The sequence below is a fragment of the Nicotiana tomentosiformis genome, chromosome 8 (genome assembly GCF_000390325.3).
Source record: "Nicotiana tomentosiformis chromosome 8, ASM39032v3, whole genome shotgun sequence".
Lineage (NCBI taxonomy): Eukaryota > Viridiplantae > Streptophyta > Magnoliopsida > Solanales > Solanaceae > Nicotiana > Nicotiana tomentosiformis.
Window position 1 is genome coordinate 97,462,986 of NC_090819.1, and position 72,089 is coordinate 97,535,074.

The 72,089-nt window shown below is 37.5% G+C and overlaps 1 long non-coding RNA gene, 1 other non-coding gene and 2 pseudogenes across 2 annotated transcripts; 1 reads left to right on the forward strand and 3 right to left on the reverse strand.

Annotated features, from left to right (window-relative positions):
* Positions 1-11,134: 11,134 nt before the first annotated feature.
* Positions 11,135-11,330, reverse strand: LOC117275660 (U2 spliceosomal RNA). The gene has a single exon (XR_011410796.1). It is a non-coding gene; the product is annotated as a U2 spliceosomal RNA (small nuclear RNA).
* A 5,634-nt stretch (positions 11,331-16,964) lies between these two features.
* LOC138896911 (uncharacterized) lies at positions 16,965-18,902 on the forward strand. The gene is made up of 2 exons (XR_011410483.1): positions 16,965-17,592; positions 18,313-18,902. It is a non-coding gene; the product is annotated as an uncharacterized lncRNA (long non-coding RNA).
* Positions 18,903-33,707: 14,805 nt separating this feature from the next.
* On the reverse strand, positions 33,708-33,829 carry LOC138898297 (U2 spliceosomal RNA; annotated as a pseudogene).
* An 886-nt stretch (positions 33,830-34,715) lies between these two features.
* Positions 34,716-34,889, reverse strand: LOC117278302 (U2 spliceosomal RNA; annotated as a pseudogene).
* Between the last annotated feature and the right edge of the window lie 37,200 nt (positions 34,890-72,089).

A 72,089-nucleotide genomic window follows, 5' to 3' on the forward strand; every position in this document is an offset into this window, starting at 1 on the left:
GACAAAGCTCACATCAGAGCTAGAAGCGGCCAAGGAAAGAGAAAGGCTTAGAGATGCTCAATTCCTTGGCATACAAGCTCAGATTAGAACTCTCCTATCTAGTGGAGCTTTTCCGTTCCCCCGATCTCGTGAGTCATCTCCAGAGGGTCGACCTCCACATGATCGTTCCTCCCGCCCTGCTCGTGATCGTTCCTCCCGTCCTTCCCGTGATCGTGCTTCCCGTCCTCCACAAGACCGTTCTCTATATCGTCTTGTAGATGAAAGTTCATCAGACGCTGATGATGTTGTTGTAGAAAACACCCCTTGACTTTTATATACTTTGAACTAGATAAATAGAACCAGTTTTGAACTAGTTGTAATTAGTTTTAACTTGGTTTTGGATTTTTATGTTCAATTGAACTTTAATTTGTTAGTTTTAAAGTATTTATTGAATGTTTTGGTTGTTGTTGTTGTGTTGTTGTTGTTGTTGTGTTGTTGTTGTTGTGTTGTTGTTGTTGTTGTGTTTTTGTTGTTGTTGTTGTTATTGTTGTGTTGTTGTATTGGTATGCTGGCAGGTGGTTTAGCTGCCAAAACAGGCATTTTATGCCAAAATTAAACCCAGAAAAACCGACCAAAGTTGGTCAGTTTTTAATAAATAAATAAAAAAATATTCCAAAATACCAACCAAAGTTGGTAGGTTAATGAACATTGAATTCCCAGAATTCAACACTACCGTCCAACTTTGGTCGGTATTTTGCTTGCATTGTTGAGATTACCGACCATAGTTGGTCGGTAATGTTTAATTTTAATTATTTTTAAAAAAATATATATTTTCAATTACCGACCAAAGTTGGTCGGGTTTTTTAAATTTTAATAATTAATAAAAAAACATAATTTAGTTAAACCGACCAACTTTGGTCGGTAAAATTAAATTAATAAAATATGTTTCCGACCAAAGTTGGTCGGTAAGTAATTAAACTTGTCAGATGGTCGTTTTAATATACCGACCAAAGTTGGTCGGTAATTTCCGACCAACTTTGGTCGGTAAGCCATTCCGACCATCAAAACACCGTCCACACCGTATTTGTCGCATTTTGGTCGGTAATTTGTCATAACCGACCAACGTTGATCGATATTTTTGGTCGTTTTTAGCGAATTTCTAGTAGTGATTCTTTCTGAAAAGTGTATATACATAAGGAAATAGATATTCTCAGATCAATTGTGAAAACGGCCAATGTAACATCATCATTGTTGAAGGTGATTTTGTCGAAGTTAGCCTAAAAGGCTATTAACCAGTGATATGTACAATAGGGCAACAAGAACACCATTAATATCGCTCAACAAATAATAAATACAAGTACACCCAATTAAATCAAGTCCTTCAAATAAATATCTTTCACATATAATTTTTCCAAATAATTCTCTTTCAAATATAATTTCCTCAAATAAATATCTTTCAAATATAATTCTTTCCATAAATATCTTTCAAACATAATTTCCTCAAATAGGTATTTTTCAAATATAATTCTTTCAATAAATCTCTTCCAAATATAATTTCTTCAAATAAATATCTTTCAATTAATACTTTTTGAATAAAAATCCTTCCAAATAAATATTTTGAATATAATTCTTTCAATAAAAAGTCACCATGTGACACCCCATTTCATAATCATAAAAATACGGGTCTCAGCCCTTTTCATATTTTTTTCGTCAATACGGGTCTTAGTCCACTTTCATATTTTTACGGCACTTCGTACCCATAATTAAATCATCATATTTCTCCGGCACCTCGTGCCCATTTTTCATATCACATATGCACGGACAGTTCACGTGCCAATAATAAAACCATCATATTTTCTCCGGAACTTCGTGCCCGCGTTTCATATCTTAACTGCACGGACAATTCACGTGCCAATATCATCATTATTTACTCACGGCACCTCGTGCCCACATTTTATTTTATAATCCGCCTGGTAGTAACCACATGCTCCCAATTTCAACATAAATCATATTGTTATCAATTTACCAACAACAAGATAAATTGCACAAGGTATAAAAATAAACACAAGGAAAATCATAACATCACATGAAATTCACCAACACAATAACTCCACATCATCACATATCATCCCTGACAATAGCCACTCTTATCTCTCCTATAGCCACCCTTATCACTCCTATAATAACCTCCATTATCCCTCCGCCATGACAATATCAATAGCCACCCTTATCGCTCTTATAGCCACCCTTATTTCTCCTATAGCCACCCTTATCACTCTTATAGCCACCATTATCACTCCGCCCAGACAATATCCCAACACACATAATAACAGTGAAATGCCACCCTTATACCCACATAATATCAACAGTGGAATGCCACCCTTATATCCTCAAAATAACAACCCACACAACACAACAATGTATACGAAAAATTATCACGGCAACATAACAAAATCAATTCATATCACAATTTGTCCAATGGCCACAACCAATTCCAAATAATACAACAAATCAATTAATTTTAAAACAAATAGGCGAAGGCTCCACACAATGTGTATAAGACCCCAAAAAATAATCAACATAGATAGAAATTCCTCAGCATAGGGCAACACCTTCATTAATCCAAATTCTCAATAATTATATAAACACTTCTTCTTAAGCTCATTTAATTAATTATTTGCAGAGAAAAAATCCATAATGAGATTAAATTCCAAGAAATATCAAACCAACAAACTCACGGAATTACATAAATATTCAAATAACAATCACATCAAATTGTCATCTAAAAACAAATTCAACAAATAAGGATTTAGGCATGGCAAATAGATGGTTTAATAAATGCCAACGATTATCCAATTTACTACACATTAATACCTAAGACTTTAACCCAATAACATTTGCGCATATAAGCCCGAGTACATACTCGTCACCTCGCGTACATGGCTTTTCACATTTCACAAATGGCACATAAGACTCGATGCCTAAGGGTAATTCCCTCACTTGAGGTTAAGCAAGATACTTACCTTTTTGAAGTTATACCGATTTTCCAAAATCACCTTCTTGCTTGAATTGACCTCCTGACAGCTCAAATCTATCCAAATTAATTGTACAACTTCATTAAAATTCATCAAAAATAATTTAGGATAATAATACGTCGACTTAAAATTTTATTCTAAAAAGCCAACAAAAGTCAATGCGGGGCCCGCCTCTCGGAACCCGGCATAATTTTTACGAAATCCGAACACCCATACCAATTTTATCGAATTCCAATAACAACTCGACCTCGAATTCTTAAATTTTGGTTTTCCTCCATTTAAATCTGAATTAGACGATGAATATAACTATGGATTCATGAAATATAATCACTTTAGGATATAGAACACTTACTTGAGTTGAAATCGTGAAGAAATACTCAAAATCGCCCAAGAACCGAGCTCCAAAAATTCCAAAACGAAATGGCAAAGTGACTAATTTTTGGTCCCTATGTTTCTGCCAAGTTCCGCTTCTGCGAGCACCGTTCACGCTTCTGCGGATACTATTCACGCTTTTACGGGCAATTTTCACGCTTATGCGCTGCCTCCGCTTCTGCGAGTACTGTTCACGCTTCTGCGGGCACTGTTCACGCTTCTGCGATCACTGTTCATGCTGCTGCCCAGAAATCCCAGCAGCTTTTTTTCAAGTTCGAATTGATCTGTTAACCTTCTTAAATCCACCCGAGTCGCTCGAAACTTTAACCAAATATACCAACATGTCCCAAAATATAATACAAACTTAGTCGAGGCCTTAAACCACGTCAAAACAATGCCGAAATTACGAATCGCGCATCGAATTGAATTATGAATTTTAAACTCTTCCAACTTTTATATTTTGCGCTGAAACGTATCAAATCAATCCGGAATGACTTCAAATTTTGCACACAAGTCATAAATGATGAAATGGAGCTATTCAAATTTCCGGAATCAAAATCCGATCTCGTTATAAAAAATTCAACCTTCGGTCGGACTTTTCAAAAATCTTCCATTTTCCAACTTTCGCCAAAATACGTCGAATTGTCCTATGTACTTCCAAATCCAAATCCGAACATACGCCTAAGTCCGACATCACCATACAAAGCTATTGACATCATAAAATTTTTATTCCGGGGTCGTTTGCTCAAAAGTTAACTCTCCGGTCAACTTTTTTCATTTAAATTTCTAAATAGGAATTGTTCTTTCAATTTAATTCTAAATCTTCCAAAAATCAAACTTGACCACACACGCAGGTCATAACACATATTACGAAGCTGCTCGAGATCTTAAGTCATTGAACGGGGCGTTAATTCTTAAAACGACAAGTCGGGTCGTTACACTTATATTTCTGAAGTGTTAGCAACAATTACTACTTGTCAATGGGCGCATGCAACTGTTCGGAAAAAATTAAAGGCATTAAAACTGACGCTTTTTTCATCTTTGGTTTCATGAAACGTCCCAAAGAATTAAATAAGACAAATTATCCTGTCAGTGTTCAATCCATATTTCATAATCTATGTGCTTCGCTTTTATGCTCCGGGATAATTTTTCCTGTAAAATATAAAATCATAATTCACACTTTATAGACGACAATGTCTTTCATGCAATTCTTTCTGAAAAGTGTATAAACAGAAGGAAATAGATATTCTTACCAGTCACGACCAATTATGAAAATGACCGATGTAACATCGTCATTGTTGAAGGCGATTTTGTCGAAGTTCATCTAAAAGGCTATTACCGTTGTCCATAATAATCTCAGTGTTGGTTGCTCTTTCAATTTTCAAATTTCTTATATTTCTGCTTTGTTAGCAGCAGTTTGTCAATGGGTGCAACAGTTCGAAAAAAATTAAATACATTAAAACTGACGCCTTTTCATCTTTGGTTTCATTGAATGTCCCAAAGAATTCAATAAGGCAAGTTATCCTGTCGTTGACAAATCCTTATTTCATGATCTATTATGTGCTTCGCTTTTATGCCCATGATAATTTTGTCTGTAAAATATAAAATCATAATTCACACTTCATAGATGACAATGCCTTTACTCAATTCTTTCTGAAAAGTGTATATACAAAAGGAAATAGATATTCTCACCAGTCACGACCAATTGTGAAAGTGGCTGATGGTAGGCTAGGAACTCGTGTTTTAGCTATATTTTACACTCTAATTACTATACTTTTATTGTATTAGAGCCTAACTGTTAGTACTGTGTACTTATTACGTGTGTGTTATGTTGTGTAGGATATGATTTCGAGTGAAGAAGCAAGTTTGAAGCTAAAATGGATGATTTGGAGCTTTGAAGTCTGAGTAGAAGCCCAAGATATTAAGTCAGGATCACGTTCGGGGGCTGGAGGACCAAGTATGGATGTCAAAAAGTGAGAAAAAAAAATTACTCTAAGAATAATGCACTACCGTGCCGCGCCGCGCCGCGCCATGCGCCGAGGGGCGCGGGTGGCTAGTGCAAAATTCCTGCATAGTAATAAAATAGGTCTCTGAACTTTTCCACTAATGCGGCGCATGGTGCGCTGTCTGGAGCACCGCGACAGTGTATTTTCTCGCCAAATTTTCCCACTTCGGCTTGGAAAGGATAGTTTCGTCCGGGCCCCTACATGGTATAAATACATCAAAACAAGAATTTTAGAGGACTTTGACCTTGGAAGCTTTTGGAGAGCATTGGAGGCTACAAGACACAAGATTTCATCATCTTTCCATCAATTCAATACGGGAATTTGGATTGTAATGTTAGATTGATGTTTTCTTACTCTTTAATTATATTTGTGATGACTAGCTCCATGATTGTGGAGTAGTTTCCCTTAGGGTTTGACGGATATGGTGTTTTGATTGCTATTTGAGAATTTTAACTCTAGTTCTTTATTCGTTTATGGAGTTTTGAATTGTTTGCAACTTTATTCACCAGTTTATTTAATCGAAAGAGGAATATTGTGGTCATTATCATGCATTATTTTATTTGGTTTATTTCAGTGATTCTCTTAAGTAATCGAAAGAGCTTGTTGAATTGTTGATTAAATCAAGTTAAGGGAGTATTCGAGAGCCTTTTTCCGGAACACTAATCCATAAACGCATGCTTGCATATTTTCACGGTGCTTATATTAATTCACCTCGTAAAGATAAGATTTAATCGAGAGAGGAGTCTTGACTACACGTTTGAACTAATCATCGAGTAAATTCGTGAGAATCATTAGAACATTAGAGTGAATTGAACTAGAGTTGGGTCCCAAATAGCTATCTTGCACCTATCATGTCACGACCCTTATTTCTCGTATTGATATTTCAGTGTTGCTCCACTCTTATCTTCTAGTGATCAATAGTTAATTGTTTTAGTTTATGTATCACCTCGGAACATTTTGAAGTAGTTAAGCGCTATTAAGAAAGTTGATGTGTGCTAATTATATTATTTTGTGTGCAGACGAGGACTATTAATATGATGGATATCAATTGGATATGATAATAAGTGTATGAAGCATATTATAAGTGATGTGGGGTCTAAGGATAGCCCTAAGTCCAAGTCAAGTTGAAAGTTTTATGATAGATTGAAGTTCCAAATGAGTACGCATAAGACCAAACTTTCGACGAGGATATCTACATACATATATATATATATATATATATATATATATATATATATATATATATGTGTGTGTGTGTGTGTGTGTGTAGATATGCTCGTCGAAAGTTTGTATAAAAGGCGTTATGTGATGGAAAACCTATCAAATTAAAGATCTTCGAGTCTGGTGTCTAACTCTTTAAACCGTTTGTCATTTGGACATTCTTACAAGAAGTTATGACCAAATTTCCAAAGGCTGGCAGAGGAGTCTGCGGATGCGAAGCATCCGGGGCCGCGTCCGAAAGAAAGACTAGCAGTGAAGTGCTGTCATAGCATCCTGGTCAGCATCTGAGCTTCAAAGAGGAGTGAACTGAGGATGCAAAGCATCCGAGGCCGCATTCGAAACCTAGAAATCTGGGCCTATAAATACAAGGTCGGGGGAGGAGAGTATTTTGAGTATTTGGGGATTAGGATTCTTGAGGTGAAGGGGCGATTTTGAGCTGAAATCAAGTCCAATCAACTAAGGTAAGTGTTACTGTTGTTTTAGGTAGATTCTTACTCAATATACATGAGTTCTAACATCATTCTTGCATCCAAATTCTAGATTTCATCATCAAATCATCAAGAACACTAAAATCACCAAAGTTGTAATTTTTCAAGATTGAGCTAGTAGAGATAATTTCAATGCTTCAAACTCGTTTATTATGAGTAGTTAGAAGTATTTGAAGCATTTGTTACAAGTTTTAATGGTTAACAGATTGGATTATAAAACTCTAGTTCATTCCATGAATAGCACTTTTGAGAAAATAAAAGAGAAGATGATGGTAATCTTGGCGATAAAATTTATGAATACAATGAACCTATGGACTTATTTGTTAGCAAAAGATGGAAGTGATCAACTAAGTAATCACCCGAATTGTATATTTTGCAAGTGTTGATTATGGAAGGCGATGAATAGTAACTTGGTGGCAATGGACAATTGATGCAATATCATTAATGACTTCGAATCTGTATTAAAATATAAGAATGAAGTTGAATAGTCTAGCATGTAAAACTATTTGGCGAATTGAGTTGTTGGAGGCTTGTAGCCATCTTATGAGCCGTATATGGATATTGATCAATATCTTAGGTCATATTTTGATGTAATTAGTATATCTAATTGTAGATAACGACTTGTTGGTGATGTTGAGCATTTTAATCAACATTGGAATGATGGAGGATGATTGAAAGCTTGTGAATGTTAATAAAGCGAAAGAGAGTAAGTTGATTAAAACTTACTCTACTTGAGGGACTTTCTCTAAAAGCATGTTTTGAGTTAATACTAAAGTTATTTGCAAATATGCTTTCGTGCTTGTGGGGACAAACAAATCCGGATGTCTCCATGTACTAGAATTATGTTGCATATGTAGTGTCATGCCGTTTTATAAAATTTTATTTTAAATCTTGTTGGCAAAATGACATTCAAGGTAAATATTATAAGTTTTTATCAAAACTTACGTATTGACAAGAGTATACATATTTGAGTACTAACGATAAGTTTTCATGAAATGTATTTCTCTTGGAAACTGACGAATAGAATAGCACATGTGGTATCTTTTAAAGATTGATGTTAGATTGTTAAAGACTTTATCATGTAAAAGGTTGTTTATTTAATTTTTGTTCAAACAATTTAGATTTTCTATAAACGATTTGTATGGTTGAACTTGTAATTGGATGGGTTGTCGGATTTTGTAACTTTTGTCGGGTTCCGAGACATGGGCTCCACGAGAGATTTTTGAGTTAATTTTGGATTTTTATTGGAAATTAATATTTTCTTATGGAATTAATTACAATAATTGGTATTGACTGAATCGGGTTAATTGTGGCTAGATTCGAGCCGTTCAGAAGTTGATACGTGCAGAATGGGATTTCTGGAGCATTGCTTAGCTTGCTCGACATTGGATTCGTCTTGTTCGAGGTAAGTAACTCTTCTAATCTTGGAGTTAAGGGTATGAACCCTGAATATACGTATTATGTGAATTGTTTGGAGGTGACGAACATGCTAGGTGACGGGCGTGTGGGCGTGCACATAGAAATTGTGACGTAATTGTTCTGTGGAATTTTATAGTCAAATAATCTTGGCATTTTTCATGTAGTTTTATGTGTTAAAGAAATTGAGCTGAGAATCATATTAAAAATCATGTTGAGGCTGTGTGCCACAAAGGTCATATTGCTGTGAATTATTTGGTTTAAATTGAAAATTTATACTCAGTCATATTCATTTCATTACATATCATATCTCAGTCTGTGCTGTTATTTATTGATACATCATATCATCATTTTCGGGCTATTTTCATGATATTGTGAGCCCATGAGAGAGATACTGGAGAGACTGATGACTGATTGAGGCCGAGTGGCTACTTATAGGATCGGGTTGCACGCCGCAGCAGGCCATATTGGCTTTATATACTTATTTATTATGGGATCGGGCAGCACACCGCAGCAGGCCAGATTGGCTTATTAGAGCATGTGAGTTGTCCGTGCGGATACAAATATTGATACTATAGTACGTGAGTTGTCCGTGCAGCACGTGAGTTGTCTATGCAGATTATAGCGCTTGGGCTGAAGGAGCCCCTCCGGAGTCTCTACACACCTCCAGTGAGCGCAGGTACCCACTGAGTGCGAGTGCCGAGGTATCGAGAAAATGCGTAATGATGACGCATGATGATATGACATCACTCTGAATTGACATGACCCTAGGTTGCGGCTCAGGGAAGGCCACAATGCCACCTCATCTAAAACACTACTACTCGACCTGCTCGCCCAAACTTCTCAACCATAACTAACAGAGTCCGCTCATCGAGGTCGTCCAGGGTTGACCTCAATAAGCGGAGGGACTAACTGTATAGGTCATAGTTTGCCCCAAGGGAATCTAGCATGAAGTGGTGTTACGAAAAATGATGTGGCCGAGGTTGACTAGTAAACAGTGGAGCTCGTGGCCAGGCAGTCGATAATGGTCGAGGTCAAGTATCGAGAACAGTACTAACAACTAGTTTTTGTAACAAGATATTTAAGAGAATATTCCATTGAATATTCTTTGTACTTGTCCTTTTAGGGTTGACTGGGACATATCCCATATAAATAGAAAAGGAGATAAGGGGAGTGAGGGGTAATTCTCATTTGATCAGAACACTTTTTGAGAAGACGACTCTCTTTGAAAAGGGCACTACCTTTTTATAAAGATTCTCGTTCATATTATTCCCCACGTTTTCATCATATCCAAGGATTGTTCATACAAATCTTGGATCTATCTGTCATTCATCGTTGTCAGGCAGAATATTCTCTTTGTCCACTTATTATCGGGTGAATCATTCTCCTTATTTACATAAATACCATTTATTAACATTTATTGCTAGATATGTCTCATTTGATGTTCTAGTGGTAAGGAAATTGCATATTTATTGTCATTAATCATATGTAAACTGTGTCTCTCACATAGTGGATCCTTGTGCTTAATATCTAAAGTTATTATCCTTAACTAGGTTTAACCCTTCATTATTAAATTTAACAATTTAACGTGAGATTATATTTCTTGATCAAACAGCTAACACAGTCCTTGGATTGATAAAGTGGCAAATAATAATATGGGTGATTCTTCTAATAAGATGCTTATATATCTAATGAACAACTTGAAATTTCACTACTAGAAATCCGGTAAAAAGCGATCAAAGTTGGTCGGTAATGGCCAATAACCGACCAAAATGCGATCATTTATGTGTGGACGGTATTTTAGGGGTCGGAAAGGAATACCGACCAAAGTTGGTCGGAAATTATCGACCAACTTTGGTCGGTTAATTAAATTCAAAAAGAAAAAAATATTGTAAAAAAAAACCGACCATTGTCTTTGATCTAAATTTTTTATTCGTGTCGAAATATGTAGTGCTTACTGCCCGGCACTGCAAAATAGTAAGAGATTTATTTCTTAGATTTTCATATGGCCAAAGCGCTCTATGCACCTCTCGAACTCATAATCTGGAAATATATTTATTTCTTCTTTCATTACTTGGCCTTTTTTCCCCTGAATTATTTATATCAAATAAAATTCATTAACTGTATCTCTTTATTTAATTAGTAACGTACAATTGTACTCATTATTCTTTTAGACACAAACAACATTTAAAAACGATATTTAGCCAAGGAATTTCTTACTATTCGTTCTTCCTTCTTGTAATCTATGTTTTGAATATAAAGTTAGAGAACTGAAACTGAAAATATTTAATAGGAGTAGTGATACATATGTCATGCTAATATTAAATGGTGAAAAATTCATTCCCCCTTTATATTTTTTTCTTAATTATTGTTCCTTTTCCTCTTCTTCTCACTCCATTACGTATGAATTCAATGTGTAGTATTCATTTGGAATGTAAAACGTTTCCAATACTTTTTTTCGTAAAAATAAATGCAAAAAGGATACTTGTTTCGGTTGAAGCTACATTCACTAGTCGTTGGCTTAAAAGAATTCATCACTTTTTCTTACTATCATTAAATGTTGTTGAGATTACAGCCCGTGGTCCCTAATTTTAAAGACAATATTGCACTAGAATTGGTAGGGTGTGCCAGGCCAAGGCAATAGTGCAACGCCAAGGTGACACATGAAAGCCCAGATAGCAAGCTACCGTGGTAGACTCTCCCCTTTAAAAAATTGAGTTAATATCGTGTGAGTCGATGGCTCACATATCAGATATTAAACTGATAAGAACAGATACTACACTTGATCTTAGCCAAAAGGCCGAGAAAGGTATGCTTTTCTTCTTCTCGAGTCGCTTAATTTATACCTGATGCTTCTGCTTCTTCTTTTCTCACCCTCGATGTGGGAATAAAATAGCAAGACCATATAAAGTTCCTTTCATAAAAAACTGAAAGCCTTTTCTTATAGTTACGGCCAAATCTTTGCTTTGCTCGTAGAATATGCTTCCTTAGAAAACAGCTTATTGAGTTCTTTTAACTGGTCATGTAAGTCTTTATGTTTAATTAATAAATAATCCCTGTGCCATTGGAAGAATGCTATGTTTAGTTTACCCAATTTGCTCCAACGTTGAAACTCTTACAAATTACAAATAAACTCAAACTACACTGGCTAATAGCATTTAAAAAGACTTTTTTGGGGCAAAACCTTAAACAGAAGAACATTAAATGCATTGGTGGGGTGTGCCAGGCCAAGGTGGTGGACTCTCCCCTTGAAAAATTGAGTTAGTCTTCCCCTTATACATGTGACAGTGTAAACTTTAAATTATTTCAAAAAACTTTAATCCAATCCCTTCGCCGCAACAACGACAAAAAATTTCATAGGTTTTACCTAGCTAGGCTTGCATATATATATATATATATATATATATATATATATATGCAGAGGCGGAATCAGAATTTAAACTTATATTTTTTAGATTCTAGACTTTTTAAATTTGAGTTCTAAATTAATAATTTATACATACTAAATAAATTTTCTTAAGACAAATATAAAATTGAACTATGGTTGCTGGGTTCGGCCGAAGCCCTATTTTGGATTCTAACTCTACCCCTGCAATCAAGTTGGTCGGGCTCCCTTAGTGGGCCGGTCTAGCGGACCAGGTTTTGGGCCAACCACTGTCCCTGGTGCTAAGCGAATGACATAGATATGATACTTTTGTGTCATTATTGATTTTTTGACCCAGACAATAGATGTTTTGAGAAAAAAAGCCCCTGCTAGAATTTTAAAGTATGCTAGTAGGATTTTTTTTAAGCGCCCAAATTTTATAGCACGTTGGGTAGAATTTTAAAGTACGCAACAATTATGGTGATCGTCAGAATTTTACCACAAATTTTATTACCGGAATTTTTCAGCATTGTGCTTGAAAATTCTCGTAATGATCAGATTTCCTAGTGCTTTAAAATTTTGGTGCAAGGCTATTTTCCCAAAACATTTCTTAACGAGATCAAAATATAAACAATGATTTTAAAAAGATCCATCCAGTGTAATTTTGTGTGGTGGTCATGGCTCCGTAAGGAAGCCGGTTAGTGGCATATTTTGTTTTACAACTTTTAAGTTAAAAAATAAAAAGGTAAAGAATTTTGAAGAGCAAATGTCAAAGGCTCGAACCTTTTATTTTACTAAGTATATAACTTTAAACTTTATAATTTTAAGGAAAAATCTTGCAAGTTTGTAACCATACATGGATCAACTCTCAATATTCAAAAACTAATAAACACAGAAAAAAGAAGCGTAACCATTCTTATATCATGTCAAGATTACTTAATGCAGAAATAATAAATTTTCCATTAGAGAAGATAGGAGGGAGAGGAAGCATCAGAAGTTTCTGATATATTATTGTGTGCAAAAAACTAAACAAATGAGCATTTCTATATTAAATTATTATAAATATGAAGAACATGTTGATGGAAGCTTAAGAATCTTAGTATAGATGTGTTGATATTGTTATACACCAACAACTTATGTCACTCGTTCTTCTCTCTATAATTAATATAATGCCTCACCAGTGTTATTTTCTCTCTCTCTTCTCTTCTTTGTTACATAAGGAATCTAAAGCAAACTACAGTGTTTTGTTTGAAGTAGAACAAAGAGATTAAAGTTGGTTTGATCAAAGTATGTCCTTCCAAAGCTAGTGCAGTAGGTATTTATACTTCTCGAGGCCTTCAAGTCTTGTACATCTTTTTGAGAGATTGTGAACCCAAGGGAGTCGTATTCAAATGGATTCGTAGATTGATTTTTTCCAAGATTGATTCTTCTGCTGACTTGTCTTGACTCGCGTGCTTGAATGATTTCTTCCTAAAATGAAAGAGTATTCCCGTTGATAAATCCCTTGATTGATGCCTTCAATTGACGTCATTATGTGGGAGAATCTTTAGCGGATGATTTCGTGCCCGTAATCTCCTTTGATTTAGATCCTTCCTATAATAACTCTTTTAATTGATTTATCTATATTCTTTGATTGATTTGTCCGCTTCTCTTTCCTTTTTCGTTGGATTCATTTCCTCCATTTTATTGCTCATAATCTTTTCCTGCACATAGGGAGTAATTGGTTATTTTGCATCATTGCAATTTTACTGAGATCTAACAATCTCTCCCTTTTTGATGATGACAAAATAATAATGAAAATACTTCCCTATTGATCAACCGCCTTGAGTGTTGTAGTCAACTCTACTTTAATCTGCGTTTCATGGTAGATGTATCTAATCGACTTCCCCTCAGTTGGACATTCTGTTGTGCCTCATTTCGCTCATTTGTAGTCGACTCCCCCTCAATTGTATACCGTATGATGTACCTACAAATTGAAAACAGCGCACAAAACAAAAGCAGAAGCAGGAAACACATAGAACTGCATGCCTTAAGCTTGCTTACTATTTCTCCCCCTTTGTCATCAACAAAACCAATATAAAAGCAAGTAAATAAAAAGTATTTGTCCTAAGAGTACACCCCATGACTGAAACATCAGTCGCAAAAACAAGGCAAAAAGAAAATTATCTTAAACAACCAAACATCAGCGACGCAGAAAGTAGGTAAGGGTGTTGCAAATTGCCTCATTGAGGCGATCAAAGCTAGCATTCACTTTGACATAGATCCCATCAATTATGTCGTGCATCTCTTTGAAAGCCCTTACAGTTTTTTGTGCAGTCTTGAGAATCTGCCCTCGAATCTTGGACATGTTGGACCCTGTCTCCTTTGCCATTCCATGGATATCTTCAATCTGGCTTTGCATAGAGGTTAAGGAGTTCTTGATGACAGACGGTGTTTCATTGATGGAGACAAGCTTTTCTGAGAGGTCAGAATCACTTGTACTGGGTGAAACACGTGAGCTTTTCCCTTGGAATCGGAGGGGACATTCTTGGTTTCACCTTTTTGTTTCATGACCAAGGCACCCTTTATAGAAATATAACCCATGCTAGCAAATTCTCTTGAATTGTAAGACTTGGTGACAGTGATGTAGGGATGGTCAACAAGGGATAAGTTTTTAGCTTCTAGCAGATGGGTGATAACCATACCATAAGGAATTTTCTTAAGTGCTAGAATTTTATAGCACGTTGGGTAGAATTTAAAGTATGCAACAATTATGGTGATCGTCAGAATTTTACCACAAATTTTATTACCGGAATTTTTCAGCATTGTGCTTGAAAATTCTGGTGATGGTCATATTTCCTAGTGCTTTAAAATTTTGGTGCAAGGCTATTTTCCCAAAACATTTCTTAACGAGATCAAAATATAAACAATGATTTTAAAAAGATCCATCCAGTGTAATTTTGTGTGGTGGTCATGGCTCCGTAAGGAAGCCGGTTAGTGGCATATTTTATTTTACAACTTTTAAGTTAAAAAATAAAAAGGTAAAGAATTTTGAAGAGAAAATGTCAAAGGCTCGAACTTTTTATTTTACTAAGTATATAACTTTAAACTTCATAATTTTCAGGAAAAATCTTGCAAATTTGTAATTTTGAATTTTAAACTTGCAAATTACACAAGAGTTCTTTCATGAATTAAAAAAAAATTATTTTGGCGCCATGCGCCATTCTCACCAACCACTGGCGCCATGCTTGAAACCGTAACATTTAGCACATTTCGAACCATTATGAAAAGAACAGAAAATGGTTTTGACTTATTCTTCCACCGTTTCAAAACGTTAAGTTGCGCATATTGATCCTCCACACGTTGTACTAAACAAGTATTTAAGCTTGTTTTTTTTTTCCGCCAATTATTAAGCGTGTTAAAGTTGGTATTCGTTGGGTATATTCCAAATATTAAGGTATGCTTCACCAACTGATCTTTTAGAAGAAGTAAAAGAGCTAGACGTCAGAATATTTGGTCTAGCATTATTTAGTAACTAGTAAAATTGCCCACATCAAAGGCCTCATTGCATTTTTGACTATGCAATAAAGAAAATAAAAAAATGTGAAACAATGTTAAGCTAATAGTATGTGTTTTATGGGCCAAATATATATAAAAAACACATTTGATCATTGCAGGACTGTGATCATATACTCTTGCTGTCATATAATGATCATATACTCTTGCTGTCATATAATGAACCTCAGATGCTGGCAATTTATTCACCCAGTCATTGTTGGTGATCACCTTGTCAATTCTACTTAGCACTCTATCCTGTCCTTCCTGTTAATTACTCCATGTATAAAAGCACCCCGATGATTTCAGTTCTTGAAGTCCACATTGTTCCACACATTCCTTAAACTCCTTTATTTCTGCATATGTCACCTTGCTCCCCCACTCTATCCTCTTGGCTAAGTATAGAGTTGAAGTCTCCCATAATTGCCCATGCCCCTACCATTTGATTAGCTATCATCCTTATGTCTCTCCGCAAGTCAGACGTTAGTGCATGGTCATTGAATCCATACACCATTGTCACATTAATCCTCTTCCCTGTGGTACTGTGAGTTATGATACTATGAATGAGTTGTTCTATCACCATTTTTACTTTTATAGTGAAGACCTGAGGCCTCCACAATATCCATATTCTTCCTGCATTATGTTTAGAGTGATTTGTAGTATAAGACCACCCTATGCAAAGATTAAGAGCAGCTTTATTTGCCTTAGCTCTCTTAATCTTTGTTTCCAAGAGCCCAAACAGTCCAACCTGTTGTCTTTGAAGGAATAGATTCACTTCCTTCTGTTTGGTTGTCCTGTTTAGTCCCCTGGTGTTCCAGAACTCAATACTATCCATTAGGGAGGTGGGGGTTAGGCCCCCCAGCCTTCCCTGATTTGTTGCCATTTCCTTGTGGCTCCATCTGCCTTTCCTTAGACTGCTCCTCCCCTTCATTCATTCCATTGATCTTGTTGCTCACTTGTGTAACTTCAGCATAGGTGTTGTGATTGCTTCCTCGACTTCTCCATGCTTTCTTCCCTTGTGCCACTTGCCATGCTTCATGTTTTTTTTTTGTTATTTCCTGTCTGGTTCTTATTTCCTTGTGTTTCCTGCTGCTTGTCATTGTTACTCCCATTTTCTATTAGGATAATGTCCCTTGCTTCATTGTATTGTTGTTCCTCTGGTTTCTCCTTCTCCTTGTAGCCATTTGTATTGTTATTGCCTGTTTCTTTGTTGATTTCCACCCTTGCCTTGTCCTACCTTAGTTGCTTCCTACATTCTCTAATATCATGTCCAAAATTGCCACATGCTTTACAAAATACTGGTTTCCATTCATATCTAACCTCTTGTTCAATGATCGCACCACATTCATTCTCAAACATCACCAAATCTGGATACATTTCATCTGGTTCAACTTCAACCAAAATTTTTGCAAATTGTAGCCTCTGCTTTTGTGTTGTTGCTCTGTCCGCTTTGAGTGGGTTGCCTACCATTCCTGCAATTTTTGTTAGAGCATTTTGACCCCAGTATTTGATATCCAGATTCATCAGTCTAATCCACACAGGTATTTTCTCAACCACCTGTTTGTCAAATTTAATGTCCTGTATTCATGGTTTAACCACCATTGGCTTTTTGTCAAACATTCTTATTCCTTCCTCCACCACCCTCTCCTTGTTCTCCGGTGAGTGGAATCTTACTATGAACACACCTCTGTTCACCTGGGCTATTTTATATATCCCCAATGATCCCCATACTCTTTTGAAGTAGCCCTCCATAACAGTTTGCGGTGGATTTGACCCTAGGACATAGCAAATTACTACAGATCTCCAGTAGATTATCTCATCCTTTATGTCATCCATTGTAATTTTCACATTTCCCTTCAATTGTTCCCCTCACTTTCCGGTAAGGTCATACCCTTCACTCGGTTCACCTTTCCCTACAATTCCACTCCAATTTCCCCCTATTTTTGGTGTTTTTGCATGGCTTTGTTTTCCTATTAATTCCGATTCACTTACCTCTTCCTTCGTTCGATCTGCCCATGATTTCGTTGTCGGCGTGTTCTCCACCATTGTTGATGTCGACGCCATTGTTCTCTCTAAATCTAATGGAGTTATGCCTTGAATTGCATTGACATTCCGAAATTTCTTTGCCTCCGATGACAATGGAACTTTTTTTTGGTCTCTTCCGGTTGGATTGACCTGTACGGTACTCCTTCCTCCTCCAGATTTTGCTTTCCTCGCCATATCAACTACTATTGAGAGGAGAGCTCATGTTCTAGAGAGAGAATCCAAAGAGTTTTCCTCGATATTAACTTAAGGAAGATTCATTGGAATTGGATTCATCTTGATCATTGCTTTTGTCGCTTGGTCAGATCTAATCGTCATACCTCTTCAATTTCTTCGTCCTCTAAATGCTCTTTTTCTTTGCCCACATCAAAGGCCTCATTGCATTTTTAAAATAAAAAATGTGAAACAATGTTAAGCTAATAGTATGTGTTTTGCGGGCCAAATATATATAAAAAAAACAAGTTGGAACCTATAAACTATCCAATGGTTGGGCTTTGTTCTTGTAATACCAATTCTCTGTGTCAAAACCATAAAAACAAACAAACAAGAAAAAGAAAAAGAAGCATAACCATTCTTATATCATGTCAAGATTACTTGTTGCAAATAACCATGGTCATAGGTGCAGTGTGCTTTGAATGATAAGAGCTTAATTTTGTTTCGTCTACTATATGATGGTTTGTTCGAGGACGAACAAAGGTTTAAGTGTGGGGTAGTGATGTTTGGCATATTTCGATATGTGTTGATGTTACTTTACCCATGTTTTAACCGCTTCTTGATGTTATTTGATCTTTAAAATGCCCAACATGGTTTAATTATTGGTTTTATGACTAATTGAGTTGTGTGTGGTGAATTAGGGTGTTTGGAGTGCAAAAATATGAATAAAAGGTGCTCTAGGTAGAGGAAGAGAGATTGGATGCGTCGCATCCAATCTAGAAAAAGATCAGATTTCGTGCACCCTTAGCAGTGAAGTCGGCCCATAGCATCCGCCTTAGCATCTGCACCTGGGCAAAGCTGAGAAGTGGAGGACGAGGTGGATGCGAAGCATCCACCCTAGCATGCGAAGCTGAGAAGTGGAGGACGAGGTGGATGCGACGCATCCACCCTAGCATCAATCCCTGAAGCTGATTTTGATTAGAAATAGGAAAACTTTGGCCCACGACTTTTGTACGCAATATATAAGCCAAAAACGCCTCTTTTAGGTCATGGAACATATTGGGAAGAGGGAAAAAGCCACGACAAAGCTGTGGAGGCCGGAATTCATCTAGTTTCATCTTTCTCCCACCAAACTTAGTAATCTTTATGTTTCTTTGTATGATTTGTTGTTTGGCTACCATGTCTATATGGAGCTAAACTTCACGTTCTAGGGTTGTGGTTCTTTCATGACTATTGTTATTCGGATATTGATTTTGACTTCTTGATTTATCATATTAGTTTATTTATTCAATCTTGCGCTTAATTATTTAATTGCTTGATCACCAATTGAATACTATCTACGAATCTAGAATTGAACTCGAAAGTGGGAATTCTATATTGCATATAGGATTGAGTAGGGCAAGTTCTTGAACTCGGGCATCGGGGAACGGATTCGTAGTTAGGATAGACATATACCTAATTGCCTTGCTTGGTTGATTTACAGGAATTATAAATGCGTTCTTGTTGATTCTAACTCCATAGACATATAGGCGTTAGGTTAGCTTGAATAGGCGAGTAAGAACTCGACAGATTCTTATGAGCATTAACCCTGTCAACCAATAAGCTAGATAAATTAGTCGGTCAATTCAATTGAAGAATACAATAGGATTGTTAGATAGCCCATAACCCTAGATCGTTTTCATTACATTGATATCATTAAAATCTGCTCTTTCTCTATTCAAAGTTTATTATTTATATTTTTCTTATTTAATTAGTTTAGAATAAAATATTTTTAGATTTAATTCTTGTTTAGATAATTGGGATAGTCTAATTTAGTTAATAGTTAATCATAAGTCCTCGTGGGTTCGACATCCGACTTTTAGTCACTTTATTACTTGACGACCGCGTATACTTGCGTGAGTGTGTTTGGTCGCAACAAGTTTTTGGCGCCGTTGCCGGGGACTTAGAAATTAACTATTTTTCTACAGTAGGCTTCTACTTTTATCTTTACAAGTTTTTGTTTCTTCTCTTTTTGTAAATATTTTATTTTTATAACTATTTGATTTTTCTCTTAGTGTGTTTCTAGTTCTTTCAGCATGACATCTGGGGATGAAATATATGGAGGTAAGGTTATTGATGAAGACTCTTGGTTGATGAAAGACTTATATGGCCCGTCATTTTGGGCTTGTCATGACCTGAACTCTTGAAAATCTGAATTTGAATATGGGAGTAAGGGTTGGTATTGGGACGAATATTCTCGATTAAGGGAATATGCGGAACGACGTTGTCTTCTGACAACGTTGGTGAATGATTGGTCTAAGGAAAGAGATGATCTTGCACATAAAATTGATAATTTTGGCTTGGCTGTGCATAACTTGGATGCAAATTTGAATGAAAAGGTTGATGCGTGTAATGGCCAACAATTTAATGATGAGTTGTGTGAAGCTGAAAAAAATCTTCTAGACCAAATTGAGGAGCTAAAACAAGAATACCAATCATTAGGCCATGTTTTTCTTGAGGATGCCAATGTTGAGAAGAATGCTCTAGAGTCATATGAGGGAATAGATAACATTACTTTGGGAGACTTGAGTGTGTGTATATATGGGGATGTAAATAGTAGTACAATTCATGAGTTAAGGCACATTAGACCTCATTCCAATATTTTTTCCACATTGTGTTTAGATAGTAAGATAGCAATCGAGCCATCTGAGCCAATGAGGGGGTCAAAGGGTGAGGATGAGAGTGCCTATATTTTTGAATTTGTTGTGCCAAAAAGCAAAAATTATATTCCTCATCTAAAGGCCGAGAAGTGTAGAGTGAAAAATTTATTACTTGGCCAGGTTATCTTTGTAGCCCCACCACTGGAGCATAGCCGCAGACTGGATGCCATGTTAGGGGCTCAATTCATAAGTTCGAGGTGGAGGCAAAAAGCGGTTCACGTCGTGCCGCGAGGTTAAATCAGGCGCTTGTTGGGAGGCAACCCAGCTTTACTGCTTTTTTTTATTTTTGTTTACTTTCTATTTTATTTTATTTTATTTTTATTATTTTATAGTATTTATTTTTGTTTTGTAGGATTATGAGCATAGGAAGCAAAGCCATTAGAAGAGTGCAAAAACGAGCTAGATGGTGAGGACTAAGTGTGGGGTTCCCACACAAAGGACGATGCCTGGGAAAAGTCTGAGTACCTCATGAGCCGCTATTGCTTCGGCCTTTGGCCTACCAGGGAGTCTCGTTTACCCTCTTATTATTTATAGTGCGCATTGAGGACATTGCAAAATTTTAAGTGTGGGGTGAGGAGATCGTTTGGATGAGTTTCTGTGCTATTTTAGCTTAGTTGTAGTACTCATTCTTAAGTGTAATAGCTTTTGTGAAGGAAAAAAAAAAAAAAAGTAGAAAAATTGGACTTTTCCCGACGATTGATCTCCTAGACAGTTTTCTTGAGGGATTAAAGTCTAAACAAAAAAAAAATCCAAAAATATATCTTTTAGCTTTCTTTAGGTAGTAATAATCCCCTATGGTTTTTCTTTGTGCCTCGGTTCTTTTCCATGGGATGTAGTTTGAACCGGGTAATTTTGTTTTCTTTTTAGAGTAGAGTAGGAATTTAGGAAATAAAAGGAGGAAGAATGATGAACCTAAGCACCCTTGACTTGTTTCATAGTAGCATATTTATGCTTTGGCATGTGTAGTATCTCCCCTATATTTTGATATTAATCTTGATGCCTTTATATATTGGATAACATGTTTTGTGACGACTATTTCTCGTTTTCTTGACTTGTGTTCACTTTGCGCTTAATACTTAATATCTCGTGGCTCCGTGAATACTTGCATTATTTGAGAGTCGGAATGTGATCGTCCTTAGTGAGTCATGTGCCATGTGTGGTGAGGTTTTTGTGTAGTCCATGTATTGTACTTGTGTCTAGAACTTGCCCGGTATGTGAGTTGAAGTGAAATTTGAGGTGATGCTCGGTTTGAAAAATGATTTTAGGCTTTCTTTGATCTTTTTGAGCTTATTGCTTATCACAAATAAAATTTATCCCTAGTTAACTCCTTTTGAGCCTATAGACCTTTTATTTGGTACCCACATTACAAGCCTATACCCTTTTTATTCTTAATTGACATTGTTTTGATCCTTTTACCTCTTAAAGCACTTTAATTGTGAAATGAACGCTGAAAGAAGTAAGAAGGGACTAAGTGTGGGGTGACTTTTGAGTGGAACCAATGAAAGAAAGAAGGGTGCACTTATTTTGTAAAATAATACACCACTAGCGGAAATTGAAAAAAAAAAAGAGAAAAATCTGGAAAAAAAGAAAGAAAAATATAGATGAATAAATTGTTGTCTTGTTCTTGCTAGTGGGTATGAATTAAAGTAGTGCTTAAAGAAAGAGGAAATATTGTTGGGGTGATATTATTTGTGAAATTGAAGTGGGGTTAAAGAAAAAAAAATGCTTAAAGTAATTTTGTGATGTATTAAAGTGCTTAGGAGGGTGAGTCACTATTCCTTAAATATATCCTACCCGTCCCTTAGCCCACAGTACAAGCATGAAAAAGTCCTAATTGATTTTAGATCGAGCAAGCTTACATTAGTAGAGATTTACATTAAGGGCAAGCCTATGGTACCAATTGCATGCATGTGACTTCTTTGTGAGAGTGAGCGATTTTCTTTCATATATGTGAGTCATTAAAATATATTTGATCATGAGATTCGAATGTGTGGATTGAACTCGCTCTCTTGTTCTTGTTGTGAGGGCACATGGTTTCACGAGGGATAGGTAACGTTATTAGACTTCTCTATGATATTGGTTGTTCAAGCCATGAGTGCATAGTGACATTGTTGTGAGCATGTTGTCTTTGTTCGAATATGTTTAAAGAAGGGCATAAGTAAAGGGAAGTGTATGTGATGCATAGTCTAGAGCCTAATTGTTGCAAATAACCATGGTCATAGGTGCAGTGTGCTTTGAATGATAAGAGCTTAATTTTGTTTCGTCTACTATATGATGGTTTGTTCGAGGACGAACAAAGGTTTAAGTGTGGGGTAGTGATGTTTGGCATATTTCGATATGTGTTGATGTTACTTTACCCATGTTTTAACCGCTTCTTGATGTTATTTGATCTTTAAAATGCCCAACATGGTTTAATTATTGGTTTTATGACTAATTGAGTTGTGTGTGGTGAATTAGGATGTTTGGAGTGCAAAAATATGAATAAAAGGTGCTCTAGGTAGAGGAAGAGAGATTGGATGCGTCGCATCCAATCTAGAAAAAGATCAGATTTCGTGCACCCTTAGCAGTGAAGTCGGCCCATAGCATCCGCCTTAGCATCTGCACCTGGGCAAAGCTAAGAAGTGGAGGACGAGGTGGATGCGAAGCATCCAGCCTAGCATGCGAAGCTGAGAAGTGGAGGACGAGGTGGATGCGAAGCATCCACCCTAGCATGCGAAGCTGAGAAGTGGAGGACGAGGTGGATGCGACGCATCCACCCTAGCATCAATCCCTGAAGCTGATTTTGATTAGAAATAGGAGAACTTTGGCCCACGACTTTTGTACGCAATATATAAGCCAAAAACGCCTCTTTTAGGTCATGGAACATATTGGGAAGAGGGAAAAAGCCACGACAAAGCTGTGGAGGCCGTAATTTATCTAGTTTCATCTTTCTCCCACCAAACTTAGTAATCTTTATGTTTCTTTGTATGATTTGTTGTTTGGCTACCATGTCTATATGGAGCTAAACTTCACGTTCTAGGGTTGTGGTTCTTTCATGACTATTGTTATTCGGATATTGATTTTGACTTCTTGATTTATCATATTAGTTTATTTATTCAATCTTGCGCTTAATTATTTAATTGCTTGATCACCAATTGAATACTATCTACGAATCTAGAATTGAACTCGAAAGTGGGAATTCTATATTGCATATAGGATTGAGTAGGGCAAGTTCTTGAACTCGGGCATCGGGGAACGGATTCGTGGTTAGGATAGACATATACCTAATTGCCTTGCTTGGTTGATTTACAGGAATTATAAATGCGTTCTTGTTGATTCTAACTCCATAGACATATAGGCGTTAGGTTAGCTTGAATAGGCGAGTAAGAACTCGACAGATTCTTATGAGCATTAACCCTGTCAACCAATAAGCTAGATAAATTAGTCGGTCAATTCAATTGAAGAATACAATAGGATTGTTAGATAGCCCATAACCCTAGATCGTTTTCATTACATTGATATCATTAAAATCTGCTCTTTCTCTGTTCAAAGTTTATTATTTATATTTTTCTTATTTAATTAGTTTAGAATAAAATATTTTTAGATTTAATTCTTGTTTAGATAATTAGGATAGTCTAATTTAGTTAATAGTTAATCATAAGTCCTCGTGGGTTCGACATCCGACTTTTAGTCACTTTATTACTTGACGACCGCGTATACTTGCGTGAGTGTGTTTGGTCGCAACAAGTTTTTGGCGCCGTTGCCGGGGACTTAGAAATTAGCTACGTGACTAAGTTAAGCTTTTATTAGATATTTGTTTTCAAGTTTTAATTTTCAGTTTGCCTGGTTTGTGTCAACGCAGGGTTTACTCTCGAATGCAGACTTCATAGACGACAATGTCTTTTACTCAATTCTTTCTGAAAAGTGTATAGACATAAGGAAATAGATATTCTCAGATCAATTGTGAAAACGGCCAATGTAACATCATCATTGTTGAAGGTGATTTTGTCGAAGTTAGCCTAAAAGGCTATTAACCAGTGATATGTACAATAGGGCAACAAGAACACCATTAATATCGCTCAACAAATAATAAATACAAGTACACCCAATTAAATCAAGTCCTTCAAATAAATATCTTTCACATATAATTTTTCCAAATAATTCTCTTTCAAATATAATTTCCTCAAATAAATATCTTTCAAATATAATTCTTTCCATAAATATCTTTCAAACATAATTTCCTCAAATAGGTATTTTTCAAATATAATTCTTTCAATAAATCTCTTCCAAATATAATTTCTTCAAATAAATATCTTTCAATTAATACTTTTTGAATAAAAATCCTTCCAAATAAATATTTTGAATATAATTCTTTCAATAAAAAGTCACCATGTGACACCCCATTTCATAATCATAAAAATACGGGTCTCAGCCCTTTTCATATTTTTTTCGTCAATACGGGTCTTAGTCCACTTTCATATTTTTACGGCACTTCGTACCCATAATTAAATCATCATATTTCTCCGACACCTCGTGCCCATTTTTCATATCACATATGCACGGACAGTTCACGTGCCAATAATAAAACCATCATATTTTCTCCGAAACTTCGTGCCCGCATTTCATATCTCAACTGTACGGACAATTCACGTGCCAATATCATCATTATTTACTCACGGCACCCCGTGCCCATATTTCATTTTATAATCCGCCTGATAATAACCACAAGCTCCCAATTTCAACATAAATCATATTGTTATCAATTTATCAACAACAAGATAAATTGCACAAGGTATAAAAATAAACACAAGGAAAATCACAACATCACATGAAATTCACCAACACAATAACTCCACATCATCACATATCATCCCTGACAATAGCCACTTATATCTCTCCTATACCCACCTTTATCACTCCTATAATAACCTCCCTTATCCCTCCGCCCTGACAATATCAATAGCCACCCTTATCGCTCTTATAGTCACCCTTATTTCTCTTATAACCATCCTTATCGCTCCTATAGCCACCCTTATCACTCCGCCCAGACAATATCCCAACACACATAATAATAGTGAAATGTCACCCTTATACCCACATAATATCAACAGTAGAATACCACCCTTATATCCTCAAAATAACAACTCACATAACACAACAATGTATACGAAAATTTATCACGGCAACATAACAAAATCAATTCATATCACAATTTGCCCAATGGCCACAACCAATTCCAAAGAATACAACAAATCAATTAATTTCAAAACAAATAGCCGAAGGCTCCACACAATGTGTATAAGACCCAAAAATAATAATCAACATAGATAGAAATTCCTCAGCATAGGGCAATGCCTTCATTAATCCCCAAATCCTCAATAATTATATAAACACTTCTTCTTAAGCTCATTTAATTAATTATTTGCAGAGAAAAAATCCATAATGAGATTAAATTCCAAGAAATATCAAACCAACAAACTCACGGAATTACATAAATATTCAAATAACAATCACATCAAATTGTCATATAAAAACAAATTCAACAAACAAGGATTTAGGCATGGAAAATAGATGGTTTAATAAATGCCAACGATTATCCAATTTACTACACATTAATGCCTAAGATTTTAACCCAATAAAATTTGTGCATATAAGCCCGAGTACGTACTCGTCACCTCGCGTACATGGCTTTTCACATTTCACAAATGGCACATAAGACTCGATGCCTAAGGGTAATTCCCCCACTCGAGGTTAAGCAAGATACTTACCTTTTTGAAGTTATGCCGATTTTCCAAAATCACCTTCTTGCTTGAATTGACCTCCGGACAGCTCAAATCTATCCAAATTAATTGTACAACTTCATTAAAATTCATCAAAAATAATTTCGGATAATAATACGTCGACTTAAAATTTTATTCCAAAAAGTCAACAAAAGTCAACGCGAGGCCCGCCTCTCGGAACCCGGCATAATTTTTACGAAATTCGAACACCCATACCAATTTTATCGAATTCCAATAACAACTCGACCTCTAAGTCTTAAATTTTCGATTTCCTCCATTTAAATCTGAATTAGACGATGAATATAATCATGGATTCATGAAATATAATCACTTTAAAATATAGAACACTTACTTGAGTTGAAATCGTGAAGAAATACTCAAAATCGCCCAAGAACCGAGCTCCAAAAATTCCAAAACGAAATGGCAAAGTGACTAATTTTTGGTCCTTATGTTTCTGCCCAGTTCCGTTTCTACGAGCACCGTTCACGCTTCTGCGGATACTGTTCACGCTTTTACGGGCAATTTTCATGCTTATGCGCTGCCTCTGCTTCTGCGAGTACTGTTCATGCTTCTGCGGGCACTGTTCACGCTTTTGCGATCACTGTTCATGCTGCTGCCCAGAAATCCCAGTAGCTTTTCTTCAAGTTCGAATTGATTTGTTAACCTTCCGAAATCCACCCGAGGCGCTCGGGACTTTAACCAAATATACCAACATGTCCCAAAATATAATACAAACTTAGTCGAGGCTTTAAACCACGTCAAAACAACGCCGAAATTACGAATCACGCATCAAATCGAATTATGAGTTTTAAACTCTTTCAACTTTTATATTTTGCGCCGAAACGTATCAAATCAATCCGGAATGACTTCAAATTTTGCACACAAGTCATAAATGATGAAATGGAGCTATTCAAATTTTCGGAATCGAAATCCAACCTCGTTATCAAAAATTCAACCTTCGGTCGGACTTTTCAAAAATCTTCCATTTTTCAACTTTCGCCAAAATACGTCGAATTGTCCTATGGACTTCCAAATCCAAATCCGAACATACGCCTAAGTCCGACATCACCATACAAAGCTATTGACATCATAAAATTTTTATTCCGGGATCGTTTGCTCAAAAGTTAACTCTCCGGTCAACTCTTTCCATTTAAGTTTCTAAATAGGAATTGTTCTTTCAATTTAATTCTAAATCTTCCGAAAATCAAACTTGACCACACACGCGGGTCATAATGCATATTACGAAACTGCTCGAGATCTTAAGTCATTGAACGGGGCGTTAATTCTTATAACGACAAGTCGGGTCGTTACACTTATATTTCTGATGTGTTAGCAACAATTACTACTTGTCAATGGGCGCAACTGTTCGGAAAAAATTAAAGGCATTAAAACTGACGCTTTTTTCATCTTTGGTTTCATGAAACGTCCCAAAGAATTGAATAACACAAATTATCCTGTCAGTGTTCAATCCATATTTCATAATCTATGTGCTTCGCTTTTATGCTCCGGGATAATTTTTCCTGTAAAATATAAAATCATAATTCACACTTTATAGATGACAATGTCTTTTACTCGATTCTTTCTGAAAAGTGTATATACAAAAGGAAATCGATATTCTCACCAGTCAAGACCAATTGTGAAAGTGACTAATGGTAGACTAGGAACTCGTGTTTTAGCTATATTTTACACTCTAATTACTATACTTTTATTGTATTTGAGCCTAACTATTAGTACTGTGTACTTATTATGTGTGTGTTATGTTGTATAGGATGTGATTTCGAGTGAAGAAGCAAGTTTGAAGCTAAAATGGATGATTTGGAGCTTTGAAGTCTGAGTAGAAGCCCAAGATATTAAGTCGGGATCACGTTCGGGGCTGGAGGACCAAGTATGGATGTCAAAAAGTGAGAAAAAAAGATTACTCTAAGAATAATGCACTACCGTGCCGTGCCGCGCCGCGCCATGCGCCGAGGGGCGCGGGTGGCTAGTGCAAAATTCCTGCATAGTAATAAAATAGGTCTCTGAACTTTTCCACTAATGCGGCGCATGGTGCGCTGTCTGGAGTGCCGCGACAGTGTATTTTCTCGCCAAATTTTCCCACTTCGGCTTGGAAAGGATAGTTTCGTCCGGGCCCCTACATGGTATAAATACATCAAAACAAGAATTTTAGAGGACTTTGACCTTGGAAGCTTTTGGAGAGTATTGGAGGCTACAAGACACAAGATTTCATCATCTTTCCATCAATTCAATACGGAAATTTGGATTGTAATGTTAGATTGATGTTTTCTTACTCTTTAATTATATTTGTGATGACTAGCTCCATGATTGTGGAGTAGTTTCCCTTAGGGTTTGACGGATATGGTGTTTTGATTGCTATTTGAGGATTTTAACTCTAGTTCTTTATTCGTTTATGGAGTTTTGAATTGTTTGCAACTTTATTCACCAGTTTATTTAATCGAAAGAGGAATATTGTGGTCATTATCGTGCATTATTTTATTTGGTTTATTTCAGTGATTCTCTTAAGTAATCGAAAGAGCTTGTTGAATTGTTGATTAAATCAAGTTAAGAGAGTATTCGAGAGTCTTTTTCCGGAACACTAATCCATAAACGCATGCTTGCATATTTTCACGGTGCTTATATTAATTCACCTCGTAAAGTTAAGATTTAATCGAGAGAGGAGTCTTGACTATACGTTTGAATTAATCATCGAGTGAATTCGTGAGAATCATTAGAACATTAGAGTGAATTGAACTAGAGTTGGATCCCAAATAGCTATCTTGCACATATCATGTCACGACCCTTATTTCTCGTATTGATATTTCAGTGCTGCTCCACTCTTGTCTTCTAGTGATCAATAGTTAATTGTTTTAGTTTATGTATCACCTCGGAAAATTTCGAAGTAGTTAAGCGCTATTAAGAAAGTTGATGTGTGCTAATTATATTATTTTGTGTGCAGACAAGAACTATTAATATGATGGATATCAATTGGATATGATAATAAGTGGACGAGGCATATTATAAGTGATGTGTGGTCTAAGGATAGACCTAAGTCCAAGTCAAGTTGAAAGTTTTATGATAGACTAAAGTTCCAAATGAGCACGCATAAGACCAAACTTTCGATGAGCATATCTATATCTATATATATATATATATATATATATATATATATATGTATATATGCTCGTCGAAAGTTTATATAAAAGGCGTTATATGATGGAAAACCTATCAAATTAAAGATCTTCGAGTCTGGTGTCTAACTCTTTAAACCGTTTGTCATTTGGACATTCTTACAAGAAGTTATGACCAAATTACCAAAGGCTGGCAGAGGAGTCTACGGATGCGAAGCATCCGGAGCCGCGTCCGAAAGAAAGACTAGTAGTGAAGTGCTGCCATAGCATCCAGGTCAGCATCTGAGCTTCAAAGAGGAGTGAACCGAGGATGCGAAGCATCCGAGGCCGCATTCGAAACCCATAAATCTGGGCCTATAAATACAAGGTCGGGGGAGGAGAGTATTTTGAGTATTTGGGGATTAGGATTCTTGAGGTGAAGGGGCGATTTTGAGCTGAAATCAAGTCCAATCAACTAAGGTAAGTGTTAATGATATTTTAGGTAGATTCTTACTCAATATACATGAGTTCTAACATCATTCTTGCATCCAAATGCTAGATTTCATCATCAAATCATCAAGAACACTAAAATCACCAAAGTTGTGATTTTTCAAGATTGAGCTAGTAGAGGTAATTTCAATGCTTCAAACTCGTTTATTATGAGTAGTTAGAAGTATTTGAAGCATTTGTTACAAGTTTTAATGGTTGAAAATTTGGATTATAAAACTCTAGTTCATGCCATGAATAATACTTTTGAGAAAATAAAAGAGAAGATGAATGGTAATCTTGGCGATAAAATTTATGAATACAATGAACCTATGGACTTATTTGTTAGCAAAAGATGGAAGTGATCAACTAATTAATCACCCGAATTGTTTATTTTGCAAGTGTTGATTATAGAAGGCGATGAATAGTAATTTGGTGGCAATGGACAATTGATGCAATATCATTAATGACTTCGAATGTGTATTAAAACATAAGAATGAAGTTGAATAGTCTAGCATATAAAACTATTTGGCGAATTGGGTTGTTGGAGGCTTGTAGCCATCTTATGAGCCATATATGGATATTGATCAATATCTTAGGTCATATTTTGATGTAATTAGTATATCTAATTGTAGATAATGACTTGTTGGTGATGTTGAGCATTTTAGTCAACATTGGAATGATGGAGGATGATTGAAAGCTTGTGAATGTTAATAAAGCGAAAGCGGGGTAAGTTGATTAAAACTTACTCTACTTGAGGGACTTTCTCTAAAAGCATGTTTTGAGTTAATACTTAAGTTATTTACAAATGTGCTTTCGTGCTTGTGGGGACAAACAAGTACGGATGTCTCCATGTACTAGAATATTATGTTGCATATGTAGTGTCATGCCGTTTTATAAAATTTTATTTTAAATCTTGTTAGCAAAATGACATTCAAGGTAAATATTATAAGTTTTTATCAAAACTTACGTATTGACAAGAGTATAGATATTTGAGTACTAACGATAAGTTTTCATGGAAAGTATTTCTCTTGGAAACTGACTAACAGAATAGCACATGTGGTATCTTTTAAAGATTGATGTTAGATTGTTAAAGACTTTAGCATGTAAAAGGTTGTTTATTTAATTTTTTTTCAAACAATTTAGATTTTCTATAAACGATTTGTATGGTTGAACTTGTAATTGGATGGGCTGTCGGATTTTATAACTTTTGTCGGGTTCCGAGACATGGGCTCCACGAGCGATTTTTGAGTTAATTTCAAATTTTTATTGGAAATTAATATTTTCTTATGGAATTAATTACAATAATTGGTATTGACTGAATCGAATTAATTGTGGCTAGATTCGAGCCATTCAGAAGTTGATACATGCAGAATGGGATTTCTAGAGCATTGCTTAGCTTGCTCGATATTGGATTCGTCTTGTTCGAAGTGAGTAACTCTTCTAATCTTGGAGTTAAGGGTATGAACCCTGAATATACGTATTATGTGAATTATTTGGAGATGACGAACATGCTAGGTGACGGGCGTGTGGGCGTGCACATAGAAATTGTGACATAATTGTTCTGTGGAATTTTGTAGTCAAATAATCTTGGCATTTTCCATGCAGTTTTATGTGTTAAAGAAATTGAGCTGAGAATCATATTAAAAATCATGTTGAGGCTATGTGCCAGTATTATTGGGACCCACAAAAGTCATATTGCTGTGAATTATTTGGTTTAAATTGAAAATTTATACTCAGTCATATTCATTTCATTACATATCGTATCTCAGTCTCTACTGTTATTTATTGATACATCATATCATCATTTTCGGGCTATTTTCATGACATTGTGAGCCCATGAGAGAGAGACTGGAGTGACTGATAACTGAGTGAGGCCGAGAGCCTGATTGTGAGGATAATTATAGGATCGGGCAGCACACCGCAGCAGGCCATATTGGCTTTATATACTTATTTATTATGGGATCGGGTTGCACGCCGCAGTAGGCCAGATTGGCTTATTATAGTACGTGAGTTATCCGTGCGGATACAAATATTGATACTATAGCACGAGAGTTGTCCGTGCAGCACGTGAGTTGTCTGTGCAGATTATAGTGTTTGGGCTGAAGGAGCCCCTCCGGAGTCTCTACACACCCCCAGTGAGCGCAGGTACCTACTGCGTGCGAGTGCCGAGTTCCGAGTGTGAGTGTCGAGCGAACATGGTCAGGTACCCCCCAGAACTGGAAGACACGTTAACCATCTTTGTTTACGCATAAAGGAGGTGTAAACACAGAAGAGTCAAGGGTAGCAGAAGCTGCCAAAATCAGTGAAAGCAAACTACGGCAGTAAGATCAAGAGGGCAAGGATTCTGAACGAAAAATGAAGAAGAAGGAATGGAGATCCAATATTTAAATTGCGAAGAATAAGGCAAAGGATTATGTATCCCTATTTATAAGAATTCAGGCATCAATATCGAGAAAGCAAACCGTCATTACACAGCTCAGGAATCGAAATAGCAGAGGCACTGGAAACGACGCGAGGTATCGAGAAAATGCGTAATGATGACGCATGATGATATGACATCACTCCGAAGCGACATGACCCTAGGTTGCGGCTCACGGAAGGCCACAATGCCACCTCATCTAAAACATTACTACTCGACCTGCTCGCCCAAACTTCTCAACCATAACTAACAGAGTCCGCTCATCGAGGTCGTCCAGGGTCGACCTCAATAAGCAGAGGGACTAACTATATAGGTCATATTTTGCCCCATGGGAATCTAGCATGAAGTGGTGTTACGAAAAATAATGTGGCCGAGGTTGACTAGTAAACAGTGGAGCTCGTGGCCAGGCAGTTGATAATGGTCGAGGTCAAGTATCGAGAACAGTACTAACGGCTAGTTTTTGTAACAAGATATTTAAGAGAATATTTCATTGAATATTCTTTGTACTTGTCCTTTTAGGGTTGACTGAGACATGTCCCATATAAATAGAAAAGGAGATAATGGGAGTGTGGGGTAATTCTCATTTGATCAGAAAACTTTTTGAGAAGACGACTCTCTTTGAACAGGGCACTACCTTTTTATAAAGATTCTCGTTCATATTATTCCCCACGTTTCCATCATATCCAAGGATTGTTCATACAAATCTTGGATCTATTTGTCATTCACCGTTGTCAGGCAGAATATTCTCTTTGTCCACTTATTATCGGGTGTATCATTCTCCTTATTTACATAAATGTCATTTATTAACATTTATTGCTAGATATGTCTCATTTGATGTTCTATTGGTAAGGAAATTGCATATTTATTGTCATTAATAATATGCAAACTCTGTCTCTCACATCGTGGATCCTTGTGCTTAATATCTAAAGTTATTATCCTTAACTAGGTTTAACCCTTCATTATTAAATTTAACAGTTTAACCTGAGACTATATTTCTTGATCAAACAGCCAACACAGTCCTTGGATTGATAAAGTGGCAAATAATAATATGGGTGATTCTTCTAATAAGATGCTTATATATCTGATGAACAACTTGAAATTTCACTACTAGAAATCCGGTAAAAAACAACCAAAAAAATCGATCAAAGTTGGTCGGTAATGGCCAATAACCGACCAAAACGCGACCATTTACGTGTGGACGATATTTTAGGGGTCGGAAAGGAATACCGACCAAAGTTGATCGGAAATTATCGACCAACTTTGGTCGGTCAATTAAATTCAAAAAATAAAATATTGTTAAAAAAACCCGACCATTGTCATTGATCTAAATTTTTTATTCGTGTCGAAATATGTAGTGCTTTATGCCCGGCACTGCAAAATAGTAAGAGATTTATTTCTTAGATTTTCATATGGCCAACGCGCTCCGTTGACAAATTCTATATCTCAAGATATGCGGTAGTGAATCTTTAGGGGTAAGCATTTACAGGGATGACAAAAATGAAGACTCTATGCACCTCTCGAACTCATAATCTGGAAATATATTTATTTCTTCTTTCATTACTTGGCCTTCTTTTCCCTGAATTATTTATATCAAATAAAATTCATTAACTGTATCTCTTTATCATGGTAGACTCTCCCCTTTAAAAAATTGAGTTAATATCGTGTGAGTCGATGACTCACATATCAAATATTAAACTGATAAGAACAGATACTACACTTGATCTTAGCCAAAAGGCCGAGAAAGGTATGCTTTTCTTCTTCTCGAGTCCCTTAATTTATACCTGATGCTTCTGCTTCTTCTTTTCTCACCCTCGATGTGGGAATAAAATAGCAAGACCAGATAAAGTTCCTTTCATAAAAATCTTTGCTTTGCTCGTAGAATATGCTTCCTTAGAAAACAGCTTATTGAGTTCTTTTAACTGGTCATGTAAGTCTTTTATGTTTAATTAATATATAATCCCTGTGCCATTGGAAGAATGCTATGTTTAGTTTACCCAATTTGCTCCAACGTTGAAACTCTTACAAATTACAAATAAACTCAAACTACACTGGCTAATAGCATTTCAAAAGACTTTTTTGGGGCAAAACCTCAAACAGAAGAACATTAAATGCATAGGTTATAGTTCTTACGGCTGCAACATTTAAAACAAGTATCTGTCTGAGCACAAACAGCCTTACCTGCCTAATAATTTCGTTTTTCATTTTTATTGTTTTTGCAGTGAATTTCTGATTAACCGTGCTTTTATAAGTCATTCAATAGTATGCATATCTCTACTCAGACTATATGACCAGTGACAGGTTAACATAAAAAACATTAGTGCATCCATAACCTTCAAATCGTAGCTTGGAGGTGCAGGAAGGTGTGGAAAAAGGATGGCGTTGTTAAGCCTTTGTAGTTTACAGCAACACTCCCAAAAGATCACTTTAATGAAACGTGGGCAATGGAACTGCCAAACACGAGAGTTTCTGCCTATAACAGTGGTTACATTTGTGAATTTCACAATTAGATAGAAGGATTATTTACTGGTTCTTTTGACCTTAAAGTACATTTAAGAGCTTATTTGTTGTGGGGTAATAGCAGCTTGCATTGTTTTAGTTATTTGTCAAAACAGGCTACGTTGTTGACTAGAATTGGTGGGGTGTGCCAGGCCAAGGCAATAGTGCCAACGCCAAGGTGACACGTGAAAGCCCCAATAGCAAGTTATCATGGTGGACTCTCCCCTATCGTGTGATAACTCACATATCAGATATTAAACTGATAAAAACAAATACTACACTTGATCTTAGCAAAAAGGACGAGAAAGGTGTGCTTTTATTCTACTTGACTCGCTGGAATTATACCTGGTGTTCTTTTCTTGTTTTTTGTTTCACTTTCGATGTGGGATTAAATAAAGTTCCTACTTCAACGGACCACCAGAAGCTAAAGTCAAATGTGTGCTTTTACTCGAAGCTTAATTAGACAACAATAAGCTGTTGTAAAGGTAATGCAGTCTTTACAATATAAAATTAAGTCCAATATATAATCATGCCTTAGCACGAGATACACTATCTTTTAGCCAATAATCCCTGAGACTCAAATAAATTAAAAGTTAAAAGAGCACGGAGTACTAGCATTTTAAACCTTTTCTTGATCACATTACTGCTCTTTTTTGAGATTTTGTTTTAGTTCTGGAGAGTCTCTGCAACGTAATCTTGTCAGATTAAGTTAATGAGTCCTCCCCTTATACTTTTGAAAGAAAACAAACTGAGAATGATTGTGACAGTGTTAACTTTAAATTATCTCAAGAAACTTTTATCCGATCCCTTCGCCGCAACGACAAAATAATTCGTAGGTTTTACCTAGCTGGGCTTGCATATATATATCAAATCACGCGGAACCATAATTTAAAACTTATAGTTTATAGATTCTATTCTTTTTAAATTTGAGTTCTAAATTAATAATTTGTACATATTAAATAAATTTTCTTAAGACAAATATAAAATGGATTTTTATCTAGCTATACTAATAGAAACATATTTACCATCTTTATTTAAGTTCCTTATTAATTACTTTATATATCTATGTTTACTAGTTATATTGTTGCTCTCTAACGTACACGCAAGTATACGTGGGCGTACAAGTAATAACATGATAAGCCGAGTGTCGAAACCACAGAGACTTGTATCAACTACCACTAAATTCACCAAGATTGTTATTCAGTCGAGCCAATTCGAGTTCAAGAGTTTAATTATACTAAACTATAATTCTAAGTAGTAACTAAATTATCAAGCAGCAAAACGGTTGTTGTGTATGCAGTAGAGACAATATTCCATGGTTGTGATCGATTCACCAATCCTATTGTGTTCTAGTTAACTCTCCCTTTCATACAATTCACTCATGGTTGCTAATTAATCGAACAATTGCACTCATAGCCTTCTCCCGAAGTACTACTCGCCTATTCAAAATAGATTAACGCCTATTTTCCTATGAAATCAATCTATTAAGAACGCATTAATATTACAATATTTAATTCAGTACGGTGACTAGGTATATTCCTATCCTAATCATAAATCTGTGGCCCTTCAGAGTTAAGATCGTGCTCTCTTCAATTCTTCTCTAATTTAGACATGGTTTTCCCAAGCATAGCATAGATAGTCAATAGAACCTAACTAGTGGCCAGACAATTAAACAATTAATCACAGGATTAAAGAAACAACCATATATTGGTGAATTGTAATTAAGGTTAAGTCAACATTAAACAACAATATTCATGGCTAAATCACAACCCTAGAACTATGGGTTTTAGCCACTCATAATAGTATCAAACAAATTCCTAAGTGTTGGATAATTGAAAATACTAAGAAAAGATAAAGAAATCTGAGATATCCTTGCTCCCGAATGTTCCTCGTGTGTCTCTAGGTCTAAAATGTGTCCAAAGTCCAGAAAATAACGTTTTTTCATGTATTTATACCAAGTAGGGTCGGACCTAGACGAAATCTCCCTTTCCTAACCGAAATAGGAAAACTTGCAAACTTAATGCTTTCCATGCGTCACACTGTGCATCGCCCAATGCGTCGTACTAATGCTTTTTTCTGTCATGCCATAAAAAATCTAGTCTCTAAACTTTGGAAATTTCTCACAAAATTTTGCACTAATGCGTCGCACAGTGCCTCGCATTATTGCATTTCTTCAGCAGTTGCTTCTTCCTTGAATTTTGACGTTCAGAATTGATCCTCGACCTCCGAACACGATCTTGGCTTAATTTCTTGGGCTTTTACTCAGACTTCAAAGCTCCACATAGCTCGAATTAGTTACACAATATCTACATAACTCAGAATCGGTCCTACAAGGCATAAAACACACAATAAGTACAAAACACTAGCGATTAAAGCTCAAACACAATAAAAGTACAATAAATTAGAGTGTGATTAGCGATTAAAATACGCAATTATAGCCTACCATCAATACCCCACACTTAAACCATTGCTCGTCCTCGAGCAATCAAACTATACTTTATATAGATACAATCTTTTTAAACAATCCCCCTACTCATTACACCAAGAATATTTAAAATAGACTAAGCACAATAGTGTAACATCATCACCTCAAGATTTGACTCACAAGCACCACGCATTTTTCATAACCCGCTTACTTACTCTAACGTAGAGGTCAGGCATTACCTTTCCTTTATGAATCAATTGCCCTCACACAACAAAAAAGAGTAGTTCCACGCTCAATAAAATTTAGAACAATTAGGAACTCAAGATAGAAATAATTCTCTCACTCTCAAAAACAACATTCATATGCCACAAAAGATGCACCATAGGCTTCCCCATAGTATACTGCTCTACTAATCGAGCTCATTCAGTCTAAGATCAAGTAGGACTTTAATTGGTTGTAATGTTGGCTGCGGGACGGGTAGGATACATTTAGATATAAGAGTGACTACACCTCCTTAAGAATTTCAATACATACACTTTAACATTTAAAACCCCACACTTATGTCCAACCATAACTCCACATTCACATCAATATACGTCAACTCCCTACTTCTTTAAGCATAATTACATCAAGAGTTACCACTTTCAAGGAATATTTTTCACAACAATACAACTATTTTTTTTCTTTTCTTTTTCAATTCAAGTGGCTCTTACTTTTTCAAAACAATGTACCTTTCTCCTTATTTCATTAGTTTCACTCAAAAGGCAAACCAACCACCACACACTTTAACTTTTACAAAGTTCATAACAATTCCAAGTGCTCATGAGAGGTGAAAAATTCAGATAGATGGCAAATTCAAACAAATGAGTAAGGCTTGTAATGTGGTTGCCAAAGAAATAAGATTACAGGCTCAAAGGGGTTAATTACGATACATAACAATTAGGTGGGTAAAAGCATATAACTTGCTCAATAAAAAAATGCTTATATCACTTCCTAGACTGACCGAAACTACTAATTCATTTTGCAACCACACAAGGAAAGTTCTAGACATCAAATATAATGCATAAAATAACACACAAACCTCACACACACATGGCACATAACTAACTCAGGATTGGACTCTTCAAGACACTCTAGTCAAAGCAGTTAAGCAAAGTTAAGATTATACAATTTAAGGTACTTATACAAGAGTCAAAAATTGAGCCCACGCGTCACAACCAAAGTACTCACTATTCTCAAGGCATAACAAATTCAAGAGCTTTTGCTTCAATTCCAATCACATCACACTGGCTCCTACTCCTAAAAAAAATACAACTAACTACAACCGGTTCAAACAAAACCCTTGAAAAAGAACCGCGACACAAAGAAAAATCAAGGGAAAATTATTACACTACCTACAAAGCAAGTATTTTTAATTTATTATACTTTAATCCTTCAAAAAAGTTGTCCACAAAATCCATCGTCGGAAAAAGTTTAAATTTTCTTTTTTTTCTTTTTTTGCATCACTACACTAAGAAAGAATACTACAATTAAGCTAGGATAGCATAGAAAATCACGCAGATAATCTCCTCACCCCACACTTAAAATTGTGCAATGTCCTCAATGCACACTGTAAATAACAAGAAGGTAAAAGAGACTCCCTAGTAGGCCAAAGGACAAAAAATTAGTAGCTTACGGGTACTCACACTTCCCCCATATATGGTCCTTTGTGTGGGCACCCCACACTTAGTTCTCACCATCTAGCTCGCTTTTTGCACCCTTCCAATGGCTTTGCTTCCTATGCTTATAATCCTACAACATCAAAATAACCACTAAAAAAATAATATAATAAAAAATAAAAACAAAAGAAAGCAGTAAAGTTGGGTTGCCTCCCAACAAGCGCCTGATTTAATGTCGCGGCACGACGCAGGGCCTCGTTTACTCATCAGCGAGTACAACGTTGGTCTTCTCACGATCAATTATTCCTCCCCAATAGTGCTTGACTCTTTGTCTATTCACTAAAAGTTTCCTTTCACCATTTAAAGCACACAGCTCAATTACACCATAAGGAGTGACTCTCACCACCTCAAACGCGTATGACCATCTCGATTTTAACTTCCCAGGAAACAACTTGAGCCTAGAATTGAACAATAATACATGTTGGCCTGGCTCGAAGTGACGTGGCTTGATACGCTTGTCATGTCATCTTTTCGTTTTCTCTTTGTAAAGCTTAACATTTTCATAAGAGTGCAACCTGAACTTATCTAACTCATTCAACTGCAAGAGTCTCTTCTCACCCGCGGCTTCAAGGTCCATATTCAACTTTTTAATGGCCCGGTACGCTTTGTGTTCAAGTTCAACATGCAAGTGACATGCCTTCCCATAAACGAGCTTATACAGCGATGCCCCAATTGGCATTTTGTATGCAGTTCTATATGCCCACAAGGCATCATCTAACTTTGCAGCCCAATCCTTCCTATTCACACTCACCGTCTTCTCTAAGATTTGCTTTATTTCTCTGTTAGACACCTCAGCTTGTCCACTTGTTTGCGGATGATATACCGTAGCAACTCTATGGCGGACTGCATATTTAGCTAGAAAGTTATTCAATAACAGATTGCAAAAATGTGTCCCTTCATCACTAATCAAGGCACGTGGAGTCCCAAACCTCGAGAATATGTTCTTTTTCACAAACGCAGCTACCACTATGGCATCATTTGTTGGAAATGTGATCGCCTCTACCCATTTTGACACGTAGTCAACTGCTAGCAAGATGTATTTGTTTCCTCTGGATAATGGGAATGGTCCCATAAAATCTATCTCCCACACATCAAAAATCTCGACCTCTAAGATGTTATTCAAAGGCATCTTATGTCTCTTTGTGATTGTTCATGTTCTTTGACACTAGTCACACTTCTTTAGAAAATGCATGGGCATCCTTGAATAATGTTGGCCAAAAGAAATCGGATTGTAATACCTTTGCAGTTGTTCTATTACCTCCATGATGGCCCCCATAAGGTGATGCATGACAATTATACAACACTAATTCCACCTCTTTTTTCTACATAAGGTGATGCATGACAATTATACAACACTAATTCCACCTCTTTTTTCTAGAATGCATCTCCTCATCAACTGATCAGCACACTGCTTGTACAGGTATGGCTCATCCCAGTAGTAGAAGTTCACATCATGTAAAAACCTCTTTCTAGTTTTAGATTCAATTTCAGGAGGAAGTACCCCACTCACAAGATAGTTCACATAGTTCGCGTACCATGGGGAAGGGTCTTGGGTGATAGCAAAAAATTGCTCATTAGGAAATGCCTCTTTAATTTCTTCACCCTCCTCTACGTGGTCATGATTTTCCAGCCTTGATAGATGGTCAGCAACTTGGTTCTCTATGCCCTTTCGATCTCGTATTGCTACATCACATTCTTGCAACAACAAAACCCAGTGCATCAATCTATCCTTAGATTACATTTTTGTAAATAGATCCATGATTGTTGCATGATCGGTATGGACTATGACTTTTGTTCCCACCAAGTATGCCCAAAATTTTCAAAGGCCCACACAACGGCAAACAACTTCTTTTCAGTGGTGGTGTAATTCAGATGTGCATCATTAAGAGTCTTACTCGCATAGTAGATGGAATAAAACACCTTGTCTTTCCTCTAGCCTAGTACTGCCCCAATAGCATGGTCACTTGCATCACACATAAGTTCAAATAGTAAGGACCAATCTGGTGCCACAATAATGGGGGCACCCACCAACTTCTTTTTGAGCTCTTCAAATGCCTTCAGGCAGGCGTCATCAAAATTGAAAGTTGCGTCCTTTTCAAGCAACCTGCACAAAGGAGTAGCAATTTTTAAAAAATTCTTTATAAAGCGCCGATAGAAATCCTTGTGTCCCAAGAAACTTCAGACAACTATCACAAAAATGGGTGGAGGTAATTTTCAACCGCCTTCACCTTTGCCTTATCAACTTCAATGCCACTTCTAGACACTCTGTGACCCAACACGATACTTTCCTGCACCATAAAATGGCACTTTTCCCAATTCAACTCTAGATTTATTTCTTCATAATGGGCTAACACCTTGCTCAAATTCTTCAAACAATCGTCATAAGAAGACCCAAATACTGAAAATTATCCATAAAGACTTCCACAAACCTTTCCACCATATCGGTGAAAATAGCCATCATGCATCTCTGGAAAGTGGCTGGTGCATTACAAAGACCAAATGGCATACGCTTGAAGGCGAAAGTGCCATAAGGACAAGTAAAAGTGGTCTTCTCCTGATCCTCTAGGCATATGACAATCTGGTTGTACCCCGAATAACTATCAAGAAAGCAATAATATCCATGCCCCGCCAATTTGTCCAACATTTGATCAACGAATGGAAATGGGAAATGGTCCTTGCGGGTTGCTTTGTTGAGCCTTCTATAATCAATTCAAACTCTCCACCCCATTACGGTACGAGTAGGAATTAGCTCATTTTTCTCATTCTCTACCACAGTCATTCCCCCTTTTTGGGCACACATTGCACTAGGCTTACCCAGTTATTGTTAGAGATAGGAAAGATGATACCTGCATCGAGCCACTTGATTACTTCCTTCTTCATGACCTCTTTCATAATGGGATTTAATCACCTTTGCTGCTCAACACTGGGGCAGTGTCCATCTTCCAGAAAGATTTTATGCATGCAAAACGATGGACTGATTCCCTTGATGTCAGCAATTGTCCATCCAATAGCCTTTTTATGTTCGCGAAGTACTCTTAGTAGTTTTTCTTTGTGTACATTAGTCAGGCTGGATGAGATAATCACTGGCAATGTCTCAAAGTTCCCCGAATAAGCATAGCGCAGATGCACTGGAAGGGGCTTAAGTTCTAGCTTTGTAGCTTCTTCAATAGATAGCTTATGAGGGGTTAGAGTGACAGGCTTGTCCAACTCCTCAAATCTCCCAAACCCATGGACATAATTGCAAGACATGTCAAGTACTTGCTCAATTTCTCCCATCATCTCATCTTCACTGTCTTCTTTATCCCCAATCAAAGCTCGTTCAAGAGGATCTACGGGGCTCACACAAGGCACCAATGACGTAGCATCACTTTCCACCACATATCTCATGTATAGCTCTTCATAATGGGCTGGCAATCGGAGTGCTTTATACACATTGAATACCTCCACTCGATCACCGACTCTCATCGTCATCTTTTATTCGCATACATTAATAATAGCTCAGCCCGTGGCTAAGAATGGATGCCCCAAAATAAATGGGACTTCCTAATCATGCTCGTAGTCTAAGATAATAAAATTAGCAGGGAATATGAAAGAACCCACTTGAACTAACACATCTTCAATCACTCCTTCATGATGAGCAAGGGAGCGATCAGCCAACAGTAAGATTACCGTTGTTGGGCGTGGCTCACCCAACCCCAACTGTTTGAACATAGATAGCGGCATCAAATTGATGCTCGCTCCAAGATCACTCAAAACTCGCCCGACTGCATGCTTACCAATCGAGATTTGGATAGTGAAACTACCCGGATCCTTCAATTTCTGAGGTAGCTTGCTTTGGATTCTAGAGCTACATTCCTTAGTGAGTGTCACAGTCTCGAATTCAGTCAACCTCCTTTTATTTTTCACTATGTCCTTGATGTATTTTGCATATTTGGGCACTTCTTGCAGGATGTATACCAGTGGAATATTGATTTGCACTTGCTTTAAAATATCAAGAAACTTTTTATAAGCGACATTATCCTTCACTTTCTGCAATCTTTGAGGGTACGGAGGTGGTGGCCTCACAACTAATGGTGGAGGTTGCTTAACCACCACCTCTTCAGCTGGCTTCTCTGACTCCTTTGATTTTTCTGATTCCGACTCCGGCTCCTCATTAAAGGTCACTTGTTTTCTCTTTTTGGATTGGACTTCTTCTAACTATCTCCCATTCCTCAATGACACAACATTAATAGATGCCTTATGATTAGCCTCAGTGTCGCTTGGAAGAGCTCCAATTGGTCGAGTATTTTGGGCACTGGCAAGTTGTCCCATTTGTCGCTCCAAATTTCTTATTGCTGCTGCTTGGGCCTGCTGATCATCCATTAATTTTTTCATAATCTCCTCAAGGTAGCTCGTTGAGTTTGCATGTTGTTCAACCTGAGGTGGTCTATATTGTTGTTGAGGTTCTTGAGGCCTGTATTGATTCTGAGCACCTTAGTTTCCACCCCAAGAGAAGTTTGGGTGGTTCCTCCAATTGGGATTGTAAGTGTTCCCATACTGGTTTGTCTGGACCCTATTTGCATTACCCAAAACTCAGACAGACTCTAGATTAACTGGGCATAAGTCACTTGTATGACCCTCTCCACATACTTCACAAAACAATTGAACCTGTTGCACTGGTTGGGCTTGTTGCTTGTTAATAACCAAGGTCATCTGATTGACTTGGTTGGTCAATATGGAAATCTGCGCTGATAATGCAGAGACGACATCTAACTCGAGAACCCCTGCAGATATTTGCACTGTGTGTCTGCCTATCTCTCCTTGCCAATCAGGATTGCTTTTGGAGAATTTGTTCAGTAACACATATATCTCATCAATGCTTTTCTCCAACACTTGACCTCCAGCTGCAGCATCCACCACAATCTTTGTCTCAAGATGTAGCCCTTCTATAAAAGTGTGAGCTAATACTTTTTTTGTTTGATTGTGATAAGGACAGTCTTCAAGCATCCCCTTAAACCTCTCCCAAGCTGAGTATAAAGACTCCCCCATTTTCTGTTTGAAGGCGACTATCTCAATTCTGATCTTTGCAGTTTTTCCTGAAGGGAAGAACCTTGCCAAAAATTTCCTTACCAGATTGTTCCATGATGTAATAGAATTAGTTGGTTCTGCCTTCAGCCATCACTCTACTTCGCCCAACAGAGAGAATGGGAAAAGTGTGAGCCTCACATAGTCTGGAGTGACTCCGTTCGTGATATAAGTATCACTAATCTCCAAGAAGTTCAGGATGTGCTGGATCATGCTCTGTTTCATCTCAAAGTGCCTAGTGATTCTGGGCTTCACAATGCTGGAGGTGACATTAGCAATGTTGGGCATCGCCACCTCCTGAACAGCCATATGTTGCTCATCTGCCATGTTCACAGGAAATTGAACAAGTGCCTAAAGATTATTTGTATCCCTTGCTTCCCTTAACCTCCTGTGAAATGTTCTCTCAGGTTCGGGGTCAAAGCCTTGAAGTCTGTCCTGGCTTCTGACCCTACACATTCAATCAAAGTTCCTGAGATCAGAGCAATAATCAAGTAACGTTAGACTCGACGAAATAAATAATGAAAGCAAAAACTAGAAAGTAGTCATTATTCAAGTTCCCCGACAACGGCACCAAAAACTTGTTGTTACCAAATGCACACGCAAGTATACGTGGTCGTACAAGTAATAAAATAATAAATTGAGTGTCGAACCCACAGAGACTTGTATCAGCTACCCACTAAATTCACCAAGATTGTTATTCAGTCGAGCCAATTCGAGTTCAAGAGTTTAATTATACTAAACTATAATTCTAAGTAGTAACTAAATTATCAAGCAACAAAACTGTTGTTGGGTATTTAGTAGAGACAATATTCTAGGGTTGTGATCGATTCACCATCCTATTTTGCTCTAGTTAACTCCCCCTTTCATACAATTCACTCATGGTTGCTAATTAATCGAACAATTGCACTCATAGCCTTCTCCCGAAGTACTACTCGCCTATTCAAAATAGATTAACGCCTATATTCCTATGAAATCAATCTATTAAGAACGCATTATGATTACGATATTTAATTAAGCACGGTGACTAGGTATATTCCTATCCTAACCACAAATCCGCGGCCCTTCAGAGTTAAGATCGTGCTCTCTTCAATTTTTCTCTAATCTAAATATGGCTTTCCCAAGCATAGCATAGATAATCAATAGAACCTAACTGCTGGCAAGACAATTAAGCAATTAATCACAGAATTAAAAAAAACAACCATATATTGGTGAATTGTAATCAAGATTAAGTCAACGTTAAATAATAATATTCATGGCTAAATCACAGCCCCAGAACTATGGGTTTTAGCCACTCGTGATAGTATCAAACAAATTCCTAAGTGTTGGATAATTGAAAATACTAAGAAAAGATAAAGAAATCTGAGATATCCTTGCTCCCGAATGTTCCTCGTGTGTCTCTAGGTCTAAAGTGTGTCCAAAGTTCAGAAAATAATATTTTTCCATGTATTTATACCAAGTAGGATCGGACCTAATTGAAATCTCCCTTTCCTAATGCGTTGCACAGTGCCCCGCACTATTGCATTTCTTCAGCAGTTGCTTCTTCCTTGAATTTTGACGTCCAGAATTGATCCTCGATTTTCGAACACAATCCCGGCTTAATTACTTGGACTTTTACTCAGACTTCAAAGCTCCACATAGCTCGAATTAGTTCCACAATATTTACATAACACATAATCGCTCCTACAAGGCATAAAACACACAATTAAGTGCAAAACACTAGCGATTAAAGCTCAAACACAATAAAATTACAGTAAATTAAAGTGTGATAAGTGACTAAAATACGCAATTATACCCTACCATCATATATACAAAATCATAAAAAAGAAGAAATTCAAGATCCCTTAAATCTAGCCTATCAGTTACATGACATCCAACCCCTATTTTCAATAATCCCCCTATATTTAAGATTCTTTCCTTTTTCAAAGGATTACAAAAACTTCTTCTATCTTTCTTAACAATTATCCAAATTGTTCTTACCTACAGTAAGAAATCTCGCTTACCCATTGTTATTCAAAATCTTGCTTACCCAAAATCTCGCTTACCCACTGTTATCCCCCCAAAATTGTAGATTCTTTTCCTCTTCAAAAGCTGTTGAAATTCAATTTCTCTCCTTTTTAATAATCACCCAAAATCTCTATTTCTTATTGATACAATGCAAATAAAATTTGGACATTTGCTTTAGAATCAAGTTGTGGGTAAGTTTGAATCTTGTTTTCTTTCTTTTTAAAATCTTTAATGTATGTGACTTGTAAATGATACATCAATACTCAAAACAACACTCGATACAAACACTAATACAATTATAATATGATTATATTAAATTTTTAGTATTGAGTTGTGATTGAAACTTGAAGAAGATGAAGATCATAATTATATCACAACTTTTTAGAAATGTATCACGATTGTATTATAATTGTATATGTATCATAATTGTTACATAAATTGTATTATAAATGTATGATAATTGTATATTCATTGTATATTGTTACAAGCAGTTGTGAGTTCGTGATGAATTTCACAATTTGTATCACAAATGTGATAATTGTATATTAATTTATTAGTAGTGTATCAGGTATTATTTTGGGTATTAATATATCATATACAAGTTAGATATAATTGTGATACAAGTATGACACATTTATGTTTTAGGCATTGATATATCAGATACAATTCAAATACAATTATGATACAATTATCATACAATTTCTGAATATTTTTTAATAATATAAAGATGTTGACAATGGTAGGGAGAGAGAAGATGGAGATTTTGGGCGTAGATTAAGGGATGTTGATGTAAAAAAAAAGAGAAGAGAGAAGAGGAGAGGGAAAAAAATAAAAAGATGTAATTGAATCCCTTAATTGAAGGCATTAATAATGAGGTGAGAGCCTTTTAAGTAGCAATGTATACAATTTATAAGAAAAACTTAGATAGTTATGAAAAACTGCAAAACATAGAGAACATAGGTAAATAAGTTTCTAATATAGTATAGTTAGGTAAAAGTCCCAATATAAAATTGAACTATGGTTGCTCGGTTCGGCCGAAGCCCTATTTTGGTTTCTAACTCTACCCATGCAATCAAGTTGGTCGGGCTCCCTTAGTGGGTCGGTCTAGTGGATCAGGTTTTTGGGCCAACTATTGTCCCTGGTGCTAAGCGAATGGCATAGATATGATACTTCTGTATCATTGTTGATTTTTTCACCCCAGACAAAAGATGTTTTGAGAAAAAATCCCCTGCTAGAATTTTAAAGTATGCTAGTAGGATTTTGCTTAAGCACCAGAATTTTAAAGCACGCAACAATTATGGTAATCATCAGAATTTCGCCACAAATTTTATCACCGGAATTTTTCAGCATTGTTCTTGAAAATTCTGGTGATGGTCAGATTTCCTAATGCTTTAAAATTTTGGTGCAAGGCTAGTTTCCCAAAATATTTCTTAACGAGATCAAAATATAAACAGTATTTTAAAAAGATCCATCCAGCGTAATTTTGTGTGGTGGTCATGGCTCCGTAAGGAAGCCGGTTAGTGGCATATTTTTTTTTTTACAACTTTTAAGTTAAAAAATAAAAAAGTAAAGATTTTTGAAGAACAAATGTCAAAGGGTCGAACCTTTTATTTTACTAAGTATATGTCACGACCCAATTTCTCCCATGGGCCGTGATGACGCCCAACGTTATTGCTAGGCAAGCCGACAGTGAACTAACTCTGTGATCCGTTCTTTTAAAGATTTAAAATAGTTAATTTTTTTAGTTTTGTGCATAGTTAAGAAGTAAGCATTTAATAAAAATGAGATGTCAAGAGTTTTAAAGCAGTGAGATAAATAAGATAACCCCAAAAATATCACGTGTCTACTAGCTTAAACCACCAAGACCTGGTGTCACAAGTGTACGAGCAACTAGTAGAATATACAAAAGAGTTCTACCCTACTGTCTGAAATGGAGTAGACAGAAAATACAAGCAAAAGAAAAGACTTCGGCTGCTGCAGAACGGCTCGGAAGACAGCTCACCGTGTAATCTCGTAGAAACGATCAAGTGTGTGCGCCAGACTGATATCCAAATGCACCTGCCTCAGGACATGTACATTAAGTGCAGAAGTATAGCGTGAGTACATAAACAACATGTACCCAGTAAGTATCCAGTCTAACCTCGAAGAAGTAGTGACGAGGGGTCGACTTTGACACTTACTAGGGGCTAACAATAAAATGTCAAGACAACAACCAAGCATGGATTACAGAAATATATAGCATGGATTACAGAAATATATATATATATATTTAAAACTCAATAACAGGAATAGTAAACAATCCTTTTGCTAATAGTATGTCCCAAGTTCAACTTCCATCATTTAACAATTTATATCTCAAGTCAACAAAACAATATCAATTATAATTGATTCCAAAGATTTATCATCTGCAATTTATGCCGAGGTCGTATGGCCCGATCCAACATAAGAATATTTAAATAGTGCACTGCCGAGGGTCGAGTGGCACGAAAAATAGATGTATCTATCTCTACCGAGGCGTTCGGCCCGCTCCACGAAAAGAGAAAATACTTTATAACAGCTAATTCAAGATTTATTTAGGACGCATTTATTTTAATAAACACCAATTATCAATAACAGTCGAGTGGCCCGTTCAAGAATTTAAGTAAGCGAAATTTAGCCTCCTACCATTCCCCTATCAAATTCCAACATCATTTAAGCAATTAAGTTAACAAGTAGGGTGCAAACATCGTAAATCTATCATGGTATGGGTTCTAGACTACACGGACAATAGCAAAATCAGTAACTACGTATGGACTCTCGTCACTTCATGCATACGTAGTCCCCACAAATAGAAGCACATATTAATCAATTCACCTATGGGGTTAATTCCCTCTTACAAGGTTAGAAAAGAGACTTACCTCGTCTCAAGCCTACTTTTCGATCCATGATTGTGCTCAAACCTTCAATTTGGTGCCAAACAACTCCAAACTAGTCAAATATTATATAAAATGATCAATACATGTTCAAAAGTTCATATTTTAACTATTAAAGTGATTACCCCTGTCACACCTCTTTTTGCCCCAAAAGATATATGTGTTATGGATTGTTGTGGGTTAAAGAGTTTTTCCATTTAAAGTGACAAATTTGAGTAGGGATTATTTTATTTACAGAGTCGCCACTTGAAATTGATTTTTTGGGTGTTCCAAGTCACCATTTAGTTGAATCCCTAGTCAAAGGAAAGTTTGACTCTATTATTATTGGTCTGTGAAAACAAAGTTCGGTTAAGTAATTCTATTGACCGGGGAGAAGGTGTAAGGCATTCCCTGAGTCCCGTGGTTATAGCACGGTCGCTTTATTGACTACATTTGGCTTATATTATTTTTGGATAACCTGTGTTTTATTGGTTCTCATGTTTTACCTATGTCCGTTTTTATTGCTTGATTATATTTATAAATATTATCTTGAAATAAGTCATTCGTATGTGTATTCATTTTTGTTTGGCATCAAGAATCACTTCACGCGTACGTGTACACAATCAATAACACATTTATTATTATTCGAAGTAGATTGGTCAAGTCATATGAACGCGCACTTGTATTATTTTCCTAAACGAATTTAAAATTATTGTAAGACCAAGAGTTTATGGATAGGAAATTATTTGGAAGTCGGGAAATATATTAGTTATTTAAAGTATTGAAAAGTCATCCACACTTAGAAATATTTATAACTTACTACTCTATCTTTAAAATTAGGAGACATTTATCCATTATGGAAGAATGAGCTAATTATTAGTCTAGTGACAAAATTATTGGGCCTGACAGATTTAAACTCAATCCAACCCATGTCTAATTCTTTCTTTCCTATTAAATATGGTAACTCATTTCTGGTTCACTTACTTGAACTCCAACGCATGACCCATTAATATGGCAAGATCTTCATTTTTAATTCTAAATAGCAAATCTCATTATGATGAAATACTATTCAAATAATATGTTGACAAATCGCTTGAAACATGTAAAAAGAAACTACAACATGATAATGTGTATAAATAAAACAACACAAAATATTATCACATGAACCTCTACAAGAACATCACACAAAATAATAAAATAATTAACAAAGGGAGGATAAACAATGAACCTTTAAGCAAAAAATTTCCTTCAGAACTTGATTAATGCAAAAACAATTCTGAACCGAGCAAATACACCAAACCAAGGGCAAATCGGCAGATGAGCAGAAAATCTAGCGACGAACCTTCTAAAATTCGAGCCCGGACCGAAACTCGATTGTACCTCGTGAGACTGCTGGTTTTTGGCGTGAGAGAGGTGACTATCAATGAAGCTTCACTAGGTATTTTTAGGCTTGGATTTGAGGCATTTTTGGGTCTTAAACAAGGTGATGAATTGCTTGAATTTTCGAAAGAAATAATGAAACGAGTAGAAATTCACTTAGCGTAGAAGAAGAATTTTTTTTTTTCTCTCAATTCTCCCCACTATTTTTTCCTTCCTTCTCTTTTCTCCTCACATTTCTCTTCTATTTATAGGAAAATAATTAGGAATTTTTTTAGATTTATTATTTTATTATTTTTTAATTAAAAAGAATTTCCACTTCCATTTTTCTTTTTTAAAAAAATAATAATTTCCCACTTTCTTTTACTTTTATTTTTTAATTTCTCACTTTTTTTACTTTACTTTTTTTATTTTCCACTTAGTTTACTTTTCTTTTTTTAATTTTCGCTTATTTTACTTTTCTTTTTTGAAAATTTGTGAGTTTTTAAAGTGGTGGTCGGTTTGTGGCCTTGATGCACTGAGGAGTTTGAGTTCACGGACACCCCGTTGTCGAAGAACTGATTCTATCAGAGTGGTACCGAGATGCTCGGATACTTTGTATCGTTTTCTGGAGACTTTGTCTTTCTGACGTCTCCCCTGGCTGTTTCATACCCGGATATCTACGGTACCGTTAACCCTTGTATCTAAGTCAAAGCAATTTTTCTTTAAAATCAAACTTAGTTGTCTTGCACTCAGAACCAATTTGTGCATGTAGTGCTTATCAACTTTTCCCATGAAGCAAGTCTTTCTTAGGCGACCTTTTTAGTTCCTTTGAGACACTTTGTCCGCCTTATCAAAAGAGATCACAGATGGATTCCTGCCTTCGTCAATGCCGTATATGCTCCAAATTGTGCTCGGTATTACGGGAAAACTGTAAATAGTTTTGCAGCCATTTTTGCTTTGCTTTTGATGCAAGATTAGACCGAAAGGGAATCTAAGAAAAATTATGGAAAAGAATAGAAGAGCAATTGGAAGTGAAAAAGGAATTGTGTCTAAATAAAAGATGTCCCTTTCGGGGAGAGAAATAAGGAGACTTATCTGGAGATATGTGCCGACTTCAATGAATCATGACATGCATTTTGGGCTGGACGCCTGATCTGTCTGAGCTGTCTAATTCTCAAAATACGTCGCAAATATTCATCTTGAAACTATCTTGGTTGTGCTCATGCCGGAGCATCGAAGACCCTCATTCGGCTAGTAGCGCCCTTTGCGGGTTTTCGCTAACTGACCTCTCTCATTTCTCTAATCATTGCTGCCTTATGGTGCCCATCTTGTTTTCACCAATAAGACTCTTGCATTTCTCTGCTCACTGTCGCCTTATAGTGCTCATACGGGTTTTCACCGATAAGACTCTCTCATTTCTTCTTTTATTTTCTTTTTTTTTTTCTTTTTTTTTTCATGCGGAAGGTTGGCCAATGCCCCCTAGCATGAGGACTTCAAGTATTCTCAAAGATCGGTCAGAAATTCTTAACAGGAAAAGTCAAAAAGAACCTTGAACTGAATTACAACTTTTGGAACTGTTTCTACGGGAAAATCGTAAGATAAAAACATACTTCTGCCCCAGTTTTGGAGTATTGGGAATATGGATTTTTGTTGCGATGGGACCGATCCCAGGGTAAGGCTACCTACGTATCCTTTCGGAATTAGGTCGGACGTAGTTTAATGACTCAAAAAATTTATTGTTTGAGTTTTTTTTTTTTTAGTACACAGGTTCCAGAAAATGGAAAACAAGGAAAAAAAATACAGCTTAAAAGGGGTAACAAAAGGGTGACACTTGCTTGGAATAGCGAGCAATGGTAGCCTTCGTCATCTCGATCTAAGAAAATCATGCGTGGAAGTTTCACAGTGGGTATATATCAGACATAATATCTTTTGACTGCATCTGCATTAATAGTCATGTCTAGTACCCGTCCTTCTTCATCTACCAAGTGCAAGGCCCCTTTTGGTAACACTTTCTTGATGATGTAGGGTCCTTTCCAGTTTGGGGCGAACTTTCCTTTAGCTTCTACTTGGTGTGGAAGAACGCGTTTCAGAACGAGTTGGCCTACCTCGAAATGCCTTGGACGCACTTTCTTGTTGTAAGCGCGTGCCATTCTTTGCTGATATAACTGGCCAAAGCACACTGCTGCTAGCCGTTTTTCATCAATCAGCATTAGTTGTTCTAATCGGGTCTTTACCCATTCTGTATCTTCAATCTCCAACTCCACAATGATCCGAAGAGAGGGAATTTCGAATTCAGTCGGTATTACAGCTTCCGTTCCATATACCAACAGATAAGGAGTTGCACCAACAGATGTGCGAGCAGTCGTGCGGTATCCCAAAAGAGGAAAAGGCAACTTTTCATGCCATTGTCTCGAACCTTGGATCATTTTCCTAAGAATCTTCTTGATGTTCTTGTTCGCCGCTTCAACGGCTCCATTGGCTTTTGGCCGGTAAGGGGTAGAATGGCGATGCATAATTTTAAATTGCTCGCATACCTCCTTCATCAAATGACTATTGAGATTGGCTGCATTGTCAGTGATAATGGTATTTGGGATACCAAAGCGGCAGATGATGTTGGAATGAACAAAGTCTACCACTGCTTTCATGGTGACTGCTTTGAAAGTGACGGCCTCCACCCACTTGGTGAAGTAATCAATTGCAACCAAAATGAATCTATGCCCATTTGAAGCCTTTGGCTCAATTGGCCCAATAACATCCATTCCCCAAGCAATGAAAGGCCAAGGAGAGGACATGGGATGCAACTCCGAAGGTAGCGAGTGAATCAGGTCACCATGAATCTGGCATTGGTGACACTTGCGAACAAAACTGAAGCAATCTCGCTCCATTGTAAGCCAATAATACCCTACCCGCAGAATCTTCTTCGCCAAAACATATCCATTCATGTGAGGTCCGCATACCCCCGAATGCACTTCACTCATGATCCGCTCAGCTTCTGTGGCATCTACGTATCTCAACAAGTTCAAATCTGGGGTCCTTTTGTATAAAATTTCTCCATTCAGGAAGGAACCGCTGGCGAGCCACCTTATAGTTCTTTTTTGATCTCCCTTGGCATGCTCTGGGTATTCTCTCGTTTTCAGGAATCATTTTATGTCATGATACCATGATTCACCATCTGGTTCTGTCTCAATTGTATTGCAGTAACTGTGTTGATTCCGAACTTGGATTTCTAGTGGATCGATATGGGTGTTTCTCGGATAAGGGAGCACTGAGGCTAAAGTAGCCAAAGCATCGGCTAGCTCGTTGTGAAACCTGGGAATATACTTGAACTCGATGGATTTGAATCTTTTGCTCAATTCTTGTACACGTTGTCTGTATAGAATAAGCTTGATGTCTCGAGTCTCCCATTCGCCTTGGGCTTGCCGGATAAGCAAGTCAGAATCTCCCATAACCAATAGTTCATGCACATCCAGATCGAGGGCCATTTTCAAACCCATGATACAGGCTTCGTATTCTGCCGTATTATTGGTACAAAAGAACCGAAGTCGGGCTGTTGCAGGGTAATACTGTCCAATAGGTGAGATGAGGATTGCCCCGATCCTAACTCCTTTGATATTGACAGCTCCATCAAAATACATTTTCCATAGAGGGTTTTCGTCTGGAACTACTTCCTCTATTGAGTTGACCTCTTCGTCTGGGAAGTATGTGGTAAGTGGCTTGTACTCATCATCAACTGGATTCTCTGCCAAATGATCAGCCAAAGCCTGTGCTTTCATCGCGGTGCGAGTGACATAGACAATGTCGAACTCTGTGAGCAGGATTTGCCATTTTGCGAGCCTGCCGGTGGGCATTGGCTTTTGGAAGATATACTTCAGAGGATCCATTCAGGATATGAGGTAAGTAGTATAGGCCAAAACATAATGTCTCAACTTCTGAGCGACCCAAGTCAAGGCACAACATGTCCTTTCTAAAAGGGTGTACTTAACCTCATAATTGGTGAACTTCTTGCTCAAATAATATATTACTTGTTCTTTTTTGCCTGTCGTATCATGTTGCCCCAGAACGCATCAAAAGGAATTATTCATCACCGATAGATATAAAAACAAAGGCCTACCAGGTTCAGGTGGGACCAATACAGGGGGTTTTGATAGATAATCTTTGATCCTGTCAAAAGCATTTTGGCAATTGTCCGTCCACTTGATTGCAGCATCCTTTTTCAGCATCTTAAAGATGGGCTTGCATGTAGTTGTGAGCTGAGCAATGAACCTACTGATGTAGTTCAACCTTCCGAGCAAACTCATAACCTCCTTTTTGTTCTTCGGGGGTGGCAGATCTCGAATGGACTTTATCTTAGATGGATCCAATTCGATGCCTCTCCAACTGACTATAAAACCGATGAGTTTCCCAGATAGAACCCCAAACACACATTTGGCTTGATTAAGCTTAAGGTAATACCTTCGTAGCCGTTCGAAGAACTTTTCAAATCATTCACGTGATCAGCCTGTGTCTTTGATTTTATGATGACATCATTGACATATACTTCAATCTCTTTGTGCATCATGTCGTGAAAAATGGTGGTCATGGCCCTCATGTAAGTTGCCCCTGCATTCTTTAAACCGAATGGCATGACCCTGTAACAATAGGTACCCCACAGAGTGGTGAAAGCGGTCTTTTCTGCATCACCCTCATCCATTAGAATCTGGTGGTACCCAGCATAGCAATCCACGAACGACTGTATCTCATGCTTTGCACAATTATCTACAAGAATATGGATGTTTGGCAAAGGAAAATTATCCTTCGGACTTGCTTTGTTCAGGTCTCTGTAGTCAACACAAACTCTAGTTTTTCCATCTTTCTTTGGCACGGGCACAACATTTGCCACCCAGGTGGTGTATCGTACGGCTCTAACAACATTGGCGCTCAATTGCTTCATTTTTTCCTCTTTGATTTTATCACTCATGTCCGTTTTAAATTTTCGCTGCTTCTGTTGGACTGGTGGAAAATCAGGATACGTGGGAAGCTTATAAACCACTAAATCGGCGCTTAAACCATGCATATCATCATAAGACCAGGCAAACACATCTCTATACTAAAATAAAAGTTGAATCAAGGCATCTCTGGTTTTTTGTTCAGTGTGAATGCTTATCTTTGTTTCTCTGACTTCTTCATGACCTCTGATATTAATTGGCTTAGTTTCATTGAGGTTGGGCCTAGGCTTGTTTTCAAATTGTTCCAACTCTCTTTTTATTTCATCAAATACCTTATCTTCATCATATTCGACCTCTTGATGCATTATTTCGAAATTAGACAGCTTTTTGAGATCTGGGCGTGAATTCTGCATGCATGTCATGTTATTAAAGCCGGCATTAACAAAACTGAAATGGAAATAAAATGGCAGGAATTAGGAAAAGGAAAAGATACAAAATTTAATACGAAACTGAACTGCATTTCATTGAATTTGAAAGGATAGAAGGGTTAACGTTAAAATAAAACAATCATACTAAGATATTTGGATTACAACCCTGAAAGTAACCCAAAGTAAAAAAGAAAGAAGCTGCAAAAGTCAACTATCAAGATTCCTTCCTTGTGGGGAGAGGAGTTGCTTCCCAGTTATTGAGCATAGTGTCTGGGCTAATTAGTTGCATATCGGCATGACTAGGGCCTTCACCAGCCTGGATCATATTCACTTCAGAAAACATCTGGCTGAGGCCATGGCAAATTTCATCAATGTTTGCATACGCAGAGGAATTTTGACCATGTTTGAATCGTGGCTTGACAAAAGTGCAGAAAATGTAAGGGATAGGTTGCTGCAAGACCCACCCGTACTTTTTACGGTGCTTGGCTTTGTCTTCATCCACTTGTGTTGGCCTGAAGCCTAAACCAAAAGTACCCCTGTTACTGAACGGAGAAATAGGTTCTGAAATTCTTTGCAATGATGCCCCCAAGCCTTTTCCTGGCTCATAACCTTGTCTCATCATAAGTGCAGCCACCATTACAGATGTGGCGGAGAGATGAGAATGCAGAATGGGCTTTCCTTCCTCAACATGGTCCACAACAACCACTTCGAAAGCCTGATAGACAATAGACTCACATCCTTCCTTGACCTCAATACATGGGATTAACGGGTCTTTATAAATAGATGACTTATCTTCTCCATGAACAATAATTTCTTGCCTGTCATGCACGAATTTGACATCTGATGCAAGGTGGATGGAACAGCTCGGGTCGTAGGGATCCATGGCCTTCCAAGAAGAAAGTTATAAGAAGTTTCCATGTCCACTACTTGGAAGACAATTTCAAAATCAACAGGCCCAATCGTCATGGTGAGGTTGATCTCCCCAATGGTATCTCTCGATGAGCCATCAAAAGCCCGGATGCGAACATTGCTGGGTCGGATCCTGTCTGTATTGATCTTCATACTTTGCAAGGTAGAGAGGGGGAATACATCTACACTCGAGCCTCCATCAACCATGACTCGCTTCACATAATGCCCCTCACATTTGACAATCAAGTGCAAAGCCCTATTGTGACCGGATCCCTCCTCAGGAAGTTCATCATCAGTAAAGAAAATTTTGTTCACCTCAAAAAATCTATTGGCCATCTTCTCTAACTGATTCATGGTGGTATTCTCTGAGACATGTGCCTCGTTCAGGATTTTGATTAGTACACGGGCATGCTCTCCTGAATGTATGAGCAGAGATAACAGAGAGATTTGGGTAGGAGTCCTTCTCAGCTGGTCAATGATTGAGTAATCCTGAACTTTCATCTTTTTCAAAAACTCCTCCGCCTCTTCTTCAGTGACCGGTTTCTTTATTGGCATTTGGCCTTCTCTGATTTGCTTAGCCTTCCTCAACTCTTCTGAGAGTAACACCTCCCTGATCGAGTCAAACCTCTAGTTTCCCCCACTTCTTCTATGATTTCCTTGCCTTTGTAGGTTACTACAGTTTTGTTGTAGTTCCAAGGGATGGTTTTCGTATTTGTTACATGGGGTTGTGTGGCAGGCTTGATTATGATCGGTTCTATTATACCCGTCATATCGCCCTGATTCTGCTTTGTGATGGGGTGACCTCTAAGGACGTATAACTTTGGGTTTGGAACATTGGAGAGAACTTCCAACCTCGAGATTTTTGGAACAAATAAAGTTGCCCTCTCTGAACTCTAGGCGCCTTTCACAATTAACGGTGCATCTAGGCTTGGACTTACTTCTAGTTTGGTTCCTCTTGAATCGTTACCATTGTCATTTCTGCTCGACCAACCGGCTTGTATTCATGATCTCGGCCAATCATTCCCACAAAATGAACATCATTGTGTACTAGCAACGGTTTATTGGTCACATTAGGAGGGTCCTCGCCATTCGTGACTACAATCAATTTTTCAACAATGAGTCTTTCTATGGCTCTTTTCAGGGTCCAACAGTCATCAGTGCTATGCCCCGGAGCACCTGAATGATATTCACATCTAGCATTTTCTTGAAATCCGTATGAATCGGGATGCATATGGTGGGGAGCGATGGGTTCAATCACGCCCATCTGCTTCAACTTCTAGAACAGACTAGAGTATGATTCAACCAATGGAGTAAATGTTTCCACCAGCCTCTGCCCTCGACCATAATCCTGCCTAGGACGAGCATTGTAGGGTGCCCGAAAATTTTGCTGCTGAGGTCAGGGGAATCTTGGAGCTGGTGCCCGTACCTATTGATTGGGAGGACGAGCAAATGATTGAGCATTAAACACTGTATATTGTGGCGGTCCCACAGAGTGATGAGGAATTGGCGAGGGATAGTAATGTTTAGGGTAGCTGGATTGCCCCTGTTGAACTTGTACATAAGGGTGCGATGCCCCTCTTTGAACTTCCTTGGATCCCGAAGTCATCATGGACCCTTCATCTCTCTTTTTTCTATTTGCCAAACTTCCCGACCCATTTTGGATAGCTTGGGTGGTGGCTTTGAGAGCAGCTTGACTTACAATTCTGCCAGTCTTGAGGCCATTTTCGACTATTTCTCCTATTTTGATCGCTTCTGCAAAAGGTCTACCCATTTCGGACATCATGTTCTGAAAGTAATCAGGCTCTTGGGCCTCCAGAAAAATAGTGATCAACTCGTGGTTATCCATGGGTGGCTTAACTCTAGCTGCTTGCTCCCTCCACTTGATTGCATACTCCCTAAAGCTTTCAGTCGGCTTTTTCTTCATGTTGGATAGGGAATTGCGATCCGGCGCAATATCTATGTTGTATTGAAATTGTTTGACAAAGGCTTGGGCCATGTCGTCCCAGACATGCCAGTGAGAGATATATTGATCAATGAACCATTCGGAGGCTACCCCCACAAGACTTTACCCAAAATAAGCCATCAGTTATTCTTCTTTTCCACCTGCACCCCTCAGTTGGTTGCAATACCTTTTCAAATGGGCGATAGGGTCGCCGTGTCCATCATACTTCTTGAATTTTGGGGTCTTGAACCCTGGTGGCAAATGGATGTGAGGGAACATGCATAAATCACTGAACGAAACACTTTTGTGACCCCCTAGTCCCTGTATGTTCTTTATGTTCTGTTCAAGACTTTTCATTTTGCTGGCCATCTCATCTGGCTCAACCGTCTTGGCAAGCTTTTCTTTTTCCACTAGTGACTCGTACTGAGGAGTCTGATTACATGGAGCTGAGACCCCCGAAAGCCATATTTGAAGAGTAGCATTGGCCATCATAAGCATGAGATGGTGGCTCGTTGATTGGCCTCGTCACAGGAGGTGGAGGCGGGATTGTGTATGTCGGTGCGCCAGGCACGACTAGAGGAGTGTTCCTGACCGGTGCGACTGGAGGTCGCACATTTTAGGTACCAGGAGCAACGTGGAGGCTATAGTTTGGCACATACCCTGGTGGTAGAATGTGGTCGCTCGTTGCATGGAGTGGTAGTTGAGTAGCCAGGGGTACGATGGAAGTTCCCTCTGAGGGACCCCGGGGTGGAGGCTAACCAGACACCCAAGCTTGATATACATCAGACAATTGTTGTCTCAATTTTCTTATTTCCTCCGACTCTTGTTCAACTGATTGACCCTGGGGGTCGTCACTGATCCGCACGATCTCATCATCATTGGCCATTACTACTGCTCCCTTAGATCTAGTGAAGTAATGATGTGTTGCCAGTTTCACCACAAACCAATCACCTTAAGCTTACTACGTAAGAGACAGCAAACGTGTTAGGGTTAAGCATTTTATAGATATGAATTACACATAATGTGCCATGCTCCTATCATCGTCACTATTTCTAACATGCTTTTGGAGGCTTCATGCTTCATTCCGGTTTATGAGGTAGCTTCTTATTGATGCTCTTATTTTCTTCTTCTTTTTTTTTTTCACTTACGCCTCATTTTGATCCCTCATCTTAGAATCATTAAAAAAATTTTGATCGAACCTTTTGTGGGTTGCCTACGTATCATGTCGCTGCATGAATCAGATCATTACGTAGTTCATGGGGATTAGGAATAATATAAATAAACTAACTCTTTTTTTTACTTTGAGTTTTATTTTTTAATTTTCGAAAGAAATACTTATATAAAAAAATATTTTTGGTTTTTCAAATTTTATTAATTTATTTTATTTTTTTAGAAATTTTGAAAAGAGAATTTTTTTTTCTTTTTTTTTTTTGAGTTTCGATTTTTCTTTCGGAGAAAAACTTCTAAATAAAAATAAACATATTTTTGAATTTTGATTTGATTTTCTTTTTGAATGAAAGACTTATAAAATGGAAGAAAAATATTTTTTGTTTTAATTTTTTTTTTATTTGGGAGTTTCTAAGGAAAGTCTTCTAAAGAAGGAATTAAAAGAAAATATTTTGGATTTTGTTTTTAAAAAAAAAAATTTGGGGCCGAAACCGATGAGGTTTGCCTACGTATCTCACATCCGGTAAGAATCAGACCCGTGTAGTTCGGTAGATGAGAAATAAAAAGGTAAACTAACTCTTTTTTGTTCATATACAATTAATCCGACAAAATCTCCTAGCGAAGAAAATATTTTCAATTGTTTTTTTTTTCGATTTTTTTTTAATTGAGCTCTAGCACATCGTTCAGCGGTTTGAGGCCTTGAGTAGATTCACTTCATGCTTTGTGACTTGTACGTGTGGTCAGAATTAAATTTTGGGTGGAAATTGAATCCATAGTGGGATGGTCTTCAGTACATCATCAAAGTCATCATTCAACATTTTAACAATAACTGGTTTGTTATTCATCTTGTAAGGCCCGGAATAAAGAACAACTTCTCTATCCTCCACAGCAACAAATTTGACCACAAAATACCCATCATTATGCAAGTATATTGTAGGTAGACTTGTTGGTATGTTTGGACAGGGCCTCGGGGACCCCGGATGCCATTTGGACGATGCGCGGATTGAGTCAAGACTCAAAAGGGGCTGCTGGTGCACCAGTTATGGTGTGCCCGCACATGTGCGAGGGTTGCACCGCATAAGCAGTTCTGGAGCGTTTGGCCATGGACCGCAAATGCGGATTTTCGTGCACACCCACGAACGCGCAGGTGCGATAAGAAAGGGCATAGAAGCGGACCCAACCGCAGAAGCGGGATCCCGTCCGCAGAAGCGGCCCTTGCTAGGCTTGAAGACCTCCGCAGAAGAGGACTACGCACCGCAGGTGCGGTACCGCAAATGCGGCCAAGGCACCGCAGGTGCGATAATCGTTGGAGGCAGAATCCTCATTTAATGACGCATTTTGGCTCACTTATTTCATTTGTTTGGGCGATTCTTGGAGCTCTTAGAGAGGGGATTTCACCTAGCACTTTGAGATAAGTAAATTCTACACAACATGAGTTAAATACATAGTTTATGGGTAGATTATAATATGTAAATTAGTGAAAATTATGGGTTTAGGTGAAAACCTAGGTTTTTGATAAAAATAAGATTTAACCACGAAATTTGTTATGAAATTTAGTGAAAATCATATATTTGAGTTCATGAGGTTATGGGTAACAACTTTCTTCAATGTTTCCGGAATTTGAGCACGTGGGCCCGGTGTGAATTTTAGGAATCCTACATTTGGGGTTGGGGTTGTAAGTACCTAATTTTTGACTATATTTAAATTTTTACCAACTTCTACTATGTAAATATTTTTAAAAATTTAATATATATATCTTTTTAGCTTTGTTACATTTTTTTAATATAGGGCAAGAATTAAAAATAATTTAAAAGGTCAAATTATTATTATTAGTATTATTTTTATTTTTTATCTTTATTTTAAAATAAAAACAATTTTAAAAAAAAAAGAAAAAAGAAATATTTTTTTTTTTAATTTTCGGATGAGAATAAAATAATAGGAAAATTAAAATTATGGAATAAAAAGGTAAAAGTAAAAGTAGGTGGAAAGTATTTTTTTTAAAAAGTAAAAGAAAGTGGAATATTAAAAAAATAAAAGTAAAAGAATGTGAAAATTTAAAAAAATAAAAAGTAAAAGAAAAAGTGGGAAATTAAAAAATAAAAGTAAAGGAAAGTTTGAAATTATTTTTTTTTAAAAAAGAAGAAAAATGGGAAGTGGGAATTCCTTTTAATTAAAAAATAATTAAATAATAAATCTGAAAATATTCCGAATTTTTTTCCTATAAATAGAAGAGAAATGCGAGGAGAAAAGAGAAGAAGGAAGGAAAAAATAGAGGAGAGAATTGAGAGAAAAAAAATTATTCTTCTGCGCTAAGTGAATTTCTACTCGTTTCATTATTTCTTTCGAAAATTCAAGCAATTCATCACCCTGTTTAAGACCCAAAAATGCCTCAAATCCAAGCCTAAAAACACCTTGTGAAGCTTCATTGATAGTGCACCTCTCTCACGCCAAAAACCAACAGCCTCACGAGGTACAGTCGAGTTTCGGTCCGGGCTTAAATTTTCGAAGGTTCGTCGCTAGATTTTCTGCTCATCTGCCGATTTGCCCTTGGTTTGGTGTATTTGCTCGGCTCAGAATTGTTTTTGCATTAATCAAGTTCTGAAGGAAAGTTTTTGCTTAAAGATTCATTGTTTATCCTCCCTTTGTTAATTATTTCATTGTTTTGTGTGATGTTCTTATAGAGGTTCAGGTGATAATATTTTGTGTTGTTTTATTTATACACATTATCATGTTGTAGTTTTTTTTTACATGTTTCAAGCGATTTGTCATCATATTATTTGAATAGGATTTCATCTTAATGAGATTTCCTATTTAGAATTAAGAATGAAGATCTTACCATATTAATGGGCCATGCGTTGGAGTTCAAGTAAGTGAACCAGAAATGAGTTACCATAATTAATAGGAAAGAAAGAATTAAACATGGGTTGGATTGAGTATAAATCTGCTAGACCCAATAATTTTATCACTAGACTAATAATTAGCTCATTCTTCCATAATGGATAAATGTCTCCTAATTTCAAAGATAGAGTATTAAGTTGTAAATATTTCTAAGTGTGGGTGACTTTTCAATATTTTAAATAACTAATATATTTCCCGACTTCCAAATAATTTCCTATCCATAAACTCTTGATCTTACAATAATTTCAAATTAGTTTAGGAAAATAATACAAGTGCGCATTCACATGACTTGACCAATCAACTTCGAATAATAATAAATGTGTTATAGATTGTGTACACGTACGCGTGACGTGATTCTTGACGCCAAACAAAAATGAGTACACGTACGCATGACTTATTTCAAGATAATTTTTATAAATCTAATCAAGCAATAAAAGCGGACATAGGTAAAACATGAGAACCAATAAAACACAGGTTATTCAAAAATAATATAAGCCAAATGTAGTCAATAAAGCGACCGTGCTAAAACCACGGGACTCGGGGAATGCCTTACACCTTCTCCCCGGTCAATAGAATTTCTTACCCGAACTTTATTTTCGCAGACCAATAATAATAGAGTCAAACCTTCCTTTGACTAGTGATTCAAATAAATGGTGACTTGGAACACCCAAAAAATCAATTCCAAGTGGCGACTCTGTAAATAAAACAATTCCTACTCAAATTTGTCACTTTAATTGGAGAAACTCTTTAACCCACAATAATCCATAACACATATATCTTTTGGGGCAAAAAGTTGTGTGACAGCTCTGGCGACTCTGCTGGGGATAAGAACTCAGAACTTCTGGTTCAGTGTTCAGAATTTGAGCTTGTAATGTGATTTATACTTTGACTTTCTTGATTGTTGATATTACTGTATTTGTGGGCCTAATGTGGTAATTGCCTCTTATTTACCGCTTTGATATTATTTGAATTATATAAACTGCCTACTTACACCTCTCTTCTTAGTTTTCTGAATTTATGGTGCACACGTGCGCGTGGCCCACTTTTCTATTAGAGGTCATACCAAATAGAACGAGGCTGGATCAGTAACTAGGCCGGGTAGACTTTCGTGCTCACGGTACGTTGCCCCCACTTCGGCTCGAGTTGTCTGCTTGGGTAAGTCAGGTCTAAAACACACCCCTAGGATTTAAACCTAGAATAACATAGCCTCATGCCGGATCCCTAGTAGGAATATTTGTTTGCATTACGTGCATTTGACTTTGGAGACTCAACACACGGGTTGGGTCCGTCTAGGATATATAGGTGTACCCAAAACAAAAGACCATACTAATGCATCATACGTGCTACTTTGTTTGATCTGGTTTGCATGTTGATTGGCTTCTAGAATAAGAACAGAAAATTAAGAAAAGCAGGAGTGAGAGGTAGGAGAGAGAAAATTTATCCGGTTTCCAAAAATCATGGTATTTGAAAAACTCTGAAACTCTGCCCAAATTTTGAAAAAAAAAGTCATTTCAAAATGAGCCAAAATTTTCAAGTGTTATATTTCCCTTATTCTGTAAAAATGGACCGAACTACGCGGGTCTGATTCTCACAGGATGTGAGATACATAGGCAAACCTCATCGGTTTCGGCCCCCAATTTTCAAAAATCCAAAAATATTTTCCTTTAATTCCTTCTTTAGAAGTCTTTCCTTAGAAAATCCCAAATAAAAAGTTTTAAAACCAAAAATATTTTATTTCTTTTTAGAAGTCTTTCATTCGGAAAAAAATATAAATCAAATCAAAAGTCTTTATAAAAAAGATGAAGAAAAATGGGTCAGTCTATTCCCGATCTTTCCGAACTACGCAAGATCTGATTCATGCGGCGTCATGATACGTAGGCAATCCCCATCGGATTCGATCATAGCCATAAATAAATTGAGTGAAAAAAATAAACCGAAAAAAAGAACAAAAAAAAATTGAGTGAAAAAGAAAAGAGTGACAAAAAATAACAGAGAAAAACAAAGAGCGAAAAACAACAAAAAGAGAAAAGAAAAAGAAAAAAAATATTTCAAACAAAAAAAGAAAAAGAAAGACACCCCCCCCCCCCCGAGATGGAATCAGTTAACCCCTGTTGGTGAATCATACTCGAGCTTGTTCTAAAACTAGTCAAGCTAGGTCTACAGCAGCAAATAGCTCCGAACCGGCCAAACCCTGAGTCCCCCTCGCACCGGGCTAATGCTAGATGTGAATACCACTCTAGAGCAGTGTGACATGATACAGAAGACTGTTGGACTCTTAAGAGAGCACTGGAAAACCTCATCGAGGTCAAGGCAATAATGCTTAGGAATGAAGAGGCCCCTACTATGATGAACAATCCTTTGCCTGTTAACACCATTGGGCCAGTAGTCGGAATGATCCGTGAATATGAGGAATTTGATTCTGCACTGAAGGCCATTGAATCCATTGCCAAGACAGAAGAAAAGCAAAAAACCGGTCGCCAACCTTGAAAGTCCCCCATCAGACGGGAGACTCGGTAGCCAGTCCTTCTATCATTTCTGCGTCCAGATTATTTCAGGGTGTAATCTCGATGTTTTACATTATTGTCTTACTTTTCGATGAAAACCCTTCTATCTTTAAAATTCAAAAACAAAAATCACATTAAAAAAAATCAATTAAATGAAATTAATATTTCATTGTCTAGGAATGTCTCTTTTCTTAATCTTGTCACCTTTATTATTCTCTTTTCAGTTCTGTTAATGCAGATTTTAATAACATGACATGCTTGCGGACTTCATGCCCAAATCCTAAAACACTGTCAAACCTCGAAATAATGAATCAAGAAGCAGAATGTGTTGAAGATAAGGCTTGTGAGAAAATAAGCAAAGAATTGGAACAGTAGGCCTAAGCCAAGATCAAAATGAAATCGGAAGAAGTTGAAATTCTCTCTCTTTGGATCATTGTTGAAGCCGAGATTGAGGATAAAGATTGGGTCAAGAACCGATTTGGAACAATCGACTATGATTGAAGAAAAACATATGGCCGCAGTTTGCCACGGGAAGTTGTACTAACAAAGAATGGCCCGTGCCTACAACAAGAAAGTGCGGCCAAGAAAGTTCGAAGTGGGGCAACTCATCCTAAGACGTATCCTCTCGCATCATAAAAAAGCCAAAGGAAAATTGGCTCCAGATTGAAAAGTTCCATACATTGTAACAAGATTACTACCAAAAGGGAGCGTTGTATTTGGAAGATATCGAAGGAAATGTCTCCGAGACAACTGTCTATACAGACACGGTCATAAGGTATTATGTTTGAACATTTTACGCATCTTTAATATTCTCTGATTGGGATGACGAAGGCTTTCATTCTCGCTACCCAAATACTATCAACCCTTTGCAAACCCTTTTGAGCCAGTTACTTTTCTTTGATTACCCTCTTTGGATCCTGGAAGTTTTATTTAAAAAAAAAGAGAAAAAAAATTTAAAAAAAACAACAAAAGAAAATCAAAACAAAGTGAATTGAACTACGTTCGACTTGATTCCGAAAAGATACGTAGGCAGTGCCTCTCTAGGGTTCAGTCAAACCAAAATAAAAATCCACATTTCCAAATAAAAAAAAATGAAACTGGGGCAGATGTTACAATGGTTCAGCAATGGATTTCGCCTTAAAGGTTCCAAAGTTGAAATTCAATCCAAATCCTTTTTACCCAAATCCTTTTCAAGTCCTTCCGATCAATCAACAAGAATATTCAAGAGTTGGAGGATACAATTACTTGGATCTGATACACCAAATGAGAGAAATAAAATAAGAGAATCTTATTGGTGAAAACCCTCACGGGCATTGTAGGGCGATGACGAGCAGAGAAAATAAAAATAAGAGAGTCTTGTTAGTGAAAACCCGCAAAGGGCACTATAAGGCGATAGTGAGAAGAGAAATGAGAGAGGTCAGCTGTTGAAAACCCGCAAAGGGCACTACTGATCGAAAAGAGGATCTTTACAGCTATTGGAATCGACACAGTCCTGGGCAAGGTTTCTCGGTTTCGAGGCAAAAGTTATGATGAATTTCGAAGAGTCGGACGGTTTACACAGATCAAGCATCCAGTCCAAAAGGCATGTCATGTTCGTAGAAGTACGCATGTACTCCAGATAAGTCTTTATTTCCTTTCCCCGAATGGGATACCTCTTGTCTAAATTCATTGTCCATTCCATTATTTGTTGTTCATTGAATCCCTTTCGGTCTAACTCTGTTCCAAAACTAAGGCGAAGAAGGGATGGAAGGACTGATTTACAAGGCTTTCATTTGATACAAGCCAATATATGCAAAAGGCACTCAGCCTCGGCAGGGGCATCAAGTTGACCCCGACTGGCCATGATGGCCGATGTTTCGAAATCAAAACTCCTGAAAAGAAAGGAAATCAAAGTCAAATTCCCACAAAGGCAAAATAAAGTTGAAAGGTTAAGTCTCACGCGACCAATCGTCATGTAAAACTTTGAAAAGTCAAAGGCTCTCCGAGGCCAGAAATGCAAGTGGTATTCACGAAACATCTAGTGGCAGGTTAAAATCATCGTCAAAAGAAGATGGGCACAAAACCAAGCTGCCAAAGACATCACGGCCACAAACCGACCACCACTTTTAAAACTCACAATTTATCTTTGTTTGGAGCAGGGATAAAGGAGTGCAGAATGGTGATTCCTAAAGGATGAATGTCTCCAAAGGTAAGTTTCCTCAAAATCTCCACTTTCCTTTACTTTTTGCATGCATCACTACTGCTCATATCTCTCATTTTCGTAGCTTAACCCAGGTAGAACCTTTTCGCCTAGGGGGATCCAGCTCATAGTTCCGGGTAGAAGTACTCTTCGCCCACGCTGTTTTTCGTAGCTTAACCCAGGTAGAACTTTTTTGCCTAGGGGGATCCAACTCATAGTTCCGGGTCTCTTTGCTCAGGATGCTTTACATAGCTTAACCCAAGTAGAACCTTTTCGCCTAGGGGATCCATCTCATAGTTGCGGGTAGAAGTACTCTTCGCCCAGGCTATTTTTCGTAGCTTAACCCAGGTAGAACCTTTTTGCCTAGGGGGATCCAGCTCATACTTTCGGGTAGAAGTACTCTTCGCTCAGGATGTTTTACGTAGCTTAACCCAGGTAGAACTTTTTCCCTAGGGGGATCCAGCTAATAATTTCAAGTAGAAGTACTATTCGCCCAGGCTGTTTTTCGTAGCTTAACCCAGGTAGAACTTTTTCACCTAGGAGGATCCAGCTCATAGTTTCCGGCTAAAAGTACTCTTCGCTCAGGTTGTTTTTCAGAGCTTGACCCAGGTAGAAAATTTTCACCTAGGAGGATCCAACTCATAGTTACTGGTAGAAGTACTCTTTGCTCAGGATGTTTTATGTAGCTTAACCCAGGTAGAACCTTTTCGCCTAGGGGAATCCAGCTCATAGTTTCCGGGTAGAAGTACTCTTCGCTCAGGTTGTTTTATGAAGCTTAACCCAAGTAGAACCTTTTCGCCTAGGGGGATCCAACTCATAATTCTGGGTAGAAGTACTTTCGCCCTCGCTGTTTTTTGTAGCTTAACCTAGGTAGAACCTTTTTTGCCTAGGGGGATCCAGCTCATAGTTTTCTGGTAGAAGTACTCTTTGCTCAGGTTGTTTTATGTAGCTTAACCTAGGTAGAACATTTTCGCCTAAGGGGATCCAGCTCATACTTCTGGGTAGAAGTACTCTTCGCTCAGGTTGTTTTACGTAGCTTAACCCAGGTAGAACCTTTTCGCCTAGGGGTCCAAATCATATTTTCGGGTAGAAGTACTCTTCACCCAGTAACCCAGGTATAATCTTTTTTGCCTAGGGGATCTAGCTCATATTTCCGGGTAGAAGTACTCTTCGCCCATGCTTGTTTTTCTTAGCTTAACCCAGGTAGAACCTTTTTTCCTAGGGGGATCCTGCTCATAGTTCCGGGTAGAAGTACTCTTCGCTCAGGTTGTTTTACATAGCTTAACCCAGGTAGAACCTTTTCACATAGGGTGATCCAGCTCATAGTTCCGGGTAGAAGTACTCTTCGCTCAGGTTGTTTTACGTAGCTTAACCCAGGTAGAATATTTTTGCCTAGGGGGATCCATCTCATAGTTCCAGGTAGAAGTACTCTTCGCCCAGGGTATTTTTCGTAGCTTAACCCATGTAGAAACTTTTCGCCTAGGGGGGTCCATATCATTATTTCCGGGTAGAAGTACTCTTCGCTCAGGATGTTTACGTAGCTTAACCCAGGTAGAACCTTTTCGCCTAGGAGGATCCAGCTCATAGTTATGGGTAGAAGTACTCTTCGCTCAGGTTGTTTTACGTAGCTTAACCCAGGTAGAAACTTTTCGCCTAGTGGGATCCAGCTCATATTCCGGGTAGAAGTAATTTTCGCCCAGGCTCGCTTTTCGTAGTTTAACCCAGGTAAAACCTTTTCGCCTAGGGGATTCATTTTTATTTCTATAATACATAGCACCAACCCCTGGTTACATTTCTTTTCCGTAATACAGGGTGCCATCCCCTGGTTACATTTCCTTTTAGCAATACAGGGTACCAACCCCTGATTACATTCTTTTTCCGTAATACAGGGTATCAACCTCTTGTTACATTTACTTACTAGTATCAGGGTACACCAATCCCTAGTCGTTTTTCCAATATAGGGTCTCCACTCCTTAGTTTCTTTCATTTTTTGACATAGGGCCTCCATTCCCTAGTCTCTATTTTTTTTCGGGGTGCACCATTCCCGACCTTTTATTGCTTTCAATAAAGAACTAGTTTAGAATTTTGTTACAATAACTCACGAAATTTTTCTAGTGCAAACTGGGCAGAAAAATTTCATTCGTTTGTTTGTTTTGGTATCTAAGTAGGTTTTACCTCGAGGCACAGGGTACGAGATGGCCAAAAGAAGAAGTCTCAATTCAAAATAAAAGAAAAAAATAGGTGAATCTATGTCACGACCCCAAATTATCCCTCCGTAAGATGTCGTGATGGCACCTAGTCTTCACGACTAGGTAAGCCTAATATTTTGAAAAATATAAAGAAACACAATATTTTAAAGATAAACAACATATTATAAATAGCCAAGAGAAGTATCACTTGGCATATATAAAATAATTTCCCAAGACCCGGAATATCACTATGTCACAAGCTGCTATAATCTATGTAGCTCTATACAAAAGTCTGAAGATAATAAATAAAATCTCTAGACGAGGGAGTAGAAGGGGACTCCGAAGATCTGCGGACGCAAGCAGAAATACCTTGAAGTCTCCTAGAATCAGTAGCATGCGCTAATCCCAAGGCTGAAAGCTCGTATCTGGATCTGCACACGAAAAACATGTGCAGGAAAGGGCATGAGTACACCACAATGGTACCCAGTAAGTGCCAAGCCTAACCTCGGTCAAGTAGTGACGAGGTCAGGTTAAGGCCCTACAGGAGTAAATATACTAATTTAAACAGTAAAAGATATAAGTAAAATTTACAATAACACAGTTAAAAAGGGAGCCCTCGGCTCAGAACAAGGTAAACACAGTGGAAAATCTCTCGGGATATCGTCCCGTAGTATCAAATGAATATGCAGTACATGTGGGATCTCCCGTAATACGTCTGTAGTCCCAAAGTAAATATGCAGTGCTGGGGGATCTCCCAAAATACGTCCGTAGTCCCAATTTAAATATGTAGTACAGGGGGATCTCCCGAAATACGTCTGTAGTCCCAATTTAAATATGCAGTACAGGGGAATCTCTCGGAATACGTCCGTAGTCCCAATTTAAATATGCAGTACAGGGGGATCTCCCAGAATACGTCAGTAGTCCTATTTAAATATGCAATGCAAGATGAAATGGCAGGTATGGCATCGAGTTATACAGTTTATATTTGACAAAGATAAGGCAAATAAGGACTTAACTAAACATGACACACAAAATGTCAATTAGGCAGTTAAAACACGTAAGCATGCTTCTCTAGTTTAAGTTTCACAATTAAATGTATTGGTGCAATTTAATAAGAAAAAAAAACAATTTATGATTTAGAAAGGAAAAACGGGATTTTTCTTTTTTGCAATAATAGCCCGTGTACGTACTCGTCACCTCACGTACACGGCGCCCCCACACCAAATAATATCAAGATATCCTAAGGGGAAAGTCTCCAACACAGGGTTAGGCAAGCCACTTACCTCGAACCGCTCAAATTAACTTGATATCACGTTCTTGCCACGAGTATCCGACTCCAAATGGCCCGAATCTATTCAAAACAGTACAATAACATCAATACGCGCTAATGGAATGTATCCCACAAGAAAACTTCAAAAATTAGGCCAAAAACCCGAAATTGGCTCAAACCCGGTCCTCGGGGCCCACGTCTCGAAACCCGACAAAATTAACAAAACTAGAAAGCTCATTCACTCACGAGTCTAACCATATCAAATTTACTAAAATCCGACACCAAATGGTCCTCCAATCCACAATTCAAACTCCCAAATCCCTAGTCTCCAACTTCAAATTTCCACCTTAAATACACATTAACTAGGTGGGAAAATACATGGCAAGGCAATATTATTGACCAAAAATAAGCACAAGGAACTTACCTCAAGAAATGCCTCGAAAATGCTCTCACAAATCGCCCTAACCCGAGTTCGCAAAGCCAAAAATGATAAAAATCGCGAAGCCCTTCAGTTTTAATCACTGCCCAGGTATTTTCGCACCTGCAGATACTGGGATCGCACCTGCGGGTGCGCTTATGGGGAAAAACGTGCGCATCTGCGCAACTCACTTACCCCCTCTGCCTTCGCATCTGCGACGAAAAGGCCGCATCTGCGCACTCGCGCCTGCGGAGTCCCTTCCGCTTTTGCGCATCTTGCGTATTTGCGAGCGTCCTTGCGCAATTGCGGCGCATCACAGATGCGGAAACTTCCTCGAACCTGCGACCCCAGGCCAACTCTCTATTTCTCACATCTGCGCTTCCATCTCCGTATGTGCGGCTCGCGCACCTGCGGTCTCTTTTACGCAGGTGCGAAAACACCAGAACCAGCAAAGTTCAGAAATTTCTCTAAGTCCAAGTTTTCACCCGTTAAGCATCCGAAACACACCCGAGGCTCCCGGGACCTCAACCAAACATACTAACCAATCCTAAAACAGCTTACGAACTTAGTCGAGCTCTCTAATCCCATCAAACAATGCAAAAATCACGAATCACCCTCCAATTCAATTTTAAAGAACTTGAAACTTCAAAATTCTACAACCGATGTCGAAACCTATCAAATCACGTCCGATTGACCTCGAATTTTACGCACAACTCATAATAAACATTACAAACCTACAGCCACTTTCAGAATTCCATTCCGAGCTCGATATCAAAATTTCCACTATCGGCCGACATCGCCGAAAAACTAGCTTCCGCCGATTCAAGTCTAAATCTGCTATAGACCCCCATAACACATTTTGGATGCACTCCCAACCCCAAAATCACTCAACGGAGCTAACGGAGTTGACGGAATTCCATTTCGGATCCGTCTTCACACAGTTCCGACTACGGTCCAAATCCTAAGGCTTAAGCTCTCATTTGGGGACTAAGTGTCCCAAAACACTCCGAAACTCAAAACCAATCATCCCGGCAAGTCACAATAGCAGAAAACCATTTGGGTAAAGCAGTTAATAGGGGATCAGGGCTATTACTCTCAAAATGACCGGCCGGGTCGTTACATCCTCCCCCTCTTAAAACAATCGTTCGTCCTCGAACGAGTATAAAGATATACCTGAAACTGTGAAAAGATGAGGGTACTGGCTGCGCATATCCTGCTCGTT